The sequence below is a fragment of the Schistocerca nitens genome, chromosome 7 (genome assembly GCF_023898315.1).
Source record: "Schistocerca nitens isolate TAMUIC-IGC-003100 chromosome 7, iqSchNite1.1, whole genome shotgun sequence".
NCBI lineage: Eukaryota > Metazoa > Arthropoda > Insecta > Orthoptera > Acrididae > Schistocerca > Schistocerca nitens.
This window is the reverse complement of record NC_064620.1, coordinates 573589104-573661192: the sequence shown is the minus strand read 5'-3', so window position 1 is coordinate 573661192 and position 72089 is coordinate 573589104.

Sequence of the window (72089 nt, the reverse complement as noted above, 5' to 3'; positions counted from 1 at the left end):
TATTACGGCCAAGGATTATGTGACCATTTTCGCTGATCAGTCTGTGGTACAATGTTTTTTCCCCAATGGTGCTACTGTGTTCCAAAAAGACAGGGCCCCTGTACACACGGCCCACAGCGCTCAGGACTGTTTTTGTGGATGAACCGTCTCATCTTCACTGCCCACCACAGTCACCAGATCTCCATATTACTGACCCTTTGTGGCCTTCGTTGGAGAAAAGTTTCCATGATCGCTATCCACATACATAATTCTTACCTGAAGTTGCCACTATTTTGCTGGAAAAACTGTATAAGTTTCCCTTGAGACCGTACAGGAGGTGCATTTATCCATTCCGAGACGACTGGATGCTGTTTTGAATGCGAAAGGGTTTCCTACGTCGTACTAGGCATGGCAGTGTGGCGTGTTTTCGGTGCCTCCACACAGTTGCAAAACTTCTGTACAGTCTGGCTGCCCCCAAACACTGCCAACATTCTAGAGCGGCGTACAACGGCGACCCTCACCTGCTGCATGACCGCCTCTGGGTCTGGAGGGGCGCCCTCCGCCTCCAGCTGACCGTTCTTCTCCTCCAGCTCCAGCTCAACGTTCTCCTCCTCCTCCTCCTCAGTGCTGCCGCAGCAGCACAACCACCGGCGGACCCTCCGCCACATCTGTGCAGACGAGAACTACATTAGGTCCGAAAGAGCAGACACCACACATTCATATATTTCTGGCCTCAACGTGTGTATGGCGGTAACTTTGTTTTGGATTACTAGAAGCTTTATGTGCTTGTGAAGAGCACTCATGAGGAGTGGGCTAGTAGCAGGTATTGATTTCGTTCTTCACACTAGACTAACATATTTGTTCAACTGGTCCCTCAGAAGTGTCCCACTGGGGTAAAATTTCCAGCTCTAGGAACCATATTTCATTTGGAAATTTACATCTCGGTTGAGTAAAGATGCAGTAGCTGGTCATAACATCACGAAATGGAGTAAGGCAGGAACAAAAGACTCAGAAACAACAGTTGTGGGTAACTGAGCCAACTGAATCGACTTCTGTTCACATTTTCTGTTGTTAAAAATATGGAGGGATCACCTCTGCCCTGCGCACCAGAACTCATATTTCCGTTTTCTCATTATTACTAAATTAACATTCAGAATCTGCTGATTATAAGATTTGTAGAACTGTTTATACTGGGCATTCATTAAGAAACCTTATAAACCTGAGACACAAACATACAAACTAATGGGCGCAGGATAGAATGTTTTAAGACCAAGTTAAAAGTGGTGGAATGCGACGAGGTCTTTATATAAAGAGATGCTAATCTCATATTCAAGTGATTTAACATTGAATATGTGTCAATATTTCAAGATAGCTTTTCTAAAAAGTCTCTGGAAAATGTATTAAAAATAAGAAAGCCACAGATAGCTTAGCGAATTAAAATATCATGTAAGAGGAAGAGGGAAACTTTATCAAGGCCAGAATAAGTCAAGATATGACATTACTTGCATACTACAAAAATACTGTAGTACTTCAAGGAAAGACATTAAACTGTCGAGAAGTATGCATATTCTGACAGAAATAAATAATGCGGATTATAAGATTAATAAAACTATATGAGATACTGTCGTATGTCAGAAAGGTCAGCCAGCCAATGTACAAGATACAACAACATTTAAACGTAATAGCAATGTTGCAACTGAGAATTCACGAGCTGAAAATACTTTTAACAATAACTTTCTAAATGCACCAGCAAAAATGGGATTAATGGTTCAGTTGAAGAAGCAAGGAAATATACTAAAAATGTCATTCCACAAAACTTTAAGCAACTGAAATAGCATTAACATCCATCACTCCGAATTTTACATGTTAGTCGAGCTAATTTGCAGTAGGTGATGCATGACATCATGAAGTGGAGTGAGGTAGGAATGACAGATGCTACTACACTGAGAAATCTAAGTAATGGGATAAAGGCTGTTCTGGTCCAATTTTGATATCAAATTGATATCAAATTAAATTTGTTAATTAATTTATTGATCAAGTAACGAACCTTACCCTGTTATACCATCATGAGTACTCCCTGACAGCACATGAGTCACCCTCAGAGAACTCCCAGCCATTCCCCTACCCCTTCCCTCCCATAACGTAATCCAAGGCACCGGTTTAGGAGAAATGTAACGAAATTAAGCTTTATTAGTAGGAATATCAAATATTGTGTGTTCACTTTGGGATCCAGAGATCAGCTGAGTTAGTTCACAGCATTATCACCAGAGGGCTGTTGGTCGTCCACCACTCCCATCTCCACGCCCATCTCCCCTCCACCTCCCTCCCTTTCCTCCCCATACGGAAATTGATGGGAAAAGGTCTCAGTTTGTTCTGGGCTGCTGGCTAGGATGGATGTAAGTCTTTATTATGTAAGTAACGAAGTACATAGTTTATTTAAACAATTAGAGTAGCTACTGATCGGTCACTAGACGGTAACTCCATCCAGTTTCACCAATAACTGCTACGTATGAAGTAGGTATTTTGGCTGTTAGTCTAGCACTGGAGAGTTGTTCCAGCCAGTCTAGCCAATAGACTTTATGGGAAGGATAGATGGTAATAATAACAGGACAGCGAAGTACCACTGGAGTACAGGGGGCTAGCCTCCTGCTGATCTGCATGTGAGTAGCTGATGTTGGAAAAAACGTAAGAATGGGTAATAATAATATTAGAACAGCGACCCACTGTCCCACTGCGCCTGCAACAGCCTGCCATATATATAGAACTCATCTAGCCACATAATTTGGGAACAACAATATTTTTTATGATTGTAGTACCCATTATCGTACCTGAACACGTTGTCTCAGGACAAAAAAGAAAACTGTCCAGTCACCTCCTGTCTAGTCCAGTGTATAGTGTACCTGAAGAGCCAGTCAGCTGAGAAGTAGCCAGAGGCCAGGCTTAGCCTCTGCTTCCAGCTTCCAACCACTCCCACCGCCAGCCACGGCTCAATGCGGCCCAACTCGGACTAACTACAGTCCCATCTCTGACATAGACACCCCAGTTTAAAAAATCTAGTACTGGGATGTTCTTTTGTTAATACACCCAGAATTTCTCATGCAAAATGTACATTTTCCCGTTTCATACGAGTTATTTTTGAAGATAGAAGAAATAGACCATACGCGCGTTTTCACATTGCTAAAGTAATCTTACTAGCTGTGAAAATCCTGTACAACACTATGCAAAGGCTAAATTTGATCTAAGTAAATGATCATCAGGTAGAAAAATATCTTTTATTATTTATTGTCTGTTACGTCCTGTATCATAGGACTAGAATATTAAACTCATTTTTGGCTCCTGAAGGAACGCTAAGAGGATGTTCTACCTCTCTCACAGGATGTCTCCTCACTTTCGAACTCTCTCTTTAAGTAAAGTAAACAAGTGTCTCATCACATACAAAGTCTCTCAAGGCAACAGCACAGAGAAGTTTCAAATATCAGGTTTATACTACATATCACTTTATAAATTCGGTAATATGCTGATTTTATTACGATTATCATCCCTCCTTGAGTAGGTGGGGAACTGAAATTCCGTTAAAAGTTCTTCCTGCAATGAAAAAGCCTGATTAACGCTACAACTCTCGCATCATATATGTGATATTCTCGCCCTCGCTTCCACCTGCCCGGCAACACGTCATTGATATCAAATTGATAGACTAATTAATTAATTTGAGCATGGGAATCCCTTTGCACGGTGAATAATTTTTGCCTGCAGTCGAATTACACTCGCCAGGTAACTGTTACTGATGCTTCCATGACGTCTCTGAAGGCTCCCACAGGCTAGTCACTTCCTCCAATCCCCAGATGGATGGTAACCATCATCAAATAGCTGAAGACATTCAACGGTAATTACATTCTGTCTTTCGGTTGTCTTGTCATGCTGTTGAGGGTAAGTCACTTAGAATCCACATTATAATGTTTCTATCTTTACAGCCATCACATTCAGCTACAAGAAACTCGTCATAGAGCGGTTGAGAAAGCAGTAGTGTGAAGATGACGTAATGTGGTGTGAGGTTCCGTTGACAGATAGTTTGTTCAATACAGGAATCATGAGAAAGCTTAAATTGTGGTCCTCCTCTATGATTGGCAGCTGCATTCGGTAGTTGCGCACCAGAATGACGGAAATCCAAACAGTGGGTTTACTTACATTTCGTATAAAAGCATTTCTCGATGGCAGGCTGTCATTTCAGTATTTCAAAGGTGATAATAAAAGGGTGAAGTGGTTTGGATGTAATATCAGAGCTGGTTCGTCCATCTCGGACGACAGATATGTCGTATACCTTGGTCGGTATCGATTGAGAATTAGCAATCTCTGGTTGTTTGAACATGTGACTGAAAACAATTTGATGGTAACCTCGAAAATTGGCTATTCATTGTATTATTTATTTTTTATGAACATGTGATGAATTTAAATAATTTGAGCTTCAATAATTGTGCAGTTTCTCACATTCTGTTAATAACAGAGTGAGTGGCATAAACAAACCAACTGAAAATTTTATTATTCGTGCAATATCAGTTCCTAGCTAAGAGTTTATTAGAGCTTCAAGGTAACGGATCCACGACGTATGTGCTGTTTTCTGCACAGGGGACCACCACTATAGAAGACTGCAGTTTTGTGAACAGTAATTAGAACTTATGCATTCCACTCGAGGTAGTGAAAGCAAATAGGCACTTAGCGTGTACTGCAATCATAGTACACGTCATCTGCGTTAACATAGAGGAGGTATGAAGGAGAGAAATTTATGAGGGAATGGATTTATTACATGCATGCATATATCACGCTCGTTCTCCCTCTTTCAGCTTGCTGTAGCATGAACTACTCCCGAACTAATCCTGCTGGGATCTATCAGTCTATAGGAGCATCAGGTTGTTTCACTCCCTTCTCCATCCCTGAAATGCCTCCACCACTGGGTGATATGGCACTGTGTTGCGAACCTTCACACATGCATAAGGGCTGTACCGCTCCCGGCCAACATCACACTGCTCTGCATGACGGACAGCTGTTAATGATCCAGACCCACTAAAGTTTTTCTGTCCTTCTCAGAAGGACTGGGCGCTTACATGTGGCATGGAGTGACGACGAGGATGTTGAAAAGTGTACTTCCCCCCAGCCATCCTGTAAAACGAAACATTCCGAGATGTTTTCGAAATATCCCTGAAAGACTGACAAATTGAGCAATAACAAAATACCTGTCTACAGACTACCACATTCCAAACTCGTGCGAGTCTGCAGAACTATGTTTCTTTCAGAATACAGCCCTATAGAAGCATTCTTATTGACTTCCGCCAAATTAGGATGATTCGAGAAATCGAATGAGAATCCCTGAAGGAAAGCTGATATTCTTTTCGAGGAACTCAGTTACGAACAGACATTTGGAGATGACTACTGCCAAGATTCATTTTGCATAAGGACCACAAAGAGAAGATAAGAGAAGTTAGCGCTCATAGTGAGACATATAGGATGTCGTTTTCCCTCACTGTATTTGCGAGTGTAATAGGAAAGGGAATGGCTAGTAGTGGTACAGGATACCCTCCACAACACACCATCCAATGGCTTTCGGAGTAAACATACTTGTATAGATGTCAGTCGATCCATTTATAGGCACACGAGGCTCACAGAAGAATGTTGGGTCTTATTTATTCAGAAAACAAGAGACAGAACTTCTGCTGTGTGGTGTCACCGCCAGACACCACACTTGCTAGGTGGTAGCCTTTAAATCGGCCGCGGTCCATTAGTATACATCGGACCCGCGTGTCGCCACTGTCAGTGATTGCAGACCAAGCGCCACCACACGGCAGGTCTAGAGAGACGTCCTAGCACTCGCCCCAGTTGTACAGCCGACTTTTCTAGCGATGCTACACTGACAAATACGCTCTCATTTGCCGAGACGATAGTTAGCATAGCCTTCAGCTACGTCATTTGCTACGACCTAGCAAGGCGCCATTACCAGTTTATATTGAGATTGTTATTTATCTTAGGATGCATGTACAGTCAGACCGATGTTTCCCAATTATGGATTAAAGTAAAGTATTACAGCAACTGCTTCCGTATTTCTAAGTTCTCATTTCCTTGTAATGTTCCAGACCTCACGCCAGCCTGCGTGAGCTTAAACGCGTGCCTTTTGGCTTCCTCCAAACCCCCGTGAATTGGCTCCTGCTAATTCACAACATTGGCGACGAGCTAAATCGCGTTTGTACCAATTGATCTTGCCTAAATTACTTGTGTCATGGCTTCGCCACAATCTCCAGATGTACTGTCCGAATTTTATCGCTTGCAGAATCAGCAGACGCAGGCCTTATTGGATGCCCTTGGACAGCTCGTCCAGGGTCAACGTGCAATGCAAAACGATGCGGCAGCCGCTGCTCCACCGCTACCGCAGCCATAACATGCTGTTACACCACCTTTTCGTCCTTTTGATGCGGCACTGGAAAGCTGGACGGCGTGGTCCCGCCAATTTGGATTCCATCTCGCCGCCTACAGAATTCAAGCTAACGAGCGGCAGCCTTTTTTGTTGGCATGCATCGGAGTGTCCACGTACCGTGTGATAGTGAAATTATTTCCCCGACGCGACGTAGCAACTCTGTCCTACGACGAAATTTTGTCTGCATTAGATGCATATTTCAAGGAATCAGTCAATGTAGTTGCAAAAAGGTATGCGTTCTTTCATACAAAACGTACGGCAGGTCAGACTAATAGGGAGTGGGTTGCAACCTTGCAAGGCCTTACTAGGGATTGTGCTTTTGAGTGTGCATGTGGACTCCCTTATTCAGATACTATGGTACGTGACGCAATTGCACAGAACGTTTCTGATGTTCGTATCAGGGAACAGATTTTGAAACTCGTCGATCCCTCCCTTCAACAAGTGATGGACATATTGGATCGGCAAGACACACTTGACTTTGCTCAGGAATCATTTGCAACTTCGCCAGCCGTGTGTCACATTAACCGGCCCGCCGGGCGCGCTGCACGGAACAGTAAACAGCCCTCGCGACCGTCCGCGCAGCTGCCGCCAAGCTCTCCGCTACGTCTGCCGCGCAAGCAAGGAAATGCAGTGCTAAAGTCATGCCCGTGGTGTGCTACTAGACATTCGCGTGAGAATTGCCCGTCACGCCAAGCTATTTGCTTTTTCTGTAATAAAGGACATGTTCAGAGTGTTTGCCAGAAAAAGCTCAGATCGGACACTCACAACCATTCCAGGCCCTTTGCTTCGCGCCGGAATCGGAATCGAACCAAGAATACTCAGGCTTGTGAACCTTCGCCCATGCACATTCGTGTAGTTCAATCCACTCCGCCCAGTGCCACTCTCTCTAACGGTGACTGTGTTCGTCCCACAAATAGTGTGCGTCGACGTCGACGGAAATCCCGTCAAGTCGCAAGTGATTCCTGAACCAGTGTCAGTTCACGTTGCACGAGACAGTCGCTCTTGTCGTCAGCAGGACAATAAACTTTTTGTCGATTTGGACATTAATGGCAAGGTCATACCATTCCAGCTCGATACCGGAGCTGCAGTTTCATTGATCAATTACGACACGTACAAACAGCTGGGCACACCTCCGTTGCATGGCGCCAATGTTAACTAGCTATTCCGGTCAGAATATCCCTGTGTTAGGACAGTGCAGCCTTCCTGCAACATACAAGGAACAAACAAAACTTGTGCCATTTTACGTACTTCGTTCTTCTTCTGCAGTGAACTTGTTTGGTTTAGATTTATTTCAGTTGTTTCACTTGTCTATAGTCAATCAGGTCCTATCAGTGAACCAGACTGTACCTTCAGACAGTGTTTCTCGTCTATGTGAAGAATTTGCGGACATTTTTGCACCGGGCCTTGGTTGCGCTAAGAACTATGAAGTACATTTGGAACTGAAAGTAAACGCGCAACCGAAATTTTTCAGAGCGCGCAATGTTCCCCACGCATTGCGTGATGAGGTCGCAAGAACATTACACGATTTGGAATCACAAGGTGTGATTGAACGTGTGCAGGCTTCTCTCTAGGCATCACCCTTAGTAATTTTGCCAAAACCTTCCCGTAAATTGAGACTTTGTGTGGACTTCAAAGCTACAGTGAATCCACAACTAGTGATTGCAACTTTTCCTTTACCCCGCCCGGAAGATCTTTTTGACAAACTGTGCCCGGGTAAATATTTTTCGAAGTTGGACCTCGCAGATGCGTACTTGCAAATACCGGTGGACGAAGAATCCCAGCGCGTTTTCGTGGTTAACACGCATCTTGGTTTGTATCGATTCAAAAGACTTCCATTCGGGTGTGCATCCGCCCCTGCTTGTTTCAGCAATATCTGCAAACTGTTTGTGCGTCGGTCCCTACTGCAGCAAACTATCTGGACGATATTGTGATCTCCGGAAAGACGGAAGAAGATCATTTAGCCAATCTCAGAACATTATTTCAGGTATTGCGACAAAATGGTCTTCACTTGCGGAAGGACAAATGTGTGTTTTTTGCTCGTGACTTACCATATTTGGGACATGTAATCAATGCCCAAGGCATACATCCCAGTCCAGAGCACCTCCGTGCCATACAGGACTTGCCTTCGCCGCAGAATTTGAAGCAGCTACAGAGTGTGCTGGGAAAAATCAATTATTATCATCGCTATGTGCACCACGCCTATTCCATTTCAGCTCCGCTTCATCGCTTACGCCGTAAAGGTGTTCCGTTCGTCTGGACGACGGAATGCGAACGCGCCTTTCGCCAGTTGAAATCGGCGTTGCTTTCCACTACTTGCCTTACGCCATTCGATCCCCAGAAACCCCTTTTGTTAATGGTAGATGCATCGGATTTCGGGATCGGTGCTGTGCTTGCGCACAAAGATGGATCGCATGATCGCCCTATTGCCTTTGCGTCCAAATTGCTCTCGTCTGCGCAAAGAAATTATTCACAGATCGAGAAAGAAGCTTTGGTTGGTTCAAATGGCTCTGAGCACTATGGGACTTAACTTCTGTGGTCATCAGTCCCCTAGAACTTAGAACTACTTAAACCTAACTAACCTAAGGACATCACACACATCCATGCCCGAGGCAGGATTCGAACCTGCGACCGTAGCAGTCCCGCGGTTCCGGACTGCGCGCCTAGAACCACTAGACCACCGCGGCCGGCAAAGAAGCTTTGGCTCTCGTATTTGGTGTTACTAAGTTTCATGATTTCTTGTGTGGTCGTCACTTTACCATCATCACAGACCACAAACCTTTGACATCGCTTTATCATCCGAACAAGCCTGTACCTCCACGTACAGCGCAGAAATTCATTCGCTGGTCTATTTTCCTCTCGCAGTACCGCTACGATATCTTGTATCGGTCCACTGCTAAGCACGGAAACGCTGATGCGTTGTCCCGTTTGCCTGTTGCTGAGGATAGAGCATTCGATTCCTCCGAACTTGCTTGCATGTTCATTGATTCGGAAACCGATGACGTGGTCGAATCGTTTCCGATTGATTTTCGTCGTGTAGCTACAGCCACAGCTGCTGACCCTGTCCTTGCTACCGTTTTGCGTTTTGTTGCTACGCAATGGCCCTTGTCGAAATCACGGATCGAGGATCCGTTGGTTCGCCGATTTTTTGCTCACAAGGAGAGACTTTTTGTACGGCGTGGTGTTTTGCTGTTGCGTTCTGATAATGATCAGTCCAGGGTCGTGGTCCCACGTTCGTTACAGTCCTCAGTCTTACGGCTTCTCCACCAAGGACATTGGGGTATGGTGAGAACGAAACAACTTGCTCGACAGCACTGTACTTGGTTCGGAATCGATGCTGCGATTACGAATATGTGCTCTTCTTGCATGGCGTGTGCCGAACAACAATCCGCACCACCGCGGCAATTCTTTGCATGACCGAAAGCCACTTCCCCTTGGCAACGATTACACATCGATTTTGCTGGTCCATTCTGGAATGCTCGATGGTTGGTTGTGGTAGATTCATTCAGTAATTTTCCTTTTGTTGTCAGGATGTCTTCCACGACGTCATCTGCCACCATCCAAGCGTTATCCGCTATCTTTTGTATTGAAGGTCTTCCACAGACTATTGTTTCCGACAATGGCCCACAATTCATGTCCGCAGAATTTCAGTCATTCTGCAAGGCCAATGGTATTCAACATCTGACATCCGCGCCGTTTTCGCCTCAGTCAAACGGTGCCGCTGAACGATTGGTCCGGACTTTCAAGTCACAGATGTTGAAGTTCAAAGAGTCGCATTCTCGGGAGGACGCGTTATTGCTCTTCTTGTCCTCGTATCGCTCTCAGCCCCGAGATGGTCGCTCGCCGGCTGAGTTGCTCCACGGTCGTCCTCATCTAAACTTGATGTCTTTGCTACATCCGCCGCATCAGGTTCCTGTGCAGCGGCAGCCACCTGCTTTTGCTCCAGGCGACGTGGTATACTATCGCAACTATCGCGGTTCACGGCGTTGGCTCGCAGAGCGCATTCTTCGCTGCCTCGGCCGCGCTATGTATCTGGTTTTGGGGGCCTCTGGTGAGGTGCGTCGGCATCTCAATCAGCTGCGCCTCTGTCGTCTCACGGGTTCTGCCGCTCCGTCTGCTTTCAGCGACGGTGCCGTCCGGTCAGCGCCCTGGGGACCCATCTACTGGCTCGCCTCATCCCCAGGTGTTACCGACGATGCCTTCCATTTTGCCCCATATCGACACGCCGCCGCCGCCGCCTGTTCTCCCGCCGGCGACGCCCGCAGTGGACGCTTCGCTGCAACCGCCGGGCGCCTCCCTGGGTCACGCGCCGCCGATCGCTTCCCGTGACCAGCTGTCCTCCGACATGGAACTCTTGCCCGCTCCGGACCGGATGTCGTCTTCGCCGGTCGGGTGCCCCGTTCTGATGGAGGTCGACCCTTCGGCCCCTCCTGTCTCTCTGCGGGCGCATACACCGCATGTTGGCGTGCACCCTGGACTAGGTTTTCAGGCGTTTCCTAGCTCCCCTCGGACCGAATGGCTGGGTGCGGGTGGCACAGCCTCGCCTGTTGTTAGGCTCCCCACCTCGTCGCATACGTCAACATGGGGTCCTCCCCACGGCAGGCGGAAGCCTTATAACACAACCGTACGCCGATTTGCGGGGGAGGAATGTGGTGTCACCGCCAGACACCACACTTGCTAGGTGGTAGCCTTTAAATCGGCCGCGGTCCATTAGTATACGTCGGACCTGCGTGTCGCCACTGTCGGTGATTGCAATCCGAGCGCCACCACACGGCAGGTCTAGAGAGACGTCCTAGCACTCGCCCCAGTTGTACAGCCGACTTTGCTAGCGATGCTACACTGAAAAATACGCTCTCATTTGCCGAGACGATAGTTAGCATAGCCTTCAGCTACGTCATTTGCTACGACCTAGCAAGGCGCCATTACCAGTTTATATTGAGATTGTTATTTATCTTGGGATGCATGTACAGTCAGACCGATGTTCTCCAATTATAGATTAAAGTTAAGTATTACAGCAACTGCGTCCGTTTTTCTAAGTTCTCATTTCCTTGTAATGTTCCAGACCTCACGCCAGCCTGCGTGAGCTTAAACGCGTGCCTTTTGGCTTTCTCCAAACCCCGTGAATTGGCTCCTGCCAATTCACAACATGCTGCTGATTTTCTCTCTGCAGAAACCTTTATATTAGCGCCTGATTTTCTCATTGGAATCACTTTGTGAGAGGAATGCGAGAGGTTGTAATATGTTTTCCAACAGTAGTTAAAAGAAACGGTATAGAGCTCACATCTCAAGTCTCCTTTCGTCACAGTATCACTTATCTTCTGTATTCTCAAGAATCTTCCACACTTCGGTCCAGACGATTTCGACGACTAAGAGAAGTCCCCAACTATTTTACAGACTCCTGCCAATTCCCTCGAAATCCCATCTCGTTCCGACAGCACTTTTCCATTAGTTATAAGGCTGATAGGTAGAGTGTTATCACAAAGAGAGGAATAGCACATTAACATACAAGAAAAAACCAGCAACCATGCAGAGTTCACGTGGACTGCAGAAAGACATTCACAAGCATAACACCTGCAGTTCATCGATATTCAATAACGGTCTATAAATATCACTCTGAGCATGCCCTAATCTCCTTTATCATGCTCCTAAGATTACCACGCCAGAAATATGACAGCGTAATATGATGCCCAAGCCTTCATAGACAGCACAGCGTCTCTCTCTCTCTCTCTCTCTCTCTCCCTCTCTCTCTCCCTCTCTCTCTCTGTCTCTCTCCGTAATATCCAATGGAGTAAAACTACGAACTACAAAAACTTCACTAACGTTACCTGGTGGAGAACTAAATAAGTTTTTGCCACATCTCTCTCCTCGAATATATCGGAAAACAAATACTGTCTGCATGTTGACATCGAGCATACGTGGCGATTCCATTAAATATATAGCTATGGGGCCACTGGAGCAGGTGTCCCATGATAGAAGTTGTTTACACAGACCAGTGTAAAGTTTCGTCACCCATACTTTACAAAGACCATATCCCAGAGACTATCAATGGCAAGGGAGGGTTCTCGTGTCGTTGTTGCAAATGCAGTTTGATACTTTGTTTTTTCTGCTGTACCACATTCAAGTAGTGTATGACTACTGTTTTGTACATTGTCATACTTTCTTTTTCCACCACGATGTCAATGTTAGTGTCAGGCGCTAAACCAACATTAACATGATTCGATTTATAGATTCTCTCAAAAACCTGAACATTACATGGCGCAAACTATGATGGTTGAAATAACAGGCAGAGGCAGTGTTTGTTATTGACTAACATGTAGAAGAATTTACACCACATTGAATCTGGAAGAGTTTGCAGCGTTGTTGGGTGTTTTCACACGGCTGCCTGAAGGTGCTGACCTCTGTTTTTAATCCCATCTTTCACAGTGACATAGTACTAGATGTCTAGGTGCTCTGTTTTGTAGGGACAAAGAGCATTGATTCCTTATGTTGCAGGCATGTACGCAATCACTGTTTAGGTGTTGGCCAGCCCTGGTAGATGTTGCACCCGCTAAGACTCCCTCCAACTCAAACAAGTGGTGCCAGTCACACATTATGTGGTAGTCAACAGTGTACCAGTGGACGGACTGGATGGATAATATACCATCGATATTGGACAATGTACTGCAATACGCACCACAGTTGATTGTGCTGCTGCACCACAAATAAATACAGGCATGGATTTGTGAATTCGTGTAAATCTCGTGCTGCTATTGCTGGAAGGCAGTAGTAAAGGGACCGATTGGCACACCCGATGTTGATATTTGGCATATGATTCTGCGAGGGAGGTTTACAACATCACTTGCAGGCTAGAAGTATTGGCCAGGCGGGCACTGTATGCGTATGTGAAGTAATCAGGGCAGCATGGAGCACCAACGTGTTTGAAGTACCCATACGTTCCGTTTGTAATAGCACCTACTGACCTGGGTGTAGGGTCTGAAGTGGACTGAGGAAGGCTGACTTCTAATTATCAAAGAGCACTCCATTTGTCCGCTCCAGAGGAACTATGAGAGAGGCATAGAGAAAACACATATAAACGACATATAAACAAGTGAGCCCAGAGGCTCCAAGAGGCCAGTCGTGTCGCCATTTTTTTCACGTCAAAAACTGGTGGGCGCCCTGACATTGATTAAAACAAACGAATGTGGATAAGAACGAAAACTGTCGTACACGAATGTACACGAAATGACCAAACAATTCCTCTCACATGCACTAAAAGTAAGAGGAGGTAAGTTAGCTAATCAAGATATTAAAACAGAGGGGAAAAAAACACAGAAGTGCTAAAGAACTACACAATGAAACGTGACTGGCTGACCACATACAAAAAAAATTGGGTGAGCCAGCCACCCTGTTGACATATTAGAAACATCTCCCCAAAATCTTGTTAAAAACATGGGACAGTTCACAAAACTTTAAAACGCGAACAACATTCGTTTGATCATTGCATAAAATAAATCCGAGATCGGCCGGCAAATCCGCACATAAAATGCAGTCCAATAAAATGTGGTGCACCGTGATCTGCACGCCACAAGCACCACACATCGGAGGGCCCTCTCGCTGTAGTAAAAAGCCATGCGTCATAGGGCTGTGGCCGATGCGACACGTGAGGAGGACCTCGTCCCGTCGACGTGGCTGGAAGGAAGTTCGCCACGGCCGAGTTGTGGGCTTGACGACAGAGAGCTTGCTGTCGGTCACTTCTAGCCACTCATGTTCCCAGCGACACAGGACTTCATACCCCAGCAGCGAGGTGAGGGCATGCAGGGAGACAGCTGGTGGTGGATATTGGCAGCCTACTGGACTGCTGAAGCTACCCCCAACCTCCACGTCACGGACGCATCACTGCTGTATCAGGGTGTGTTGCACCTTGGAGCTACACCGGCGTGAGGAGCGAGAGAACCGCTGGCCTTCGCTCTCTGGGTGATACTGTCCATCAGCCTGCAAGCTGCCATCTGCAAGGGGCGGTGCCAGGGCAAGAACTCGCGGCCTTCCAGGTGCAGAGCTGTTTGCAGGCACTGAACGAGATGCCCTGGGCAGATGGCTGGACCTGCTAAGGCTCACTACGACCACAGTGGTCAGCTGCTTCCATTCAGCCTCTACTTGGTGCCCATGAGTTGCGCTTGAGGAAGCAGTCAGCCTGGTCAGGGTCAAGGGCACAGTTAATGTATGCGGCAGCCACTTAGCTGTGGAGCAAGTAGGATCGCTGCACCCGAAAGGCTGGGCAATGGACCCTGTAGCTGCAGAGTCCGGCATTCACATTCATGTTGGTATTGACCCACGCACACTGTGCAGCACCATCGCTGAGTTCAGAGCAACAATGGCTGTGCACCTTCAATGTAATAAAGTCAAAGACACAGACACACTTGCCTGTGTTTCTCTGCACAGTTTGGCGTGGGTCATCCCTCTCTCCCAAACCATACCTCTTGGTCGTTCTGACAGATTATAGCGCCTGAGGTCGGGGGGGGGGGGGGAGGGGGGCGGGTATTGTAACAATTTAGTATGAGGAAGTGATCGTTTCACTTTCCAGTACAATATGTTACTCTGTGGTTAGTATCCGTCCACATCCAGCACTATGTTTTGGTGAGAGAGTTGGTTTTGGTGAGTGGTGAGTGAGGCCGTGGCACTTAACGTAGGTACCAGTGTGGCACAATGTGGTGTGGTGAGTCTAAGTTTTGTATATATTACCTTTCATATATTCGTTCTTCTTAGGGTTAGTTGTGTGAGGTAGGGCACAAGATGTTTAGAGATACTTTCATGAAGCCACAGGTACATGCGTTATTATCTTTCTTTAGAGGAAATGGTGGATGGAATAATTTAAGACCAGTGAGGTGTCCATTTTGCATTTTGTCTGGGCACGAGTTGCTGTCTACCAGAGTCGTATCAGCTTTTTTTCTCTCTGTAGGCATACTGGTCATTGTCAAGTAGTTGTAGTGAGTGTAGATGCGCAGTGATTGGCCAGAGGAATTAATTTGTATTTACATTTTTTGTGTAGACTTGAGTGGGAGTTGGCGTTTTGTCTTGCTGTAAAAAAGTCGGTTGCGTTAAGGCTGGAAGTAGAGTATACAAAATGGTGGAAACACGTGCTACTACCACAGGTGCAGTTGCTGCTTTGACTCAGCAAGTACAAGCGTTAACGGAGCAGTTCGAGAGCATGTAGGAGAGAAATTTCGAACTTAAACATGAGCTAGAGGCTCGTAAGGACAGTCATGATCGGTCGCAATCAGAGTCTCGGGAAAGTAGGTGACAACTGAGAGTGACTTCTGTTCCGTATGACCTGTTAGTGGTCTCACTGATTAATCCCTTCCCGGAAAGGCAGAGGAGGATGTCACAAATTTCGTAAACGATGTTAGGGACACTATGGAAACAGATGGGTGATCAGATGAAGTAACGCTGGACGTTGCTAACATGTGTTTGGCGGTGGACACCAAAAAATATGTTGTCTACCACGAGACATACTTCCAGGAGTGGGCTGCCAGCGGTACCAAAAGCAGAACAATGAGCGATTTTTTCGGGAGAAATTAAGTGCGTTGTCGATGCAGTGGAAGCATTCTCGGACAAAATCCGTAAGCTAAATATAAATGCGTTTGTATAGATTAAGAAAGCAGAAGCTAATAGGGAACTGTTACGAAAGTAGAAAATAGAGTGGTGCATATTTTTTTGCGTGGTATACCCGCTGAAATGTCACAGAGGGTATGGATGGAGAACCCAGAGGACTTAGTCAACTCTTAGGATCGCAACACTTATATAGGGGGTGGATATGGCCACAAGACAGAGAGTGGACCATTGTGTGTTTGCTTGTGAAGTCAGGTGTTGTAGATGTGGTCGGGAGCTGCATTTGAGGACAGTATAAGCATTCACAGTGCAATGCGTGTGGCATAGTGACCCGACAGTTGTTTGAGTGTAGAGGTAGGAGAACTGGCAAGCACCGGCAAGGGAAGCAGCCGTTAAACACAAACAGAATCGCTTCACCTGTCCGAAGGCAGTCCTGATACACTGTAAAACGGTACACGTTAGAGGACACATGGAATGTAGCTCGGTGGGCTTAGTGGGTGGCAGAAACAGGGTTTTTTGGTGAACACTGGTGCGAATGTGTCCGTTATCCATTGGTACCACGTGGGAAAGAGAAGACTGAGGCCACCATGATGCAGGTTACGTGTGGTTGCCGATAATAGGGTGGAAACATTGGTTACGGAAGTACTGGAGTTTTTAGCTGGGAAAAGTTCAGCCAACGCAGGGAGGAGATGCATGCGTAGGCAAAGGTTAATCACTGGTTCTCAGGCTAGACTTCCTTTCTGTTTTCTCCGAACAGGTGCGCGTGATTAAGAAACAGCTTCCATTCGTATAAACTTTGAAACTCATTGTTTAAACAAGAGAGAGATTTAGACTATTTCTTGGTCGTTCTATGAAGCGATCACAGCAAGAACAACGAACTCAAGATCTACGTGCTACCTCCGTCCTGGGACGATAACATCACTGGAAGACGGCACGTTGATGAACGTACTAGAAATTAGGGGTTTTTGCTTTGGCGCAGCAAGCCAACTAGACTGTTCATACATCCTGATACTCCACTACAACGGGAGACTTCCGTGCCTTCTGTAGAGAGGGGAAGGGCATTTGCAAGAGCACTGATGACTGACTCTACACTCGTCGTATTCAGCTGCGATCGTTTGCGACAATCGCAAGAATAGGCTGGAGTACAGCCGTCGTGGCGTGAGAAGATATGATTGTTGACGCAACCTGGGTCGCCATGTCATGGATTGCGCGCCCCCTCCCGTCGGAGTTTCGAGTCCTCCGTCGGGCATAGGTGTATGTCTTGTTCTTAGCATAAGTTAATTTAAGTTAGTTTAAGCAGTGCGCAAGTCTAGGGGCTGATGACCTGAGCAGTTTGGTCCCTTAGGAATTCACACACACTTGAACATTTTTTGCAACCTGGATTAGCTCAAATCATTATTTTCAGGGTACCGCACCTGAACCATTAACGATATGTCTGAACAATCATAATCATGAATACTTTATTGTCGTTGTTTGCTTATGAAGTGTATCGTTCAGTCAATAATTCTACGATTTCCTACTTTAGAACACAAATTGTAGTAGATCAGGATCTCTGTCTATGATTGTTTCACCAACGATGAGAGCTTACATTACGATGTATAAAAAGGGCTAAATTGTGCAGTAAGATATAGCCCGCTGCATATCATTCATTACCATAACCATTATTAAGTACACGAGATCATGGTGGCACAACGAAGATAGTTTTCCAGATTGTCATAGTTCGAATGCAATCCTAGTTCACCTATGGTATTCAAACAATTTACGGGAATGCAGTCGGGCGACGTCTTTCAGGCGCAAACTCGTCATTTTCGACGCAGAAATACAGCGAGAGAGCGGTGTACAAGGAAATTTAAAACATCTGTACTGGGGGGGGGGGGGGGGGGGGTTGGGGAGGGGGAGATATGCTGAAAGGAAGACGCACACGGACATGCGCACACACGCACACATATACACACAGTGAGGTAGCATTAATTCTTTCCCTCTGTTGTTTGACTACAGATTAGAGCTGGATTCGAAGCAGATTTTAATCAAAAACCTCCATCCCTTTTTATAATATCACCCGCTAACTGAATCCCAACTGCTTCCTTAATAACACTATCCCAATAGTTTCAAGTGCATGCCAGAATCTCAGTGTTGGTGATGATTGATGGCTTCGTAATGTTCTGCAATGGCAGATTATCTCAGCCGTTGTAAGTCTGTGGAAGGCGCGTTCACAGTATACTGGTCCCCCAGAGTCCTGATTGTGTGGCCAATGTACGACGTGCCACAACTGCAAGGGATACGAAGAACACCAGCGTTAGTGAAAACAAACACCATTCTTCACGGAACGTAAAAGAGAGGAGATTAGTGTTTAACGTCTCGTCGACAACGAGATCATTAGAGACGGAGCACAAGCTCGGATTAGAGAAGGATGGGGAAGGAAATCGGCCGTGCGCTTTAAAAGGAACCACCCCAGCATTTGCCTGAAACGATTTAGGGAAATCATGGGAAACCTAAATCAGGATGGCCGGACGCGGGTTTGAACAGTCGTCCTCCCGAGCGCGAGTCCAGTGTGTTAACCATTGCGCCTCCTCGCACTGTGTAAAAGGGGTCTTACCTTTGGTGGTGGCAGAAAAACACATTTTACAATGTATTTGCACAAAATACGACCAATTCTGTTGGAACGCTACTTCCGTATGGCAAAGAGGATATGCACTTTGGCATCACATTGTTATTTTCATCACTCACTCAGTTCACGGTTGACGATAGCGCACTGGGCGTCTGATCTTCCACTGAAACCATTCTTACGAAAAGTGACTTCCACGTAGGCTAAACCAGCTCACAAATTTTCAGGCTCTGTCCTATGAACGGCATGTCCCAACGTACCATCAAGAATCCTGCTAACCAACCGCATCAAGCAGCGGAAGGAAGCCATCCTTTTCCACTTCCATCGTGAAGGGAATATTCAAGTGGACTGAATTCAGGTGCTCTAAAAGGCCGTTTAATTTGTCGATTTAGTATGGTAAAATAACAAAAGAGGGTATAAATGTGTGAAAAACGTGTAGGTTTCATGCTACCGACTTCAGGGTCCGTTCCTAGAAATCATCCTGAAGACGACTGATCATAACAGGTGACAAATGGCACCTCACTCCAACTTCATCTGTCTGTTCGTGGAATGCCCATTGAATAAAGGGTAAGAGAAAATCAACACATGTCGAAAAAGATGGTTAATTTTATAGCAAACATAGTCTCAACTGACCGTAACGAATCAGACAGATGTGCACGCGAGTAGAGAGACACCATATGAAATCATTCTGAAATATTAGTGTGTTTCAAATACAACAACACGAAGATTCTGGCATGCGCTTCCATTGTTGACATAGCGTCATTAAGGAAACATCTGAGGTTAGATTAAGTAATTACCTTTCAAACAGAGATGGATGCTTGGAATCCAGCACTCCTCCCTTGTCGAGCGACAGACGGAGAAAGTGTAACGCTGTATCACCCGTTGCTAATTACTGTTCACTATCAGTAAGCTCCTACGTTGGTCATCTTTGGTTGTGTGGTGAGCTGGCGTTTACAGTGTGTCTGTGAGTGTGTGTGTGTGTGTGTTGTGCTGTAGTCTTCTTTCTGAGTTCGCTATGACATGAGCTATGTCATAATTCTTTAATACTATAGAAACTCTCTAATGTTTCAAAAAATTGTAACAGCTTGTAAGAAAGGCCTGAATGCAACTGAGTTCTTGTAACCCATAGCGCATCGTACTGTCAAGAAGTTATTAAGAGTGGAAAGAGACGGTATTCTGAGGAGATCTAACAAGTCTGTGTCAAATGACGCGACATCAGTGCCCGAATGAGTTTGAATGGACAACATGACACACCTCCAGCTGCTGGTTCTTCATCCAGTGGCATTTCGGTACGTAAAGGGCATGATGCTACGACTGTAATGTTCACGTGTAACAGCTGGGCGTATTAAACTGAATGTGATAAAGCGAGCGTTAAGGGAGCAATGCTTGAAACGTTGAGTCAGTCTGAAACCAATCTGACGAATGCTCCATTCACATTGTAGATACTTTTACCTGTTCTATCAATAGCTAAAAAATTATCCAGAGCACCTTTACAGACAGATGCAAATGTGACGACAAATATTTACAGCTGCTTTTAAGTATCACTAGACCAAAATAGTTAAACATATGAAGATTCGACCATAAGGAACTCCTGAGTAAGAGTGATTTGTAGACCTACTACCCCTGAAGTAATATTTCGTCAGTTTAAGTCTACAGTTACTTCATCTACTGCCACTTACAGATTTTCATGCTGATTTTCTATCGAAAAAGGAAAATGATATAAATTAAATGATATTGAGGAACTAATTTCCAAGAATGATTGCATCTAATATGATACATCATTAAGAGGATGTGTTGACCTGTATGCCAAGAATCCAAGATAGCTTCCCATCCAAAAAAGTCAGAAAAAAGTACCTGTATAAAACATTCATTTTTAGTTCTCGTCCTTGAAATTATCTCATAATCTCACAGCGAATACCACCATCTGTATATGGTGGTGTCATTGGTTTTATGCTGCGAGTATACTGTCAGTCTACAAAGGACATTGCTTACAAAGCACCATCTTAGAATATTGCTGAAGTGTCTAGCGTGCATATGAAATAGGACTGTCAGGGATACTAAATGTGTAAAAGGAAGGGTGGCATAAAAAGTTGCATTCTGTTTCGTATCCGAGACAGCATCATGGAAATACAAAACAACCTGGGTTGGCAGACGCCTGAAGTAGACGCAAACCGTTTCTCGTAAGGTTACAGTACTTACAAAGTTTCAAATACCTGTGTCAAGTGAGGTGTCTAGGAATATACTACAGCCTCCTTTACGCCACTCGTACAGTGATCACAAACACAAGATTAACTTAATTACGGCTTACGCAAAGCATTTAAGAAGTCGTTATACGCACGTCACACACGCGGGTGGAATGGGAAGAAGCTTTAATACGTGGTATAATGAGTAGCACCCTCTGCCAGGCGTTTCACAGTAGTTTGTGGCCTATGAATGAGAAGGGCCAAACAAGGGAGGCGCATTTAGTAAGGGGTTCACTTAGTAAGTCCATTATGATACGTCTGATGTTAGAAAGACGATAGCGGGCATTCCAAGAAGAGCCCTGCAAAACATGACTTCCTGCCACAAACATAGCGAGGGATAGCCATCACAGGAAAATCAGATAAGTTACAGCCCACACGGGGATCTACCGATATTCGTTCTTCTCACCCACCATTCGCTGATGGAACTGGGAATGGGAAACGCGATGGTGGTACCAGAAGTACACTCCGCCACACACTTCTTTCTGCTCTGCCTAACAAAGCATAGATTTACAAGTTCATTTCAGTTTCATTTATGCTTCTTGTTGTTCCAGCTGTCGCCAACGATAGAGTGGTTTATGAATGCACTATTGCAATGTACATACATCGTCACCTACTCATGCGATAGTCAACGTTTGCATATTCCGCAGAATCTGAAACCACCGAAGAGGCTGAAACTTGTCGCTAAAGCTTCAGTTTCTTATCAAAAACATTTTAGTGGCTATTTCACGTATTTGAAGTGTTCACTCCTAGAATTCAAAAACGATTTAGCTGTATTCGAATTACAAGAGCATCTAAGAAATATTTGAAATACGGACCTTGCAAGGGGGCATGGCACACTAACAGCTGCCAAAGATAATCTTTGATTTTTGTCGCAATCGAACAGAATTTTAATAGGCATGTGTCCTCCATAGCATCGAGTTTTTAATAAAATGTAGAAGTCCATTTCCGCATACGTTTCTGTCTCTAAGTTCAGTGCCAGCTTTTAATCCTAAGTATTAAGCTATCTGAATGAAAGTTTTGCAGCATGTAGTCTTCAATTATGTGCATACTCCTATGCAACAATATCTTCTAAATGTAGTCGTCTATTTTATAATCACATTTATATACCGATAACTAAAGAAAGTTTGAATTTGAAATTTGAAAAAAAAAAATACCTTAACTAAATTAATAACATTGCCTTAAAATGAATGCAAAGAACTATTGAACTCTGTCTTGTGAATGAACCGCATAATCTTGAACGTGAAAATTAAGGTCTGAATAAGAAAAGTTAGTTTTCAAAAATACATTAAAAATTCAGAGCTAAAAGAAACAACGAATTTCTGGACTTCAGAACTTGAGTATTGCTAGACCTTTACATGACAGAAGATTTTAAAATTTCACTGAACTCCGCAAAATAGAAGAAAAGTTAACACAGGTCTGCTAAGTGTTTGGACGAGGATTACGGGCCGCCCCACAGGTTCAGTCCCTCAGTAACTCTGACCACCTGTTCCATACTCCAAAGGCACTTTCTGACATCACTCTCACGACTTAACATACCTGGAAAAGAGAGCAACAAAGGATATTGCCTAGAGGAGGTAATAACTCAGTATGCTACGAAATGCGTAAACGAGGTTCTTTGTATTGAAGATTTTATTCGTGTTGCGGTGTTTGCTCTTCGTAAAAGACGTATCTCTGGACACAGTTTCCCAATCGGCAAACGGTTATAAAATGTGTGAGGTTTCATTACAGAGAATACTGGATGTGGAGCGGAAAATTAAATCTCGAAACAAAGCAGTTCGAGGGTCGTTCAATAAGAAACGCTCCACATTTTTTATTCTCAGAACATATTTATTGTTAAGAGTCAGAATTTGGTGACAATGTACATCAACATGTCTTGTCCGTGAACTATTTTTCTACGTTGTCTCCATTACGTTCTAAGGCCGTACAACACTGTGGAAGAGCATGTATTCCCTGCTGGCAAAAGCTCTTGTCCTGTAGGCGTAGCCAAGTTTTCTGACTGACACCCTCAACATCTTTGAAAGCTATTTTGACGCTGTACTACGGCTCTGTCATCTGACAGAACGATTCGAAACTTCAACGGCGCACAGAACAAATATCAAATGTGGAGGCACCAACAAGGACGTTTGCCTATTATATTAATGCCTCTTTTTTTTTAAATGTGGAACATCACTTATTGAACGACACTCGTACATTGTAGATTCAATCTAGCCGCATCATAAATTTAAATCCCCATCGCGTTTTTCTATCTGTATCGGACGGCTATTCTCAGGAAACACTGTAGGGATTTTAATACGGTTTTCACTAATAGATAGGGTGACTCGCGAGTAAGGTTTTTATGTATAATTAATTAATATTTCATGAAAATTGTCTGAACAAAGACGATTTTTGTCCATTAAGTCATGCCTCCTGAGAAATTTCCTGGCTTGCGCTGCTTAAATCATTTTGAGTCATGTAAGAATTTGAAGTTAATAACTAGTTACCTAAAGTTTTCCTCTGAATTACAGTGATAACTCTCGCAGTGACCTATAAACAAAATCATCGCTAGGGCAGACAAGTCGACCGGTCGTAGGCACTGATCGTTAACATGACCAAGTCACAGGAGAGCTGGGTGGGCGCGGAGTTGTGTAAAATAAATTAGACAACTGTAACTGCAGCTGCTGTGCAAATAACACGAAATAAACTGACAGTTTTTCATCAAAAGAAATATTGATCTATGTATGACGCACACTGCTTTCTAACACTCATGAAAACCTTACAGGTCAAAACTATTTTACTTGCAAGCAAAAGTACTTGCAATTAAATTAGAAAAATTACGAAATTTATGGTAGCGTAAAATTTGTAAACTAAACGTGCGTACTGCACAATCAGTAGATTCTCAAAACGAGTCAAAACTTTCGCTAAATATGTCGAAAACAAAGAGAGTTCAGCAACATGGTTTAGCCTCAATACATCATCACAAACGCGCGGTTGGTGTAGACACACATTGCTGAAAGGAAGTTACGGATTTGACAGTAATCTTTTCAGACGTTTTAAATGGCTGTAACTGTCAACTATTATCGTTAACGCCCACAGCTAAAGAGTTTCGTTGGCGATTCTGTGTGTTAGCAGACCGTGTCTTCCTGCTGTGAGCACGGACGGTAATGATGGTTGGTGACGTACCTTATTCAGCTGACTTGCAGCCCCGCCTTGAGAGACTGTGTGCAGTTACTCTTCAAGAATCAAAACAAAGCGGCTGTTCGCTTTACGATGGAACTATGAAAATTCTTTCCCAAAATAAAGCTTTCGAATATAGATAGTGATGCACCTCGAAATCGAATCAACGTCGAAGTAATGCTAGGCAACAGGATTAGCCGTTTGGAGCGATGTTGCATTGTTGATGGCCTGCCTCAAGACCGATGTTAAACCACTGCACTTGAGATCATTCCTCAATGACTCACTATTCATAAAGGAATGTGATTCAACAAACGCAACTATTTAGAATAATGACACAAACGAGGAAAGCTGTACCCGTATTACTTGCAGCTGTGAACAAGCCTTTCCGAAATTTAAACTTTTATCGATAATCCTATGATTTTCCAATGTATTACCTGATGAGACATTTGTATCCTGACAAACAGTTGCATTTGTGTACATCAGAAATAGATACGCCAATAATAGTAGAATAATTACTTCAGTTAATCAGAGATTCCTGTATGGAGTACAACATTAATAGCAACGATCAGCTTCAACAGAAGTATGATGCTGTTTCTGTATTTGTCTTCGACTACAACGATCTCCAGCAACAAGGCTGGACGTACAAAAAATAATTGTACTTGAGGTTACTCGAAAGTAATTTTCCAAAGACGAAACTGAGAGTGCCGGTCGGGGTGGCCGAGCGGTTCTAGGCGCTACAGTCTGCGACCAGGCGACCGCTACGGTCGCAGGTTCGAATCCTGCCTCGGGACTGGATGTGTGTGATGTCCTTAGGTTAGTTAGGTTTAAGTAGTTCTAAGTTCTAGGGGACTGATGACCTCAGTAGTTAAGTCCCATAGTGCTCAGAGCCATTTGAACCATTTTTGAAACTGAGCGCACCGAAGATGATCCATTGCGATATGCAGTGATGATTACGCCGCTGTAAGATTCTTCTGCTTGCTCCCAGTGGTCATTTGCCGTAAAGAGAGGTGTTCACACACTAAATACATTGCCAACAGTCATCTCTGTATTCACAGGCATCAACCCCAGTCGCACATTTACGCAATGCTAATCGTAAAATTCACATACTAAACTGGGAATTAAAGTCATTTCACGCACATCAATGGCCATGAAGCTTGATGTAGCCTTTCAAAATTAAAATAGCTGTACGAGGTTTAGTCCTATACTCGAAATAATTTTCTGAGATATTTAAAATTACCTCAAAACTAAATTTTGCAACTTCCCATTACAAACAACATACTGACGCAATACGTTTCCCTGAGTGTATCAGAGCAAGCCTGAAACGAAACACTTAGTTGCTAAACAATTAAGTAAATAATATTTTATTCATAAGACTATAAGTTATATATCGTTTTTAGTTTCAAAATTTAATTATTATTTTTATTTGTTTGGTATCACTTTTTGCACTTGTTATCCTGTCCGAGTGACTAAGGTGGTATGTCTACATCTGTCTCTACATTTATCATCCGCTAAGTATCATAAGGTGCATGGCGAAGGATACCTCGTACCACAAGTAGTCCTTTGCTTTATGGTTCACTCGCATACAAAGCGAGGGAAAAACGACTCTCTACACGCTACGTACAAGCGCAGATGTCTCTTATCTCGTTCGCGATCCTTACTCGAAATGTACGTTGGCGTCAGTTGAATCGTTCTGCAGTCAGCCCCAAATGTAGGTTCTCTAAATTTTCTCAATATTGTTTTGCAAAAAGAACGTTGTGTGACCTCCAGTGCTTACCATCTGTGTCTATAAAGCAGCTTCGTAACATTGGCGTGTTGATGAAGCCTCCTGTTAACAAATCTAGGAGTACGTCTCTGAACTGCTTCGATATCTTCCCTTAATCCCACTTAATGGGGATTCCAATCATTCGAGCAATAGTGAAGAAAGGGTCGTACTAGTGTTCTATACAGTACCTCCATTGCAGATGAGCTACACTCTCCTAAAATTGCCCCAGGAAACCAAAGTCAACCATTGGCCTTCGTTATAACTGACCCAACGTGCTCGTTCTACTTGAAAACCCGTTGTAACGTTACGGTCACGTATTCAGTCGATGTGACTGTGTCAAGCAGTATACCACTAAACAGTATTTGAATATAACCTACACCTTTCCCCATACAGAGCAAGCTGCCGTTCATCACTCCAAACAGAAATTCTCTCCAACTCATCCTGTAACCTCATACAGTCACTCAAAGGCGACATTTCCCCGGACACTACAGAGTCATCACCAAATTGTGACAGCCTGCTGCTCACCCCATCCGTCAGTTTCTTCATGGACGTAGAGATCAAAGGCGGTCCTCTCACACTATCCTGGGGTACTCCTGACGGAATTCTTTGTTCTGATAAACTATCGCCATCCAGGACAACGTACTTCGAGCCACTTACATATCTGGCTACCTACTCCACATGCTGAATGCTTCGTTAAGAGTCCGCAGTGGGGCACTATGTCAAACGGTTTCCACAGATACAAGAAGATGGCCTGTTGCCCTTCATCCTTGGTTCGCAGGATACGGTGTGAGAAAAGGCAAAGCTGACTGTCCACGAGCGATGATTCATAAAAGCGTGCTGATATGTGTACAGAAGATTTTCTGACTGAACGAAATTTATTTTATTTGAACTTAAAATACGTTTAAAAATTATGCAGAAAACTAATGCCAGTCATATGGGTCTGTAATGTTGCACGTCCCTCCTTTTACCCTTCCTAAGCGTAGGAGTAACCTCCGCTTTTTTCCAGTCGCCTGGGGCTTTGTTCTGGACGAGAGACCTACACTACGCTACATCGTGGTCATAAACAACCTGACAAGGTTGTAAGGATGTTGCATGGTAGGTTGCGCTGCGAAATAATTATTGAGAATAAAATTCGGTACGTTGCGCCGATTCCGAGTTAATCAGCATTGAAGTTAGCCAATCATGACGTTGCACTCGCAGCTTCAAGCGGAACGTCAGGTGGAATTAGCGTCGATTGTTCTCATATCATAGATGGTAGTGCACTAGATTGCTCAACCGTTGCCTCGGCTTCGATCATTAGTATCGGCCCGTGACCAGTTTGTGTATTGCTTCCTCGTTCAGATTTAAGAAAACTCCGAAGGACGTTTCGTCACAATGCCTTTGGCTAACTTCAATGCCAATTACCTTGGATGAAGAGCATCGTATCATATTTTATTCTTGACTTATTTTTCGGCACAAACTAACCTGCAACACCCCTACAACCTTTTGGACTGTTTCTGATCATCCGTCCTATTATATACAGACAAATCGTTGTAAATTGTTGTATTTTTTTTCTTTCGAATAACCCATTTGGAGGGCACGATGAATCAACTTTGGCTACTCTTCATTGTATGAGATTTCATCAGTTTCCAAATTTCCTTCATCCTTTTAGAGTGTTGTTCCCTTTCTTCTTGAGTCCACTTTCGTCTAGTTATTTTCTTTCTCTCCTGAAATTCTGCCTTTTGAACTGCCTTTCTGAAATGTGTTATGTTTTTTATTGTGTCTATTGTAACTCCAGCATTTTCAATGTCCTTTTCAGTCTCTATGAACCATGCTGGCTTGGATTTGTAGCTATTGAGTAATGTGAATATCCGCTTGGTTAGTCTGTTGTTATCCATTCTGAATATATAACCAAAAAAATGTAGTCTCCTCTTCCTCATTACATCAGTTAGTTTCTCCGTTTTCAGATATAGCTCTCTGTTTGGTCTTAACCTGTATTCAGCAATATCGTTTCTTTTAGCTCCCAGTATTTTCCTTAAAATTCTTCTTTCGACCTTCTCTAGTTTCTCAAGATCTCCATTTCTTGTTAGTTTAAGTGTTTCTGCCGCATAGAGAGCTTCAGGTCTGGCCACTGTTTGGTAGTGTCTTAATTTCGTGTTCCAGGACAAGGATTTTTTATTATAAACGTTTTTGGTCATATGAAACAAATTGTTGTATATATATATATATATATATATATATATATATATATACCGCTGGATAAAAACAGTATCCTTTTAGAGGTTTCCAATTCACTCAGCATTTGTTGTTGCAAAAGTGCATATACAGTACATGAAATGTTTACATTTACAAATGAACAGCACATGTGGTTCTGAGATACCAGCTGTCAGCCCATGCTGAAAGAACCATACAAGTACGTGGTGTAGGCTCCACGAGCGGCAGTGCAGCCGCTGGTTCTGGCATTCAGTCGATCGTACAGATAGCTGTCAACGAATCAAAATCGGCGACGCCTTTTCAGGTTTACTGTCTTCTTTTCAGCATATACCTCCTCCAGGACGACAACGCAACAGCAGCGGCCCCTAGGTGAAGACGACATAAGCTGAGTTAGAGATCAGCAGTCGCTGCAGTTCACTTGACAGACTGTTGATAGCAGCGGTCGCTAGAACCAGAATCGTTACTTGTGTTCGTCTATTCTTAATAAGACTTTCCTTGCGACATGTCTGTGTAATTGCACTTGTGGATGACCATGTGTGAAGGACTACAAGAATTCTCAGATCAGAGTCAAGTATTGTATTTGTCTTGTTTTCATTAATAGGGGTTGTTTGATTGTTTGTCTAGTGAACTGAGCATGCAGGATTCTTAAACACAATAACATGGCGACGAGATGTATGAATAACATGGTGCGGACGATATAGGAGCAATAACATAGCGACGACCTATTAACACTTCGAACCCACAACCACAATCTGCCACAAATTGTCTCTGCTTTGTATTGTCGTGGGATTTTGTATTTCGCTGGCGTCATAATTCTACCCTGTCTTTTCATATCAGGGGTGTGTTTACGTGTTTTATCAGTATCTCTTATAGTGTTTTTTATATTCAGTGTTCTCACGTGGGCGTTGCAGTAATTTTCTTTGCTTGTGTGCTTAATTTTATTCCTTGCATTGTCTGTTTATTGCACTTGCCTATTCCTGAATCAGCAACCCACATCTCCCATCCCCTGCTCACGTGCCTCAGCTTCAAGCAATAGATTCAACGCAGCTCACACACATGTTTCACTTTCAGATGCAGCAGACTGCAACCCTTCTAAACACGGTACAGCAGTTACTGGCCAACGAAGCAACAAATGCAGCGCAACCACCCAATCAACGTGCAACAACTGTAGCTCCAAGTACCATATCGCCTTTTCGTCAGTTTAACGAAATAGAAGAGGAATGGCTCGAGTGCGCTCATACAATCTAGTCAATGGGCAAGTCCACTAGTTTTGTTCCACAAACCTTCAGGTCGCATTTGCCTCTGTGTTGACTTGAAGTCTACAGTCAACCCACGAAGTGTGATTGATACTTATCGATTGCCACGTCCAGAGGATCTCATGGACAGATTAGGTGCTTGTCACTACTTTCCAAAAACTGATTTGCGCGACACATATTTTCAGGTACCACTAGATGAAGACTCTCAAACCGTATGTGTTGTGAATACTCGTTTTGACTTGTTCAAATATTTACGTTGGCCTTTTGGCAGTGCTTCAACACCCGCCATTTTCCAACAGCATTTGGAACAGCTGACTGCTCAAGTACCAAACTGTTGAAACTATTTGGACGATATTGTCGTACAGGTCGTACACCTCAAGAACACGTTGCTAATTTGCGTGCTTTGTTCCGCGTGTTACCTGATGCAAGACTGAAGGGCAGACTGGACAAGTGCGATTTTTTTTAAACCTGAGTTGGAGTATCATGCTCATGTCATCAACAGTTAAGGTGTGCATTCTTTTCATTCGCATTTGTTAGCCATACGAGATTTGTCAGTTCCTCGCAATGTCACAGTATTGCAGTCAGTCTTAGGGAAAATGAACTATTATATTCGGTTCATACTGAGTGCTGCACAAATCGCAGCTCCATTGCATCGCTTGCGCCGAAAGAACGTCCCATTTGTTTGGACACATGAGTGCCAAGAGGGTTTACAAAAACTTAAAGACACATGATGTGATCGATGCTTGGTTCACTTTGATCCTGACAATTAAGTTATGTTGAATGTTTATGCTTCCTATTACGGAATAGGTGCAGTGCTTTCGCACAGATTTGATGATAAAGACAGGCTTATTGCTTTCGCACCAAAAGTGTTGTCCCAAGCTCAGTGTAACTATTCACAAATAGAGAAAGAGGCACTGGCTATCGTGTATGGTTTCATCCAATTTCACCACTAATTATATATCAGAAAATTCTACATAGTAACGGATCACAAGCCATTGCAGTCCCTATTTCATCCGATGAAGTCGTTTCTTGTATGAAAACCCAAAAAATTGCAAAGATGGACTTTGTTGTTGTCTCAATACCATTACGACATTATGTATCGTCCGATGGCTCAAAATGATAGTATGAATGCACTTTCACGTCTTCCAATTCGCCCTGATACAGACTTTGACTCTTCTGCTGCATCTTGTTGTCACATCGATGCTCAGGATTCTGAATTACTTCAATCCTTTCCTCAGAACTATAGGAAAATTGCACAAGCCACGGAAGCTGATTCAGAGTTGATCATGTTGATAAAATACAATTGCCGATATTGGCCTCGCTCATTACACAGCATAAAGAACTATGTAGTTTGCCGATAAATTGCACGTCGGCATACCCTCTCTATACATCAAGGTGAGATTCTTGTACTAAATGTTAGCGGACGGTCACGTGTGTTGATCCCCAATGCTTTGCAAAAAGAAGTGTGCAGTTACTTCAGCAAGGACACTGGGGAATTGTTCGTACGAAACAATTAGCGCATGGACACTGTACTTTGCAGGGTATGGACTCAAACCCAGAACAGTTGACGTCCAAGTGTCACGCATGTACGAAAAATCAGTCCCCTCCGCCACAAAAATTCTCTGGTTGGCCTAAGTCGCAATCACCATGACAACGGTGCACATAGACTTTGCTGATCCGTTTTGGAACATTTGTTGGTTGATTGTGGTAGACTCTTCCAGTAAGTTTCTTGTTGCTATGCCAATGAACTCGACAATCTCACGTAGCACAGATCAGGTGTTGTCCTTTATTTTTTGCGTTGAAGGTTTGCCTGATGTCATAGTGTTGAACAACGGCCCTCAGTTCATGTCAAATGAATTTGAAACATTCTGTGAACTAGTGCACCGTTCCATCCACAGTCAGATGCGAAGCGGAACGATTTGCCCGATCCTTCAATCAGCAGATGGCCAATCTTCACTCTGCACACTCCAGGGATCAAGCATTGGAACTGTTTCTCGCCTCCTATCGTTCGCACCCACGAGATGGACCAACGCCGGCGGAATTGCTTCACGGTCGCCACCATCGGACACTACTCCACCTGCTCCAACCTCCTCAGCATCCGGCGCCAGAGGAAGGTCACAAGTATCGCTTTGCACCTCGTAATATTGTGTTTTACAGGGTTTTTAGTGGCAGCGGGCGGTGGGCGCGAGGCGAATTCGTCCGTCGACTTCGCACTTACATGTATCTCATTTCAGACCCAGACGGCTTGCAGCGCCGACATCACAATCAACTTCGCCACTGTCATGTGCACGGTAACCCTTCTGTGTCTCTTCCCACAGATTCACGGATCCCAAGGACAGCGCGGCCACCCTCGCCTCCTCCGCCACCTCTCGGCCTAACGATGCAGCTGGACACGCCCACCCCACAGCAGGCGACGCCTACATCTTGGTATGGGCCTCAGCAGGTGGACGCGTAGCCTTCTGGACGTTTTTCTAGGGGATGCTTCAACCAGCCCGAAGGTCGGATGGCGCGGTACGATTGGAAGTCTGATGTCTGCTGCAACCACAGCTTCCGGTCCATCAGAGCGTCCACGCACATGCCTCCGCCCCCCCCCCCTACCCGCCCCATTGTCGCACTCCATATTCGACGACATTCCGTTGCTTTGGGGGAGAGGAATATTACGGCGTAAAGTCAGTACCGGCACGGCAGTCGGAAACAGCAGAAAAGAGACGGCAGTGAGAATAGCACATCAATCGCACGCTGACCGAACTCCCTCCAGGACGACAACGCGACAGCAGAGTCCCCTATGTGCAGACGACATACGCGCCGCGCCCTACTGATGGCGGCCAACTTCGATAGCGGCTTCAACGTTAGCCACTTCGTTAGCCGACGCATCCTAGCCTCCATCATTAGCAATCTGTACGTAGTTTAGTTAGAGATCAGCAGTCACTGCAGTTCAGTTGAGAGACTGTTGACAGTAGCGGTCACTAGAACCAGAAGCGTTACTAGTGGTTGTCTATTCCGACATAGACTAATTGTTTTGCATGTCGCCCTTTGCCTGCGACTCATTATTATATTATTATTATTATCGGTGTTTTGCCCTTAAAGAGCGCAGTTGGACTAAACTACATATAAAATTCCTTTTGCTGCCTTCTTGCTGCCCAAACATCCCTCATTCGCTCGCTGTATTTCTGTTTCTGGTCCTCTGTCCATCCTTCTTGCCAACCTGCATGCGTTGTGGACTGTGACATGGAACTTGCATGTAAGATGACAACTGCCTCTATGTGGAGTTTCTGCCTTTCTATCCAATGGCAGCCCATAATAACTGCCTGTTCATATAAGGCACCATTCTCCTGCAAATTGGTCATGGCTGTGTTCTCACAATAAACTCCATGAACCTCCAACGTAACTTTTTGAGCTCAGAGAGCAACCACCCTCACGATTCTCCCTGACTACTAATTCGAATTTCTTGTGACTGCTGTCATAAGAGTATACAGCGTTATACACTGCCACATACAGTATGTGCCGTTCTATATGTGACAGCCATTAGGATCACCTTCAGGACACACCGCAGAAGCTAAGAAACGCTCAGAGACTGCATACATTACGAATGAAGGTTGTTCCTGGTGGTGAGTCTTTGTCTTGCAGACAAACAAAAATTACGCGAACCGAAATGTAGTGTGAGGAGGGCTATGCGAGAGGCGTTCAATGAATTCGAAAGTAAAGTTCTATGTACTGACTTGGCAGAAAATCATAAGAAATTTTGGTCTTATGTCAAAGCGGTAGGTGGATCAAAACAAAATGTCCAGACACTCTGTGCCCAAAATGGTACTGAAATAGAGGATGACAGACTAAAGGCTGAAATACTAAATGTCTTTTTCCAAAGCTGTTTCACAGAGGAACACTGCACTGCAGTTTCTTCTCTAGATTGTCGCACCGATGACAAAATGGTAGATATCTAAATAGACGAAAGAGGGATAGAGAAACAATTAAAATCTCTCAAAAGAGGATAGGCCGCTGGACCTGATGGGATACCACTTCGATTTTACACAGGGTACGCGAAGGAACTTGCCCCCCTTCTTCCAGTGGTGTACCGTAGGTCTCTAGAAGAGCGTAGCGTTCCAAACGATTGGAAAAGGGCACAGGTCATCACCGTTTTCAAGAAGGGACGTCGAACAGATGTGCAGAACTATAGACCTATATCTCTAACGTCGATCAGTTGTAGAGTTTTGGAACACGTGTTATGTTCAAGTACAATGACTTTTCTGGAGACTAGAAATCTACTCTGTAGGAATCAGCATGGGTTTCGAAAAAGACGAACGTCTCAAACCCAGCTCGCGCTATTCGTCCACGAGACTCAGAGGGTCATAGACACGGGTTCACAGGTAGATGCCGTGTTTCTTGACTTCCGCAAGGCGTTCGATACAGTTCCCCACAGTCGTTTGATGAACAAAGTAAGAGCATATGGACTATCAGACCAATTATGTGATTGGATTGAACAGTTCCTAGATAACAGAACGCAGCATGTCATTCTCAATGAAGAGAAGTCTTCCGAAGTAAGAGTGATTTCAGGTGTGCCAGGGGAGTTTGGTCCAAATGGCTCTGAGCACTATTGGACTTAACATCTGATGTCATCAGTCCCCTAGAACTTAGAACTACTTAAACCTAACTAACCTAAGACATAACACACGTCCATGCCCGAGGATGGATTCGAACCTGCGACGTAGCGGTCGCGCGGTTCCAGACTGAAGGGCCTAGAACCGCTTGGCCACACAGGCCGGCTCCAGGAGTGTTTTCTGAGCATCTCAGAAACACACTCACGTCGAGTAAACGATACCGTGACGCAACGCGCCGCTCTTCATTGCAGCTTCTCTATATTCTCTGTCTGTTGTACCTGGTAGGAATCCCAAATTGGTGAAAAATGCTCAAGAATCGGGCGAACAAACGCCTTATAAGCCACTCCCATCTCGGATGAGTTACTTTTCCTGAAAATTCTTCCCACGAAACTCAGTACGACATCTGCTTTTCCTACTATTTGTTTTTTGTGGTCATTCCACTTAAGGACCCTTTGATAGTTACTCCTAAATACTGGAGTGGCAGGATATTGTTGGTCATTAACGATTTCAGTGAGTACCCTCTCCAAAAGGCATTGACAGACATCGTGAAAATATGTGAGAGCTTTGTATTCAGAATTCGTTTTGTCAGTACGAGCTTGTGAGAACCTCTCCCTGAAACCATCATGAACCAAAGAGTAGTCCAGTACAGCTACAGGACTTACTTGGATACCCGTAACAGACCGGGCAGGGGTACAGCTGCTGCTAGGCCCAGAGTGATGTTGAGGCAATGCCTGATGCCATGAAGGTCCATGACGATTGTGAGATGGACCAGGCCGTGGAGGCTGTGGCGTCTTGGCAAACAAGCTCGTGTCATCAGCCCGTTCCACACTGGTTGTGATGGACCTGTCTGTGGCGGTGTTTGAGGCTGTGGTGACATACTCATCATCAGGAGTTCACGTGGCAGAGTAATTGTAGGAGCATATGGCGTCCATGTGACCTGTAAAGAATGAAAAAAATACTGGATTGTATCACGTGTAAAGAAAGTAGTATCCAGATGTTTGTGAATGTTCTATTTACTTTCAAAATAAGCAGTGTTCAAATAAGTCCAAAAGCCTCTCACCACGTCATTATTTTCCATGATGACTTGTAATATCTTATCCTGCAGCTCAACATTATATTCAGCGTCTACCACACTGAATATGATGAACCAGGCAGGGGTTTGTAGGCACGGTGAATGCAGCATCGACGGACTTGCCTGGAGTGATGAATGTACCATCATGATGTCAGATTGCGGAGTTGCTGCTGCAGGTGCAAGATCAAGCTCATACACGCTCATCAGATCTGCTACAGAAGAAGAAAAACCATCAGATTGCAGATAAAAGGAACAAACACAAGTAAAGGAAAAAATCTGAAATACGTACCTGTGAGGTGACAACAGTTCAATGGGAGACGTTTACTAGTCCCTGATAAGCAATAACAACCATTTACGTTATACTGTTTCATCCCAGCTGATGCCATCGGTGCTGTTGATGTGCTGCCAGCAGGCCTCAAACTCGGATGACTTGCCGCGCCGAAACATCTCCTATTTGTAGCCGAAAATCAGATGTACCCCAAATCGGTGCTAGTTTAGATCAATAGGAAACAATTATTGTCACACGAGTGTCGTTGAATTCATTCCTGCTGCCACAAAGACATGCATGGGTGTAGTTAACTCACTTGGCTGTCAGTTCTGTTCATAGAAAATCATAAATATTTTAGTAACGAGCAGCAGGTTATTAAGGAGAGAACAGGCCCAGATAACGATCTTATCTCAAGGTCACTGACCTCCCTCTCAACTGGGGAACCACCAGGAATCGGTCAAGTTCTTCCACAGGGACCCCCCCCCCACCCCTCTACAGGCATTAGGCAATTATGCGAGCCATATTCATGGCCATGACATCGGTTGATAGCTGTTACGTGACATAGAATTGCTGGAAAACCGTTCTTAGCCAATGGGAGCACAGTAAAATGGCGAGAAACCCTCTCCATCTACCTCCCTATCACCATTTGTTGTAACTGTGACACGTGGGTGGGTGGAGTTCATTAAAGGCCAGTGCAGCATAGGTACTGGATCAGGTTGCATCTTTTCGTTAGCAACAAATTTGATCAAGTCATGTCACCTGAGATCTAGGCTATGGCTATTTGTTAATAACAGTTTAACATTACATCGTTGAAGGCATCAGCAGAGACCACACATTGGCAGCTACTCTTATTCTTCCACAGTTTTACAAATTTCTTTTGTTTTTTCGTATTTTGCTCAATTTTACGTATTTTCAGAACGGTCGTCACAATGTACCATGGTACCAACTTATATATCATTACTAAGCCACCATTCCATTACTAATGTGTGAGTGTGTGTGTTTGTACGTGTGACATCATAGTGTATATATTTCTTTCGTTTAAATTTGGGAACGAGAAAAGCAAATTTAAATGAATGTTAAATCTCCAAGATGGGCTATCTTTTACAGAAGTTCGAAATTTATCGCGGAGTTCAATGCGAGATGCTTATAATAGTTTCCACAACGAAACTTTGTCTCGAAACCATGCAGAAAATCCAAAGAGATTCTGTTCGTGTGTAAAGTATGCTAGCGGCAGGACAGATTCAGTGCCTTCTCTGAGCGATAGCAATGGAAATACTACCGATGACAGTGCTGCTAAAGCAGAGTTACTATACACTGCCTTCCGAAATTGCTTCACTAAAGAAGACGAAGTAAATATTCGAGTCTCGAATTAAAAACATCAGTGACTTAGAAGTAGATAGCCTCAGAGTAGTGAAGCAGCTTAAATCATTTAATAAAAGCAAGTTTTCCGGTCCAGACTGTATATCGAATAGGTTCCTTTTAGATTATGGAGATGCAATAGGTCAGTACTTAACAGCAAATACAACCGCTCGGCCGACGAAAGATACATACCCAAAGAGTGCAAAGTTGCAGAGATCACAAAAATGTCAGTAGGAGTAATTCCCTAAATAAGAGCCCTCTATCACTACCGTCGATATGCAGTAAGATTTTGGAACATATATTGTGTTAGAAAATTATGAATTGCCTCGAATAGAACGGACTACTGGCACACAATCAACACGGATTTGGAAAACATCATTCTTTTAAAAAACAACTAACTCTTTACTCAACGAAATGTTGAGTTCTATTGACGAGAGGTTTGAAACTGATTCCGTATTTCTGGATTTCCGGAAGGCTTTTGACAGTGTATCAAACAAGCGGCTCTTAGTGAAATTGCGTGCTTATGGAATATCGTCTCAGTTATGTGACTGGATTCGTGATCTCCTGTCAGAGAGGTCACAGTTCTTGGTAATTGACGTAAAGTCATCGAGTAAAACAGAAGTGATTTATGACGTTCCTAAAGGTAGTAATATAGGCCCTTTGCTGCTCCTTATCTATACAAACGATATAGGAGACAATCTAAGCAGCTGTGTAAGGTTGATTGTAGATGACGCTGTCGTTTATCGGCTAATAAACTCATCAGAAGATAAAAAAAATTGCAAAACGATTTAGAAAAGATATCTGTATGGTGCAGGAACTGGCAATTGTCCCTAAATAACGAAAAGTCTGAGGTCACCCACATGAGTGCTAGAAGGAAACCTTTAAACTTCGGTTACACGATAAATCAATGAAATTTAAAGGCCGTAAATTCAACTAAATACCTACGAATTACGATTACCAACAACTTAAATTGGAAAGAACACATAGAAAATATTGACGGGCATGCAAACCAAAGACTTGGTTTTATTGGCAGAATACATATAAAATGTAAATAAGAGACTGCCCACATTACGCTACTCCGTCGTCTTTTGTAGTACTGCTGTGCCGTGTGGCATCCTTACCAGATAGCACTGACGGAGTACATATGGAAAATTCAGAGAAGAGCAGTACGTTTTGTACTATGGAGAAATAGCAGAAAGAGTGCCACTGACATGGTACAGTATTTGGGGTGGAATCAGTAAAACAAATGCGATTTTCGTTGCGGCGAAATCTTCTCACGAAATTTCAATCACCAACTTTCTCCCCCGAATGCGAAAATACACTCCTGGAAATTGAAATAAGAACACCGTGAATTCATTGTCCCAGGAAGGGGAAACTTTGTTGACACATTCCTGGGGTCAGATACATCACATGATCACACTGACAGAACCACAGGCACATCGACACAGGCAACAGAGCATGCACAATGTCGGCACTAGTACTGTGTATATCCACCTTTCGCAGCAATGCAGGCTGCTATTCTCCCATGGAGACGATCGTAGAGATGCTGGATGTAGTCCTGTGGAACGGTTTGCCATGCCATTTCCACCTGGCGCCTCAGTTGGACCAGCGTTCGTGCTGGACGTGCAGACCGCGTGAGACGACGCTTCATCCAGTCCCAAACATGCTCAATGGGAGACAGATCCGGAGATCTTACTGGCCAGGGTAGTTGACTTACACCTTCTAGAGCACGTTGGGTGGCACGGGATACATGCGGACGTGCATTGTCCTGTTGGAACAGCAAGTTCCCTTGCCGGTCTAGGAATGGTAGAACGATGGGTTCGATGACGGTTTGGATGTACCGTGCACTATTCAGTGTCCCCTCGACGATCACCAGTGGTGTACGGCCAGTGTAGGAGATCGCTCCCCACACCATGATGCCGGGTGTTGGCCCTGTGTGCCTCGGTCGTATGCAGTCCTGATTGTGGCGCTCACCTGCACGGCGCCAAACACGCATACGACCATCATTGGCGCCAAGGCAGAAGCGACTCTCATCGCTGAAGACGACACGTCTCCATTCGTCCCTCCATTCACGCCTGTCGCGACACCACTGGAGGCGGGCTGCACGATGTTGGGGTATGAGCGGAAGACGGCCTAACGGTGTGCGGGACCGTAGCCCAGCTTCATGGAGACGGTTGCGAATGGTCCTCGCCGATACCCCAGGAGCAACAGTGTCCCTAATTTGCTGGGAAGTGGCGGTGCGGTCCCCTACGGCACTGCGTAGGATCCTACGGTCTTGGCGTGCATCCGTGCGTCGCTGCGGTCCGGTCCCAGGTCGACGGGCACGTGCACCTTCCGCCGACCACTGGCGACAACATCGATGTACTGTGGAGACCTCACGCCCCACGTGTTGAGCAATTCGGCGGTACGTCCACCCGGCCTCCCGCATGCCCACTATACGCCCTCGCTCAAAGTCCGTCAACTGCACATACGGTTCACGTCCACGCTGTCGCGGCATGCTACAAGTGTTGAAGACTGCGATGGAGCTCCGTATGCCACGGCAAACTGGCTGACACTGACGGCGGCGGTGCACAAATGCTGCGCAGCTAGCGCCATTCGACGGCCGACACCGCGGTTCCTGGTGTGTCCGCTGTGCCGTGCGTGTGATCATTGCTTGTACAGCCCTCACGCAGTGTCCGGAGCAAGTATGGTGGGTCTGACACACCGGTGTCAATGTGTTCTTTTTTCCATTTCCAGGAGTGTATTTTGTTGACACCGACCGACGTAGGCAGAAACGGTCATCATAATAAAATAAGGGAAATCATACGTGCCACAGTAAGATATAGGAGTTTATTTATTCCGAGTGCTTTTCTAGATTGGAATAATAGAGAATTATTGTGAAGATGGTACGATGAAGCTCTGGCAGGCACTTAAGTGTAGTTTGCAGAGTATCCATGTAGATGTATGTGTAGAAGTATTAAAGACGACCACATTGGTAGAAATAATGACGTAAAATTATATAAATTACATCAAAGCAAATTCTATAACAGCCACCGATTTCTGAAAAAGATATTGTTTGTAAAAGAAATACCGTACTACGTAACTCCATTGTGTGACGTCGTAGTAAACTTCTGATGACTCCAATCAAAGATTCTGTGTGCAACACAGAGCTATAAAAAATACATACCTAGAGACAGAGCTGACCACCGCAGTGAAAAGCATGTCACCTGCGGGATAACCCACCCCTCTAAATCTGACAAGTGGGATGTAGCAGTCAATACTGACATATCCCCAAACCATTATAATAGGCATAATCCTCCCCTGCTTGGTGGCTAACCCATAAGACATTGCTGCTATATCAGTTCTGACTAAGGCGTCTACCGCCCGCGGTAATAATGGCAAAGCGATCGCAACACGTTGGAGGCAATATCAAAGACTGCTATAAATAAACACCTGTATTATGAGGAACTCTTCTCCAACCCCCTTGCATTCGCTGGATAACGCATGCTGAACGAGCCATTCGAGATTATGGCAGGATATGCAACTCCTTGACTGGCCGCAGCCGCTACTAAATCCATGGTCGCGAACGAGAGAACACGTATTTGCCTAACACTAAGGTAGAAAATTTCCTCAGGCATGGTAGAGGAAGTTGCATAATTATGGGTGTAATCGTCTCTGGCATGATGGATAGCACAAAAGGTGCTCAATGATTCAGGGAAAGGGCATATCGCTTAGCTAAACCAGTGGTAACTCGCAGGCACCTACACGCTAACCAGAGTAAATCTGCCGGCCGGTGTGGCCGAAAGGTTCTAGGCGCTTCAGTCTGGAACAGAGCGACCACCACGATCGCAGGTTCGAATCCTGCCTCGGGCATGGATGTGTATGACGTCCTTAGGTTAGTTAGGTTTAAGTAGTTCTAAGTTCTAGGGGACTGATGACCTCAGATGTTAAGCCCCTAGTGCTCAGAGCCACTTGAAAAGAGGAAATCTTTGGATGCCTTTCCGGTTAAACGTTGCTAACAGTTTAAGTACCAAGAACTCCCCCCCCCCCCCCCCCCCCCGACGACCCTTTCTCTTTGGACCAATCAGAACCAAGATCCCCCTCCTCCCCCAACCATCACACTTTTAAAACTAACGCTTATGCACGGGCGTTCCCATTTTCAACCATGCAGCACTCCCAAGTCGAATGAAGTCACGTAATTATGATATCCAAACAAAATAAACACTGCAATATTATCAGAATATGCAACTTTACTACAAGTCTTGTATATTAACAACAGGAAAATCCAAGTATTGTCATCGCAATTAATCAAATGTCGATTGATCCGTGGAACTGTAAAGACACATACAGACAGATACGACAATTGAGAATACTCAAATATTATTACTATGAAAAATTATCTGTGTAATATAATGAGTGACATCATATATCACACAAATGAGACAGAGCAATTGCCACAGAGCAGCAAAAATAAACTACGTACAAAATCACAGACTCATAAAGATCACAGTACCTACCTTGCTATACTATAAAATGCGAGTGCTGAAGATTTTGCACATCATCAGTCGATAATCATATTCTCCAAACACCAGTGATTACAATTAACCTTCCACCTAAGTGATTCAAACTACGAAGGGCCGTACAATGACAGTGGAAAAAATGGGCTGCACTTACCTTTCGTCGCCATCTTTACACAAAACGCTGTGTTTCTCTGTCGATGCTACCGACCCAGGGAATGCAGGCGCCGGTGTTGACACTGCGAACCTGCAGCCAGCCGTGAGAATAGTGACGAGACGGCTGTCCAAGACATCTGTCAGCAGTCCCAAGGAAGAGCCATCCCATTGGCTCCAAGTAAAAGCCAGAAATGTCCTACACCACCTGAAAAATGGTGGGAAGGGGGGGAGGGAGTCTAGTTAAACAGTTCATTCAACGACTAGCAACGCAATCATATATCTTCTCCTGATAACTCATGCTACCTCCTTAGATGCTTGCCCTCAATCGACAAAAGATAGAGGAGCTGAGGAGAACCCATCCATTGCTGGTATAAGAGAGAGTCGGTGCTCGATAAGGTTCACTGTGTTTGTCACCTGGTGACTACCAGTGACAGCAAGAGGAAGATGTGTTAATAAAAACTGTTTTATAATATTTTTATTAGACGTCTGTGAGCTGCTGGATTTTCCCATACAATCTTATTAACAAAAGTGCATTATTTAGTAGTAAAACAATAACCCTGCTTGTACTCAATACTATAATATCATCAGGTGTAAGGTGCTGAAAGTTAAGATTTTACCATGAATCTCTCTTGGCCCTCATATACCGTTAGGTCTCTACAATATCCCATCTACGATACAGTCATTGATGACAACGCACAAATCAATCAATATCAGAGCCAAGAGTAGAAGCCTGTAGCTAGGATGTTACTAAACCTTTTTATTGTTCTCTTCTAAGGTCGTAGATCCGACATCTCGTTTAGGAAAATGTCTGTAATCTTTACATGTGATATTTTCCTCTAACAGCACTCTATTGGACAGTTTAAGGGATCATTCATTTATGGTAGATGTAGAATATAATTATTGCTCATCCTATTAACCAAACTTAGTATGGGTCTCATACAGAGGAGATAGCCCGTAAAGTGATTTTATAAGCTTGCTGGCAACACTTCGTAGCAGTGGATCTTTTTTGCTGTAACACATACATTTCTAAGTAGAGGACTGTTCCCTAAAATCCAGTAACATAATGCTCGATTTGGTACCAGTAGGATCTGTCAACACGCTAGTAATATATGAGCTCAAATCGAGCTACGTTCTTTTCACGAGAAGTCTATTGAGAAGTAACATTAATAGCCAACGTACATTTTGTGTAAAGATAAGAGATATTCGGGGTCGACAGAAGTGTTTGTCTCTAGCACTGTTTTAATGAGTGGCAAAGGGCTACTGAATATGTGTATATATGTCTAATACTTGTTCAGAAATATATGTATCTAAGCACTAGATAATCAGAAGAACAAAGTTCTACAGAGGTAGTTGTTGTGATACATATAGCCCAGATGCGTTCATCCAACGTGGTGTTTCAGACTATTAAACAAATTTAATATTTTCTCATAACACACCAAGAAAATCCTAAACCTGTTATGTATATGATACGAAATTATAGATTCGATGTCCAATCGTAGGTATTTGTCTACAACACCATACTGAAATGAGCATTGCGTGGTGGAGGCATAACACATAAGACTATGTTTCTGACAGGCGTACCTGAGATGTCATAATAAACCAAGTTTCCCAGTCCTGTTTCACAAGAAGTAACATCGGCAGACTTTACTTAAATAATAACGTTAAATAAATAAAACTACAGACATACAGAGTGTAGCATTACAACCAGTTATCAGACCTGATTATATGGAATGTATACACAGCCATACAAGACAACAGTATTTACTAGTACTTTAATTCTATGGAAGATGTCGGTTTAGACCCCGAATCAGTGTGCTTTAGTATTCATAAAAGTGCAGGACAAACACTAGATTGCGCCACAGCATGGCAGTGTGAAAACAAACATCAAATACTTCCATTTACTAATGACGATTATTCACTTTAGTAGCATCAAAATCGAGCAAAGACCATGGTGGCAACGCTTCCAGTCAAATTATCTTCTAAGTGAAACAGAACTTGCACTGTATTGTTTGTGCCGTAGTGTGGATACCCCAGGGTCCATGGGGCGCAGGCGTGGAGTCCAGCAACAACAAGCAGTTAGCTTGGTGGTGTTCTGCACACCAAAACTATGCACACATACTTAGCGATGTATATTTATTAAAGTATCAGCCCAGATGTATTTTAAAAAAAATTTGAGATGCGGCTCCCAAGCTCGGCATCCATTTGGAAGAATGTGATAGTGTTACCCTAGCTTGGATGGTCATCATAATATACGGATGACCTGGATGTCGTTGTAAGTAGAACTAAGACGAGTATTTTGATAAAATAATCTAGACTTAGGTCCTCAGTCCAGTGCTTATACACTCTCTGTCGTAGTTGTAAATGCATCGGAATACTTTTGTTTTTACTATGGGCGACACTAAGAGCATGGTATTGTGTAATCGATGTCCAACGTAAACAATTAAAAACTATAGACATATATAACACATTCATTAGGGCCCCACAGGTGAAACACAGGTTAGGTGATGAATCGCTAAAATATCCAGGAAAAGGCACAAGAAGACAGCACGTTTTGATTATATCTTCTAAATGTGGCTGCAATTACAGTATTTTATGTGTGTGGTGTGTCGTCAACGCTTCGGGGACAGCAGGTTGAGACGATGTGCTTTCTTTTTTTCTGTATGCATGCTTTCAAACAAGAGAAAGAATATTATTTTTTGAAAACAGGCTGATACATTCATCTTTTTATAGACTGTAAAAAGTGTTCCTAAATTTACACCCATAATCTCATATCAGGCGAGGAGGATGAAATAACAATTACAAAAACACTGAAATGTTACAAAAAGAAGAAAGAGAAACAGAACCACACTAGATGGTCTATTACTTTAAATAATCATCATTCCGTCTAATCAGAAAGTAGAACGGGGCGGCCGTGGTGGCCGAGCGGTTCTAGGCGCTACAGTCTGGAACTGCGCGACCGCTACGGTCGCAGGTTCGAATCCTGCCTCGGGCATGGATGTGTGTGATGTCCTTAGGTTAGTTAGGTTTAAGTAGTTCTAAGTTTTAGGGGACTGATGACCTCAGAAGTTAAGTCCCATAGTGCTCAGAGCCATCTGATAGAACTGTTTAGCCATCTGGCCTCACCTTCATAGTCTGGTTGTGTCATGTATAAAAATTATCATTAAATTGTTGTAAAGTGTATCACATCCGTGTTGCCTTAAATTTTCGTTCACAGCCACTTTTCCCAGTGGAGAAGCTGTTTAGTTGCAGCCTGCTTAGTAACCCACCTCAGTAACAGTAATTACTTTCTGCAGTAGCGGATTCCCGTCCTCTCATATTTATGTTGGACGCCAACTGTATTTTGTGAACACAAAATAAGTAACGGTTTTGCTACTCTTCCTGTTATAACCTGCCCACAAATGGTACTGAACATCTTGTGTATCTATGAACATGTATGCAATTACATTCAAGAGAAGCAGGGACTGCAAGAATAACTCTTCTGAAACTAGAAGAAAATAACTTTGGAGTGGAAAAGGAACAAAAAATATCCAAACTACAAGCCCATTGTCCAAAATTACTTGTTTGTGAAATCAAAACAATACAGTCTTGCTGAACTCGGTGAACTGTAACATGCTCCGATCGCCTTTGGTATGCTGCCCCACTGTATTAGATATTACAAATGAAGCCTTTCCCAGTCTTGGACAACTTCCTTCCAGAGGCCATCCTGTGTGTAAGAGGGGTCTTGCGACGATGCACTGAAACATGCAACTAATTCTAACCGAGCTCAGTAGGGTTCGTGTCAGCAGATATCACAGCCTATTCCATTTCATGGATTCCCACCTTCTGGAAAAAGGTGTACCCGTGCGTTACCGCCCAGGAAGATACGGACAATAGGCTGAAGTCTACTGCTCCAGTAGTGCAGTGTCCTCAAACGAATGAGAAGAGGCGTCTGACCTCTGTGAACGGTAGTGACCCAGCACAAGACTGACCCACCACCCAAATAAGCCTGAGGAGCTGCATGCTGGAAACTGGACATTTTCACTGTCCACTGCCACGATCACGATGAGTGAAAGAACACAGACCTGCGTTTCCTTCGCCCACATTGTTGCGTCACCATGGTCCTGTGGAGGGCGAGGATGGTTTGTGCTCCAAGCTGATCATGTGTAGATGATAGTGCACTGTCTTATGACGACGCTCCACTCCCAGATGCCTCCAAAGAGGGCATCTTCCAGAGAATTAAAGTACTCTTGCGTGGCTGCGCATACATTCCATTTAATCAGATATGACAACTGGTTTTAGTGGTATGTTCTGTATGTCTATAATTTTAATTATTTAACGTTATTATTTAACTAAAGTCGGTCAATGTTACTTATTGTAGAAACAAGACAGGAAACTTGCTTGCCGGCGATGTGGCCGAGCGGTTCTTGGCCCCTGAGTCCGGAACCGCGCTGCTGCTTCGGTCGCAGCCGGCCGGTGTGGCCGAGCGGTTCTAGGCGCTTCAGTCTGGAACGGCACGACTGCTACGGTCGCAGGTTCGACTCCTCCCTCGGGCATGGATGTGTGTGATGTTCTTAGGTTAGTTAGGTTTAAGTAGTTCTACGTTCTAGGGGACTGATGACCTCAGAAGTTGAGTCGTATAGTGCTCAGAGCCATTTTTGAAAAGCCTATGAAATGCCAAGGAAATTACATGCCGTTTATTCATGTTGCCTATGGAAAGAACGGGGCGAATTGCGCTACCCTCCAGTAGACATTCAAACTATTATGTTGAGGACTGAGATAGCTATCTTTCTGCCTTCATTGTTAATAAAATTTCCATCTTCTCCTTTTTTCTTTTGCTGATGCCTTGTCCCGCGGTTGCCGAGGGTCGGTATGGTTAGGAATGGATTTGGCAAGGTTAGTTATAAGGGGTGGCTGGATGCCCTTCCTGCCGCCACCCCGTAGCCCCCGGGACGGAATTAGTGTATCCCAGCTGTCTACGACTAGTGTAATCCATGGAATAGGGCAAACGTGCTCGGATGTCTGCGAGTCGTGTAACTGAGCCGGAACGTGTGGACCAGCCTGGTTGTCACCTAGCGGGATGTAGAAAACTGCCTAAAAGCACATCCAGTCTGACCGGCATACCGGCCCTCGTCGTTAACCCGCCGGGCCGATTCAATCCGGGACGGAGTGCCTACCCGAGTCCAGGAAGCAGGGCGTCAGCGCTCTCGGCTAACCTGGCGGGTCTGTTAATACAATTTCCATACGTTAGCTAAATTCCATACACAGCAAAGTATGACCTAAAATGACCATACAGAAAGTCTTCGCAGTGGGTTTTTACTGCAGTAAACTATTAAAATTTCGGGCAGTGGGTTAACTAATTTTAATGCATGACACTCACTGTGATGAATAGTGAAGCAAACTACAATCTACCGCCGAGAGCAGATATCTGATTCTAAGGATTGGATTTTTTTCCCTACTGGTTTACCGACATTTCGCGCAGGAGGAATTACACCCTTGTCACACTCAACACATCCTGCAATCAACTGCACTAACATTTGGAGCGGTATGTCACAGCTGGAAGGTTTGATGTCGGCACACCACGACGTTATGCCTGACATGAACTGCCACAGGGGTGTTTCCATGATGGCATTCCTAGTGTTCCTATTAATTTTCAAATGTAGGATGTTCCTGTTGTGTCGATTCCCTAAGGTCTCGACACAATGAGTGGCTAGGTGCACGCGAAACTAACGCAGACGGGCGTAAATTCTGAAACAGGAGACTGGATGAAAACTATAAAGAAAAGAAGAGAGATTTTAATATACTTAACTTTAATGTAGTCTTGTTCTTGTTGAAATACATCTCTTGCATAGTAGTAAGCAATTAGCAATGATACACATGGCGCCTTGCTAGATAGTAGCTAAGGAATAAGCTGAAGGCTATTCTATCAGTCTCTCGGCAATTGAGAGGAATACTAGGTAGGTCTAGTCGCAAGCTATGTCGTCCGTACAACTGGGGCGAGGTCAAGTCCGTGTCTTGTGACCTGCCCTGTGGTGGCGCTACGTTTGCGAATACACAGTGGCGACACGCGGGTCCGACATGTACTACAGGACCGCGGCCGATTTAAGTTACCACCTAGCAAGTGTGGTGTCTAGCGGTGACACCACAGTTCCCTTTGAAACCGACCTTCAAGCGTCAACTGGGAAAGTTGGACATGAGTGAACTGCGCCACAATGGAAGAGGCACTCTCCCACAGAGGGTGTCTGTGTTACAAACATGTTGCTGCTGCTAACATTTCCGCATGGAATACTCAAGAAGGAGCTGGCTTTAATACAGTGCATTCTCAAGGAACGATTCTTGACAGATTCGTTATATCGATCATCGTTGTGACTTGTACCAATGTTTGAAACTACAATAACAACAACAGAGTGCCCAGAAAGACCACAAAGAGTCGTTTATTTAAAAGGTCTTCGTGAACAGAGTCTGTAGCTACGGCGCAGAGCGCCCCCGTGTATTCCCGACAGCTGCGCGGCCCCCCTGGTGCGGACGCAGGCGCGACACTGGCGGCTGGGCCTCCGCCTCTCGCGCCGCAACTCCTCGCTGCTGCCGGAGGCGGACGAGGAGCTGCTGGGGGCGGCAGTGGGCCGGCCGCAGTGACGCACGCGCAGCTTCCTCCTGCGGCAGCGCCGACTCGGCCTCCACCTGCGGCGCGGAGCCTCCCCGCTGCTGGAGGAAGAGCTGCTGGGGGCAGGAGAGGGCCAGCCACGACGACGCTGACGTCGCTTCCGCTTCCGGGGCGGCGCCTCCACAGTGTTGGAGGCTGGGGGTGCGCCCGCCGTAGCCTGCAAGACAACGTCAACACTCGTGACACCTGATAAGGCTCAGTTTTTGGCGTAACTGTGTGGCCAAAATGTAAGATTCACTGGTGCTGAGCATTAGTCACATGTTCTGCACTCATCGAATGTGTTACACCACAGCTTGCCTCCACCCATAGCACTATCTTTCGACAGTTTTTAAAACCATGACCCCACGTGTAACTCTTCAACCGCTTGCACTGAATCGGGATACACTGCTGTATTACAAAGTGTCTTTGTCTCCCGAACCTCTCCTTCCTCGCAGTAACATTCTGTACCACAAATAGCTATAGTCCCAGACAACTGTGTCTATAGCCCAATAAAGTTCACTAGCTGTAGCATCAGGAAATGTATATACCCAACCGCATCACAAATAAGAAAAGGTCTCAAAAGTAACTATCCACAATGGCAGTTCACGTAACGTTTCTGGTTAAGTGTGGGGCTAGAGACTGAAGAAATGAATTCCTACACCACTGTGATTTTCTGTGGACGATAGCTAGGAAGTGCCCATTTACCTAGAATATGCAACCCTCAGTTATGACTAAAGTCTACAGAGTGTGTAGTACTCACCCTTATTGATTCCAGCAGCTGCTGCTCCATCGTCCTACAGTACATGCCAAAGCATTCGTCTATAAACAGCTCTCGTTCCTGCGGACAAAAGACTTTATCAGCTACATAGTAAATAACATCTAACTTTGCTTGTGGATTTAACATTGACAGTTTTTATGGCACTCTTATCTGCTACGGGTGAATTGTAAGTAGTACACATGCAGTTAGAATCTTTGGCGATCGATTATGAGAGAAGTCTAGAGACTTAGTGGTACTCACCTCTGAGGAACTTAGAGACAGTTCGTCAGCCAGTCTGCTATACGCCGCATAGAACTCTTGCACGAACTCCTCCCACTCCTGTAGACAAAAGGGTTTATTAGCTTCATGGTAGCTAACCTTACCTATGTTAATAGATACAACATGAGAAAACGTTTGTGGAATTGTAAAAGTTATATGCCTTTTCAAAACTGAACTATATCACTCTTACGGATACGTGTTTGCACTTTCTTCTCAATTTTTATTGAGACTTCTCAGGTAAATAGAGCGTTGACCATTCGTGATGGACTGAGACCCCTGTTCTGTTTCACGTCTGCCCACTTCCGCTCGCCACCACAGTCAAATACATTAGGGGCGTTTTTCAACCCGTCTACAGCTGCCCAAGTCGCGAGTTGGTGAAGTGGTCGTCAAGTGCAAACGTGAAGGAATATCCACAGGTAAACCAGCACCAGGCAGACTTCGTGTTCTGACGGACGGGGACTGTCGGGTTCTGTGGAAGGTGGTTGTAAATAATCGCCTGAAATCAGCAGAAGGAATCACTCGTGCACTCCAGACTACTATCAGTGGCCCAGCCAACACAGTGGCTGTGCGGAGTGAGTTTAGAAGGAACGGGATACAATGGTTAACAGCTCCTCATAACCATCACATTTCTGCAGTCAGTGTTAAGCGACGGTTGATGTGGTGTAAAGATCAATCGGTGGGTCACCCTATACCCTGTAGCGATCTCATGGAAGGGTTTCAATTTGGCGAATCCCTGCAACATGGTGCCAAATCTAGAAAACCTGGACTATAGAGCAATGGAAGAAATTTATTTTGTTGGATGAGATTTGTTTCACATTGATTCCAACTCCTAGCACAGCATATGTCCCAAGAGTGAAACATGGCGGAGGTTTGGTGATGATTTGGATACCCATATCGTGATACGCCATGGGCACTATGGTTACTCTCCAATCTCTTATTACGGCCAAGGATTATGTGACCATTTTCGCTGATCAGTCCGTGGTACAATGTTTTTTCCCCAATGGTGATGGTGTGTTCCAAAAAGACAGGGCCCCTGTACACAGAGCCCACAGCGCTCAGGACTGTTTTTGTGGATGAACCGTCTCATCTTTACTGCCCACCACAGTCACCAGATCTCCATATTACTGACCCTTTGTGGGCTTCTTTGGAGAAAAGTTTCCATGATCGCTATCCACTTGCATAATTGTTACCTGAAGTTGCCACTATTTTGCTGGAAAAACTGTATAAGTTTCCCTTGAAACCATACAGGAGTTGCATTTATCCATTCCGAGACGACTGGAAGCTGTTTTGAATGCGAAAGGGTTTCCTACGTCGTACTAGGCATGGCAGTGTGGCGTGTTTTCGCTGCCTCCACACATTGGCAAAACTTCTGTACAGTCTGGCTGCCCCCGAACACTACCGACATTCTAAAGCGGCGTACAACGGCGACCCTCACCTGCTGCATGACCGCCTCTGGGTCTGGAGGGGCGCCCTCCGCCTCCAGCTGGACGGTCTTCTCCTCCGCCTCCAGCTGAACATTCTTCTCCTCCTCCTCCTCAGTGCTGCCGCAGCAGCACAACCACCGGCGGACCCTCCGCCACATCTGCGCAGACGAGAACTACATTAGGTCCGAAAGAGCAGACACCACACATTTATATAAACAGAGCAACACTACAGTATTTTTGGCCTCAACGTGTGTGTGGCTGTAACTTTGTTTTGCGTTACTAGAAGCTTTATCTGCTTGTGAAGAAGCAGAAGTGTCCCACTGGGGTAAAATTTCCTGCTCTAGGAACCATATTTTAAGTTGGAAATTTACATCTCGGTTGAGTAAAGATGCAGTAGCTGCTCATAACATCACGAAATGGAACAACAGACGCACATACAGCAATTGTGGGTAACTGAGCCAACTGAATCGACTTATGTCACATTTTCTGTTGTTAAAAATATGGAGTGATCACCTCTGCCCTGCGCACCAGAACTCATATTTCCGTTTTCTCATTATTACTAAATTAACGTTCAGAATCTGCTGATAGTAAGATTCATTAAGAAACCTTATAAACCTGAGACACAAACATACAAACTAATGGGCGCAGGATAGAATGTTTTAAGACCAAGTTAAAAGTGGTGGAATGCGACGAGGTCTTTATATAAAGAGATGCTAATCTCATATTCAAGTGATTTAACATTGAATATGTGTCAATGTTTCAAGATAAAATCAACTGCTTTTAAAAAGGGAACATGCCTCGGATCACGGAACGGATTTAAAGGAAACCGACCAAGCAATGGAAAAGGATTACGAGATGGTTTACGACTGGGCACCTTAAACGTAAGGACTCTAACTGGGAAGTTAGAAGAAATTGTAGAAATGATGGAAAGGAGGAAATTGGACATCTTGGGACTTGCTGAGACTAGGTGGAGAGGAGTTGGTGAAAAACCACTAAGTAAAGGATGTAAACTGTACTGGATAGGGAATGAGAGGGGAAGAAATGGAGTGGCAATAGTGGTCAGAGAGGGTCTGCAGGAGGAGGTGGAAGGTATCAATGATCGAATGATAAAAGCCAGAGTACGAGTGAAAGGAAAAAGCATTGAAATCATCCAAACATATGCCCCTCAGGTGGGGTGTACAAAAAAGGAGAAGGAGGAATTTGAAGATGACATGCAAAAGCAGCTAAATGGAGGTAATCAGATTATAATAGGGGACCTCAATGCACATGTTGGCACAGACAGGAAAGGATTCGAGGAGATAATGGGACCAGAGGGCTGGGGGAACCGAAATAGAGAAGGAAAATTGTTGCTGGAATTCTGCAGGAGGAATGGGCTGGCGATCGCAAATTCCTGGTACAAGAAGAGAAGTAGCCACAAAATAACTTAGTACAGTGGAGATTGGTCCCAAACTTCAGTAGTAGACTATGTACTAGTGGATAGGCAGATGATGAGCAGCCTCACAGATGTTAAGGTCATTCCATCTGAGGCCTTAGACAGTGACCATCGTCTGTTGGTAGCCACCCTGAGAGAGAAAAAAGATAGGAGGGCAGCAGATATACAGGAGAAAAGGTTGAAGACATAGATGCTGAAAGAGGATGAACGGAGGACCCAGTACCAGACACTGATCAGGAAGAAGCTGCCAAAGGAAGATCAGAGAACAGTGGAAGAAGAATGGGGAGATTTTAAGAGGGCTCTAGTTGAGGCAGCTGAGTCTGTGTGCGGAAGAACTAGCACAAAGAGGAGAAGTAAGGAAACCCCATGGTGGAACAACATATGTAAAGAGGCAGTACTTCGAAAGAACAAAGCCTTCAGAGAATGGTTCCAGACCCGAACAGAGGAATCTAGGGTAAAATATAAGGAAAGCAAGAAAGCGGCACAGACCATAGTAAGGGCGGAGAAGAAGAAGTGGATGGAAAAATGGACAAGAATGTTAGAAGAGGACAGTGAAGGGAACAAAAAAGTACTTTACACCATGGTAAGAAATAAGAGGAACGACAGAAGCGAGTGCCTGAGGATCATGGATAATAATGGAAGAGTTGTGGAGGAAATGCATGAGCTCAAAAAGATTTGGAAGGAGTACTTTGAAGATCTGTGGAATGCCGCCAAGCGGGTAACTAACAGCGATGGAGAGCCTAAGGCAGCAGACGATTATAATAGTGGGGAAATTGATGATCTAACTTGGAATGAAGTGGAAGAAGCCATAAAGAGGATGAAAGGGGCCAAGGCACCAGGTTGGGACGAAGTAACAGTGGATATGATACGAGCAGCAGGAGAAGTAGGAACCCAGTGGCTATACAGAGTGCTGAGGGTGGTGTGGAAGGAGAACAGAATTCCTGAGGATTGGAAGAAAGGAATTATAGTCCCGATCTTCAAGAAAGGGGATAAAAGGAGATGTGAGAACTACAGAGGAATCACCCTGCTATGCCACTGTGGAAAAATCTATGAAAAGATCCTGGAGAAGAGAATAAGAAGCAGTATTGAAAGTAGACTGCAAGAGGAGCAGTACGGTTTCAGACCGGGAAGATCAACAACGGACCTCATATTTGCGGTAAGGCAACTGCAGGAAAGGCACTATGAGTACGGGAAGGACTTAATCATGGCCTTTTTAGATATTGAGAAGGCGTATGACAGTATCTGTAGGGACAAGCTCTGGGCTGTGCTGAACGCAAAAGCGATAGATGAAGAGATAACACGAAAAGTCAGAAAAATGTATGAGGGAAGTGAGAGTTGTGTGAAAATGGGGAGGGAACGTACTGCATGGTTCAAGCTGGAAAATGGGCTACGACAGGGAAGTGCACTTTCGCCTTTATTGTTTGTTATTGTTATGGATGAAATCCTACAGCAAGTATCAGATGCAATTGGGGATCATAAAATGAAAGCAGTGCTTTTTGCCGACGACCTGATGTTATGGGGAAATTTCGAGAAGGAGGTGCAAGAGCAGTTAGATGCATGGGAGGCAGCGGCAGCACAATATGGAATGCATTTCTCTGCAAAGAAAAGTGAAATAATTGTCACAACAAGGAAGAAGAATAGGCCAAATGTGGATATAACTTGTGGAGGGGAAAAACTACAAGTGGTAGAGAACTTCAAGTACCTGGGAAGCATGATTGAAAGTAAGGGGGGAAACGCAATGGAAATAAATGAAAGGTGCAGAAAAGCAGGGCAGTTCTACAAATGCATTAGGGGGCTTATTTGGAGCAAGGAGGTGCCACAGAAATCCAAGGGAATTATATACCGAACCTACTTTGTCCCCATATTGGCATACGGAAGTGAGACATGGGTAATGCACAAAAGCGACAAAAGTAGAATACAGGCTAGTGAAATGAAGTTCCAGAGGAGCAGGTTGAGTGTAACAAGACGAGACAGGTTGCGAAATGTGTATGTGAGGGAAAGACTAAAGGAGGAACCAGTACAGGACAGGATAGAAAAATCAAGACTGCAGTGGTATGGACACATGAAGAGAATGGATGAGGGAAGAATTCCAAAGAGGATGTTTGATCTGCAACTGGAGGGGAAGAGGCCCAGAGGAAGACCAAGAGATAGATGGGTGAAGGGAGTGAAGGAATGTGTGACGAGAAGAGGAGAGAACTGGACGAAGGTGGAAGAGGGGGAATGGTGGAAAGACAGAACACGATGGAGAGGTTTGTGTTCCCGACAGACCCAGCCAGTGGCTGGAAACTGTCCAAGATGATGATGATTTCAAGATAGCTTTTCTAAAAAGTACTCTGGAAAATGTATTAAAAATAAGAAAGCCACAGATAGCTTAGCGAATTAAAATATCATGTAAGAGGAAGAGGGAAATTTAAATCAAGGCCAGAATAAGTCAAGATCTGACATTACTTGCATACTACAAAAATACTGTAGTACTTCAAGGAAAGACATTAAAATGTCGAGAAGTATGCATTTTCTGACAGAAATAAATAATGCGGATTATAAGATTAATAAAACTATATGAGATACTGTCGTATTTCAGAAAGGTCAGCAAACCAATGTACAAGATACAACATTTAAACGTAATAGCAATGTTGCAACTGATAATTCACGAGCTGAAAATACTTTTAACAATAACTTTCTAAATGCACCAGCAAAAATGGGATTAATGGTTCAGTTGAAGAAGCAAGGAAATATACTAAAAATGTCATTCCACAAAACTTTAAGCAACTGAAATAGCATTAACATCCATCACTCCGAATTTTACATCTTAGTCGAGCTAATTTGCAGTAGGTGATGCATGACATCATGAAGTGGAGTGAGGTAGGAATGAAAGATGCTACTACACTGAGAAATCTAAGTAATGGGATAAAGGCTGTTCTGGTCCAATTTTGATATCAAATTGATATCAAATCAAATTTGTTAATTAATTTATTGATCAAGTAACGAACCCTACCCTGTTATACCATCATGAGTACTCCCTGACAGCACATGAGTCACCCTCAGAGAACTCCCAGCCATTCCCCTACCCCTCCCCTCACATAACGTAATCCAAGGCACCAGTTTAGGAGAAATGTCACGAAATTAAAATTTATTAGTAGGAATATCAAATATTGTATGTTCACTTTGGGATCCAGAGATCAGCTGAGTTAGTTCACAGCATGGTCGTCCTCCACTCCCATCTCCACGCCCATCTCCGTTCCACCTCCTTCCCTTTCCTCCCCATATGGAAATTGATGGGAAAAGGTCTCAGTTTGTTCTGGGCTGCTGGCTAGGATGGATGTAAGTCTTTATTATGTAAGTAGTGAAGTACATTGTTTATTTAAACAATTAGAGTAGCTACTGATCGGTCACTAGACGGTAACTCCATCCAGTTTCACCAATAACTGCTACGTATGAAGTAGGTATTTTCGCTGTTTGTCTAGCACTGGAGAGTTGTTCCAGCCAGTCTAGCCAATAGACTTTATGGGAAGGATAGATGGTAATAATAACAGGACAGCGAAGTACCACTGGAGTACAGGGGGCTAGCCTCCTGCTGATCTGCATGTGAGTAGCTGATGTTGGAAGAAACGTAAGAATGGGTAATAATAATATTAGAACAGCGACCCACTGTCCCACTGCGCCTGCAACAGCCTGCCATATACATAGAACTCCTCTAGCCACATCATTTGGGAGCAACAATATTTTTTATGATTGTAGTACCCATTATCTTACCTGAACACGTTGTCTCAGGACAAAAAATAAAACCGTCCAGTCGCCTCCTGTCTAGTCCAGTGTATTGTGTACCTGAAGAGCCAGTCAGCTGAGAAGTAGCCAGAGGCCAGGCTTAGCCTCTGCTTCCATTTGCCCAACCACTCCCAACGCCAGCCACGGCTAAATGCGGTCCAACTCGGAGTAACTACAGTCCCGTCTCTGACATAGACACCCCAGTTTAAAAAATCTAGTACTGGGATATTCTTTTGTTAATACACCCAGAATTTCTAATGCAAAATGTACATTTTCCCGTTTCATACGAGTTATTTTTGAAGATAGAAGAAATAGACCATACACGCGTTTTCACATTACTAAAGTAATCCTACCAGCTGTGAAAATCCTGTACAACACTATGCAAAGGCTAAATTTGATCTAAGTAAATGATCATCAGGTAGAAAAATATCTTTTATTATTTATTGTCTGTTACGTCCTGTATCATAGGACTAGAATATTAAACTCATTTTTGGCTCCTGAAGGAACGCTAAGAGGATGTTCTACCTCTCTCACAGGATGTCTCCTCACTTTCGAACTCTCTCTTTAAGTAAAGTAAACAAGTGTCTCATCACATACAAAGTCTCTCAAGGCAACAGCACAGAGAAGTTTCAAATATCAGGTTTATACTACATATCACTTTATAAATTCGGTAATATGCTGATTTTATTACGATTATCATCCCTCCTTGAGTAGGTGGGATACTGAAATTCCGTTAAAAGTCTTCCTACAATTAAAAAGCCTGATTAACGCTACAACTCTCGCATCATATATGTGACATTCTCGCCCTCGCTTCCACCTGCCCGGCAACACGTCATTGATATCAAATTGATAGACTAATTAATTAATTTGAGCATGGGAATCCCTTTGCACGGTGAATAATTTGTTCCTGCAGTCGAATTACACTCGCCAGGTAACTGTTACTGATCTTCCATGACGTCTCTGAAGGTTCCCACAGGCTAGTCACTTCCACCAATATCCAGATGGATGGTAACCATCATCAAATAGCTGAAGACATTCAACGGCAATTGCAGTCTGTCTTTCGGTTGTCTTGTCATGCTGTTGGGGGTAAGTCACTTAGAATCCACATTGTAATGTTTCTATTTTATACAGCCATCACATTCAGCTACAAGAAACTCGTCATAGAGCGGTTGAGGAAGCAGTAGTGTGAAGATGACGTAATGTGGTGTGAGGTTCCGATGACAGATAGTTTGTTCAATACAGGAATCATGAGAAAGCTTAAATTGTGGTCCTCCTCTATGATTGGCAGCTGCATTCTGAAGTTGCGCACCAGAATGACGGAAATCCAATTAGTGAATTTACTTACATTTCGTATAAAAGCATTTCTCGATGGCAGGCTATCATTTCAGCATTTCAAAGGTGATAATAAAAGGGTGAAGTGGTTTGGATGTAATATCAGAGCTGGTTCGTCCATCTCGGACGACAGATATGTCGTATACCTTGGTCGGTATCGATTAAGAATTAGCAATCTCTGGTTGTTTGAACATGTGACTGAAAACAATTTGATGGTAACTTCGAAAATAGGCTATTCATTGTATTATTTATTTTTTATGGACATGTGAAGAATTTAAATAATTTGAGCTTCAATAATTGTGCAGTTTCTCACATTCTGTTAATAACAGAGTCAGTGGCATAAACAAATCAACTGAAAATTTTATTATTCGTGCAACATCAGTTCCTAGCTAAGAGTTTATTAGAGCTTCAAGGTAACAGATCCACGACGTATGTGCTGTTTTCTGTACAGGACACCACCACTATAGAAGACTGCAGTTTTGTGAACAGCAATTAGAACTTATGCATTCCACTCGGGGCAGTGGAAGCAAATAGGCTCTTAGCGTGTACTGCAATCTTAGTACAAATGAGACGAGTGGCACGTCATCTGCGTTAACATAGAGGAGGTATGAAGGAGAGAAATTTATGAGGGAAGGGGTTTATTACATGCATGCATATATCACTCTCTCTCACCCCCTCTTTCAACTTGCTGTAATATGTACTACTCCCGAACTAATCCTGCTGGGATCTGTCAGTCTATAGGAGCATCAGGTTGTTTCAATCTCTCTCCATCCCTGAAATGCCTCCACCACTGGGTGATATGGCACTGTGTTGCGAACCTCCACACATGCATAAGGGCTGTACCGCTCCCGGCCGACAACACACTGCTCTCCATGACGGACAGCTGTTAATGATTCCAGACTTACCAAAGTTTATCTATCCTTCTCAGAAGGACTAGGCGCTTAAATGTGGCATGGAGTGACGACGAGGATGTTGAAAAGTGTACTTCCCCCCAGCCATCCTGTAAAACGAAACATTCCGAGATGTTTTCGAAATATCCCTGAAAGACTGACAAATTGAGGAATAACAAAATACCTGTCTACAGACTACCACATTCCAAACTTGAGCGAGTCTGCAGAACTGTTTCTTTCAGAATACAGCCCTATAGAAGCATTCTTATTGACTCCCGCCAAATTAGGATGATTCGAGAAATCGAATGAGAATCCCTGAAGGAAAGCTGATGTTCTTTTCGAGGAAATCAGTTACGAACAGACATTTGGAGATGACTACTGCCAAGATTCATTTTGCATAAGGGCCACGAAGAGAAGATAAGAGAAGTTAGCACTCATAGTGAGACATATAGGATGTCGTTTTCCCTCACTGTATTTGCGAGTGTAATAGGAAAGGGAATGGCTAGTAGTGGTACAGGATACCCTCCACCACACACCATCCAATGGCTTTCGGAGTAAACATACTTGTATAGATGTCAGTGGATCCATTTATAGGCACCCGAGGCTCACAGAAGAATGTTGAGTCTTATTTATTCAGAAAACAAGAGACAGAACTTCTGCTGCTGATTTTCTCTCTGCAGAAACCTTTATATTAACGCCTGATTTTCTCATTGGAATCACTTTGTGAGAGGAATGCGAGAGGTTGTAATATGTTTTCCAACAGTAGTTAAAAGAAACGGTATAGAGCTCACATCTCAACTCTCCTTTCGTCACAGTATCACTTACCTGCTGTATTCTCAAGAATCTTCCACACTTCGATCCAGACGATTTCGACGACTAAGAGAGGTCCCCAACCATTTTACAGACTCCTGCCAATTCCCTCGAAATCCCATCACGTTCCGACAGCACTGTTCCATTAGTTATAAGGCTGATAGGTAGAGTGTTATCACAAAGAGAGGAATAGCACATTAACATACAAGAGAAAACCAGCTACCATGCAGAGTTAACGTGGACTGCAGAAAGACATTCACAAGCATAACACCTGCAGTTCATCGATATTCAATAACGGTCTATAAATATCACTCTGTGCGTGTCCTAATCTCCTTTATCATGCTTCTAAGATTACCAGGCCAGAAATACGACAGCGTAATGATGCCCAAGCCTTCATAGACAGCACAGTCTCTCTCTCTCTCTCTCTCTCTCTCTCTCCGCCCTCGTTATTTTCGTAACATCCAATGGAGTAAAACTACGAACTATAAAAACTCCACTAACGTTACCAGGTGGAGAACTAAATAAGATTTTGCCACATCTTTCTCTTCGAATATATCGGAAAACAAATACTGTCTGCATTTTGACATCGAGCATATGTGGCGATTCCATTAAATATACAGCTATGGGTCCACTGGAGCAGGTGTCCCATGATAGAAGTTGTTTACACAGACCAGTATAAAGTTTCGTCACCCATACTTTACGAAGACCATATCCCAGAGACTATCAATGGCAAGGGAGGCTCGTGTCGTTGTTTCATATGTAGTTTGAGACATTGTTTTCTCTGCTGTAACACATTCAAGTAGTGTATGACTACTGTTTTGTACACTGTCATACTTTCTTTTCCACCATGATGTCAATGTTTATGTCAGGCGCTAAACCAACATTAACATGATTCGATCAATTGATTCTCTCAAAAACCTGAACATTACATAACGCAAACTATGATGTTTGAAATAACAGACAGAGGCAGTGTTTGTTATTGAGTAACATGTAGAAGAATTTACAACACTTTGAATCTGGAAGAGTTTGCAGCGTTGTTGGGTGTTCCCAAACAGTTGAATGAAGGCGCTGACCTCTGTTTTTAATCTCATCTTTCACAGTGACATAGTATCAGATGTCTAGGTGCCCTATTTTGTAGGGACAAAGAGCATTGATTCCTTATGTTCCAGGCATGTACGCAATCGCTCTTTTGGTGTTGGCCAGCCCTGGTAGATGTTGCTATTGCCAAGAATCCCTCCAACTCAAACAAGTGGTGACAGTCACACATTATGTGGTCATCAACTGTGTGCCAGTGGACGGACTGGATGGATAATATACCATCGATATTGGACAATGTACTGTAATACGCACCACAGTTGATTGTGCTGCTGCACCACAAATAAATGCAGGCATGGATTTGGGAATTCGTGTAAATCTCGTGCTGCTATTGCTGGAAGGCAGTAGTAAAGGGACCGATTGGCACACCCGATGTTGATATTTTGCATATGATTCTGCGAGGGAGGTTTACAACATCACTTGCAGGCTAGAAGTATTGGCCAGGCGGGCACTGTATGCGTATGTGAAGTAATCAGGGCAGCATGGAGCACCAACGTGTTTTAAGTACCCATACGTTCCAGTTGTAATAGCACCTACTGACCTGGGTGTAGTATCTGAAGTGGACTGAGGAAGGTTGACTTCTAATTATCAAAGAGCACTCCACTTGTCCCCTCCAGAGGAACTACGAGAGAGGCATAGAGAAAAGACATATAAACGACATATAAACAAGTGAGCCCAGAAGCTCCAAGAGGCCAGTCATGTCGCCATTTTGTTCACGTCAAAAACTGGTGGGGGCCCTGACATTGAGTAAAACAAACGAATGTGGGTAAGAACGAAAACTGTCGTACACGCATGTACACGAAATGACCAAACAATTACTCTCACATGCACTGAAAGTAAGAGGAGGTAAGATAGCTAATCAAGATATTAAAACAGAGGGGAAAAAATCACACAAGAGCTAAAGAACTACACAGGACAACGTGACTGGCTCACCACTTACAGAAAAAATTGGGTGAGCCAGCCACCCTGTTGACATATTAAAAACATCTCCCCAAAATCTTGTTAAAAACGTGGGACAGTTCACAAAACTTTAAAACGCGAACAACATTCGTTTGATCATTGCATAAAATAGATCCGAGATCGGCCGGCAAATCGCTGCAGTCCTCCGGTCAGCAAATAAAATGCAGTCCAATAAAATGTGGTACGCCGTGATATGCACGCCACAAGCACCACGCATCGGAGGGTCCTCTCGCTGTAGTAAAAAGCCGTGCGTCGTAGGGCTGTGGCCGATGCGAAGACGAGTGAGGAGGACCTCGTCCCGTCGACGTGGCTGGAAGGAAGTTCGCCACGGACGAGTTGTGGGCTTGACGACAGAGAGCTTGCTGTCGGTCACTTCTAGCCACTCATGTTCCCAGCGACACAGGACTTTATACACCAGCAGCGAGGTGAGGGCATGCAGGGAGACAGCTGGTGGTGGATATTGGCAGCCTACTGGACTGCTGAAGACACCCCCAACCTCCACGTCACGGACGCATCACTGCTGTATCAGGGTGTGTTGCACCTTGGAGCTACACCGGCGTGAGGAGCGAGAGAACTGCTGGCCTTCGCTCTCTGGGTGATACTGTCCATCAGCCTGCAAGCTGCCATCTGCAAGGGGCGGGGCCAGGGCAAGAACTCGCGGCCTTCCAGGTGCAGAGCTGTTTGCAGGCACTGAACGAGATGCCCTGGGCAGATGGCTGGAGCTGCTAAGGCTCACTACGACAACAGTGGTCAGCTGCTTCCATTCAGCCTCTACTTGGTGCCCATGAGTTGCGCTTGAGGAAGCAGTCAGCCTGGTCAGGGTCAATGGCACAGTTAATGTATGCGGCGGCCACTTAGCTGTAGAGCAAGTAGGATCGCTGCAACCGAAAGGCTGGGCAATGGACCCTGTAGCTGCAGAGTCGGGCATTCACATTCATGTTGGTAGTGACCCACGCACACTTTGCAGCACCATCGCTGAGTTCAGAGCAACAATGGCTGTGTACCTTCAATGTAATAAAGTCAAAGACACACTTGCCTGTGTTTCTCTGCACAGTTTGGCGTGGGTCATCCCTCTCTCCCAAACCATACCTCTTGGTCGTTCTGACAGATTATAGCCCCTGAGGTCGGGGGGGGGGGTATTGTAACAATTTAGTATGAGGAAGTGATCGTTTGACTTTCCAGTACAATATGTTACTGTGGTTAGTATCCGTCCACATCCAGCACTATGTTTTGGTGAGAGAGTTGGTTTTGCTGAGTGGTGAGTGAGGCCGTGGCACTTAACGTAGGTACCAGTGTGGCACAATGTGGTGTGGTGAGTCCATGTTTTATATGTATTACTTTTTATATGTTCCTTCTTGTTAGGGTTAGTTGTGTGAGGTAGGGCACAAGATGTTTAGAGATACTTTCATGAAGCCACAGGTACATGCGTTATTATCTTTCTTTAGAGGAAATGGTGGATGGAATAATTTAAGGCCAGTGAGATGTCCATTTTGCAATTTGCCTGGCCACGAGTTACTATCTACCAGAGTCGTATCAGCTTTTGTTCTGTCTGTAGGCATACTGGTCATCTGTCAAGTAGTTGTAGTGAGTGTAGATGCGCAGTGATTGGCCAGAGGAATTAATTTGTATTTACATTTATTGTGTAGACTTGAGTGGGAGTTGGCGTTTTGTCTTGCTGTAAAAAAGTCGGTTGCGTTAAGGTTGGAAGTAGAGTATACAAAATGGTGGAAACACGTGCTACTACCACAGGTGCAGTTGCAGCTTTAACTCAGCAAGTACAAGCGTTAACGGAGCAGTTTGAGAGCATATAGGAGAGAAATTTCGAACTTAAACATGAGCTAGAGGCTCGTAAGGACAGTCATGATCGGTCGCAATCAGAGTCTCGGGAAAGTAGGTGAGAACTGAGAGTGACTTCTCTTCCGTATGACCTGTTAGTGGTCTCACTGATTAATCCCTTCCCGGAAAGGCGGAGGAGGATGTCACAAATTCCGTAAAGGACGTCAGGGACGCTATGGAAACACATGGGTGATCATATTAAGTAACCCTGGACGTTGCTAACATGTGTTTGGCGGTGGATGCCAAAAAATATGTTGTCTACCACGAGACATACTTCCAGGAGTGGGCTGCCAGCGGTACCAAAAGCAGAACAATGAGCGATTTTTTCGGGAGAAATTAAGTGCGTTGTCGATGCAGTGGAAGCATTCTCGGACAAAATCCGTAAGCTAAATATAAATGCGTTTGTACAGATTAAGAAGGCAGAAGCTAATAGGGGACTGTTACGAAAGTAGAAAATAGTGTGGTGGATGTTTTTTTTTTTTTTTTGCGTGGTATACCTGCTGAAATGTCACAGAGGGTATGTATGGAGAACCCAGAGGACTTAGTCAACTCTTAGGATCGCAACACTTATATAGCGGGTGGATATGGCCACAAGACAGAGAGTGGACCATTGTGTGTTTGCTTGTGAAGTCAGGTGTTGTAGATGTGGTCGGGAGCTGCATTTGAGGACAGTATAAGCATTCACAGTGCTATGCGTGTGGCATAGTGACCCGACAGTTGTTTGAGTGTAGAGGTAGGAGAACTGGCAAGCACCGGCAAGGGAAGCAGCCGTTAAACACAAACAGAATCGCTTCACCTGTCCGAAGGCAGTCCTGATACACTGCAAAACGGTACAAGTTAGAGGACACATGGAATGTAGCTCGGTGGGCTTAGTGGGTGGCAGGAAACAGGGATTTTTGGTGAACACTGGTGCGAATGTGTCCGTTATCCATTGGTACCACGTGGGAAAGAGATGACTGAGGCCACCATGATACAGGTTACGTGTGGTTGCCGATAATAGGGTGGAAACATTGGATACGGAAGTACTGGAGTTTTCAGCTGGGAAAAGTTCAGCCAACGCAAGGAGGAGATGCATGCGTATGCAAAGGTTAATCACTGGTTCTCAGGCTAGACTTTCTTGCTGTTTTCTCCGAACGGGTGCGCGTGATTAAGAAACAGCTACCATTCGTATAAACTTTGAAAATCATTGTTTAAACAAGAGAGAGATTTAGACTATTTCTTGGTCGTTCTATGAAGCGATTACAGCAAGAACAACGAACTCAAGATCTACGTGCTACCTCCTTCCTGGGACGATAACATCACTGGAAGACGCCACGTTGATGAACGTACTAGAAATTCGGGGTTTTTGCTTTGGCGCAGCAAGCCAACTAGACTGTTCATACATCCTGCTACTCCACTACAACGGGAGACTTCCGTGCCTTCTGTAGAGAGGGGAAGGGCATTTGCAAGCGCACTGATGACTGACTCTACACTCGTCGTATTCAGCTGCGATCGTTTGCGACAATCGCCAGAATAGGCTGGAGTACAGCCATCGTGGCGTGAGAAGATATGATTGTGGACGCAACCTGGGTCGCCATGTCCCGGATTGCGCGCCCCCTCCCGTCGGAGTTTCGAGTCCTCCATCGGGCATGGGTGTATGTCTTGTTCTTAGCATAAGTTAATTTAAGTTAGTTTAAGCAGTGCGCCTTCCCCCATGAACCATGGACCTTGCCGTTGGTGGGGAGGCTTGCGTGCCTCAGCGATACAGATGGCCGTACCGTAGGTGCAACCACAACGGAGGGGTATCTGTTGAGAGGCCAGACAAACATGTGGTTCCTGAAGAGGGGCAGCAGCCTTTTCAGTAGTTGCAGGGGCAACAGTCTGGTTGATTGACTGATCTGGCCTTGTAACATTAACCAAAACGGCCTTGCTGTGCTGGTACTGCGAACGGCTGAAAGCAAGGGGAAACTACAGCCGTAATTTTTCCCGAGGACATGCAGCTTTACATGCAGCTTTACTGTATGATTAAATGATGATGGCGTCCTCTTGGGTAAAATATTCCGGAGGTAAAATAGTCCCCCATTCGGATCTCTGGGCGGCGACTACTCAAGAGGACGTCGTTATCAGGAGAAAGAAAACTGGCAATCTACGGATCGGAGCGTGGAATGTCAGATCCCTTAATCGGGCAGGTAGGTTAGAAAATTTAAAAAGGGAAATGGATAGGTTAAAGTTAGATATAGTGGGAATTAGTGAAGTTCGGTGGCAGGAGGAACAAGACTTTTGGTCAGGTGATTACAGGGTTATAAATACAAAATCAAATAGAGGTAATGCAGGAGTAGGTTTAATAATGAATAAAAAAATAGGAGTGCGGGTTAGCTACTACAAACAGCATAGTGAACGCATTATTGTGGCCAAGATAGACACAAAGCCCATGCCTACTACAGTAGTACAAGTTTATATGCCAACTAGCTCTGCAGATGATGAAGAAATTGAAGAAATGTATGACGAGATAAAAGAAATTATTCAGGTAGTGAAGGGAGACGAAAATTTAATAGTCATGGGTGACTGGAATTCGTCAGTAGGAAAAGGGAGAGAAGGAAACGTAGTAGGTGAATATGGATTGGGGGGAAGAAATGAAAGAGGAAGCCGCCTTGTAGAATTTTGCACAGAGCATAACTTAATCATAGCTAACACTTGGTTCAAGAATCATAAAAGAAGGTTGTATACCTGGAAGAATCCTGGAGATGCTAATAGGTATCAGATAGATTATATAATGGTAAGACAGAGATTTAGGAACCAGGTTTTAAATTGTAAGACATTTCCAGGGGCAGATGTGGATTCTGACCACAATCTATTGGTTATGAACTGCAGATTGAAACTGAAGAAACTGCAAAAAGGTGGGAATTTAAGGAGATGGGACCTGGATAAACTGAAAGAACCAGAGGTTGTACAGAGTTTCAGGGAGAGCATAAGGGAACAATTGACAGGAATGGGGGAAAGAAATACAGTAGAAGAAGAATGGGTAGCTCTGAGGGATGAAGTAGTGAAGGCAGCAGAGGATCAAGTAGGTAAAAAGACGAGGGCTAATAGAAATCCTTGGGTAACAGAAGAAATATTGAATTTAATTGATGAAAGGAGAAAATACAAAAATGCAGTAAATGAAGCAGGCAAAAGGGTATACAAACGTCTCAAAAATGAGATCGACAGAAAGTGCAAAATGGCTAAGCAGGTATGGCTAGAGGACAAATGTAAGGATGTAGAGGCTTGTCTCACTAGGGGTAAGATAGATACTGCCTACAGGAAAATTAAAGAGACCTTTGGAGAGAAGAGAACCACTTGTATGAATATCAAGAGCTCAGATGGCAACCCAGTTCTAAGCAAAGAAGGGAAGGCAGAAAGGTGGAAGGAGTATATAGAGGGTTTATACAAGGGTGATGTACTTGAGGACAATATTATGGAAATGGAAGAGGATGTAGATGAAGATGAAATGGGAGATAAGATACTGCGTGAAGAGTTTGACATAGCACTGAAAGACCTGAGTCGAAACAAGGCCCCGGGGGTAGACAACATTCCATTAGAACTACTGATGGCCTTGGGAGAGCCAGTCATGACAAAACTCTACCATCTGGTGAGCAAGATGTATGAGACAGGCGAAATACCCACAGACTTCAAGAAGAATATAATAATTCCAATCCCAAAGAAGGCAGGTGTTGACAGATGTGAAAATTACCGAACTATCAGTTTAATAAGTCACAGCTGCAAAATACTAACGCGAATTCTTTACAGACGAATGGAAAAGCTGGTAGAAGCGGACCTCGGGGAAGATCAGTTTGGATTCCGTAGAAATGTTGGAACACGAGAGGCAATACTAACCTTACGACTTATCTTAGAAGAAAGATTAAGAAAAGGCAAACCTACATTTCTAGCATTTGTAGACTTAGAGAAAGCTTTTGACAATGTTAACTGGAATACTCTCTTTCAAATTCTGAAGGTGGCAGGGGTAAAATACAGGGAGCGAGAGGCTATTTACAATTTGTACAGAAACCAGATGGCAGTTATAAGAGTCGAGGGACATGAAAGGGAAGCAGTGGTTGGGAAAGGAGTGAGACAGGGTTGTAGCCTCTCCCCGATGTTATTCAATCTGTATATTGAGCAAGCAGTAAAGGAAACAAAAGAAAAATTCGGAGTAGGTATTAAAATTCATGGAGAAGAAGTAAAAACTTTGAGGTTCGCCGATGACATTGTAATTCTGTCAGAGACAGCAAAGGACTTGGAAGAGCAGTTGAACGGAATGGACAGTGTCTTGAAAGGAGGGTATAAGATGAATATCAACAAAAGCAAAACGAGGATAATGGAATGTAGTCAAATTAAATCGGGTGATGCTGAGGGGATTAGATTAGGAAATGAGACACTTAAAGTAGTAAAGGAGTTTTGCTATTTAGGGAGTAAAATAACTGATGATGGTCGAAGTAGAGAGGATATAAAATGCAGACTGGCAATGGCAAGGAAATCGTTTCTGAAGAAGAGAAATTTGTTAACATCGAGTATTGATTTAAGTGTCAGGAAGTCGTTTCTAAAAATATTTGTATGGAGTGTAGCCATGTATGGAAGTGAAACATGGACGATAACCAGTTTGGACAAGAAGAGAATAGAAGCTTTCGAAATGTGATGCTACAGAAGAATGCTGAAGATAAGGTGGGTAGATCACGTAACTAATGAGGAGGTATTGAATAGGATTGGGGAGAAGAGAAGTTTGTGGCACAACTTGACTAGAAGAAGGGATCGGTTGGTAGGACATGTTTTAAGGCATCAAGGGATCACAAATTTAGCATTGGAGGGCAGCGTGGAGGGTAAAAATCGTAGAGGGAGACCAAGAGATCAATACACTAAGCAGATTCAGAAGGATGTAGGTTGCAGTAGGTACTGGGAGATGAAGAAGCTTGCACAGGATAGAGTAACATGGAGAGCTGCATCAAACCAGTCTCAGGACTGAAGACCACAACAACAACAACAACAAGCAGTGCGCAAGTCTAGGGGCTGATGACCTGAGCAGTTTGGTCCCTTAGGAATTCACACACACTTGAACATTTTTTGCAACCTGGATTAGCTCAAATCATTATTTTCAGGGTACCGCACCTGAACCATTAACGATATGTCTGAACAATCATAATCATGAATACTTTATTGTCGTTCTTTGCTTATGAAGTGTATCGTTCAGTCAATAATTCTACGATTTCCTACTTTAGAACACAAATTGTAGTAGATCAGGATTTCTGTCTATGATTGTTTCACCAACGATGAGAGCTTACATTACGATGTATAAAAAGGGCTAAATTGTGCAGTAAGATATAGACCGCTGCATATCATTCATTACCATAACCATTATTAAGTACACGAGATCATGGTGGCACAACGATGATAGTTTTCCAGATTGTCATAGTTCGAATGCAATCCTAGTTCACCAATGGTATTCAAACAATTTACGGGAATGCAGTCGGGCGACGTCTTTCAGGCGCAAACTCGTCATTTTCGACGCAGAAATACAGCGAGAGAGCGGTGTACAAGGAAATTTAAAACATATGTACTGAGGGGGGGGGGGGGGGGGTTGGGGGGGGGGAGATATCCTGAAAGGAAGACGCACACGCACATGCGCACACACGCACACATATACAAACAGTGAGGTAGCATTAATTCTTTCGCTTTGTTGTTTGACTTCAGATTAGAGCTGGATTAGAAGCAGATTTTAATCAAAAACCTCCATCCCTTTTTATAATATCACCCGCTAACTGAATCTCAACTGCTTCCTTAATAACACTATCCCAATAGTTTCAAGTGCATGCCAGAATCTCAGTGTTGGTGATGATTGATGGCTTCGTAATGTTCTGCAATGGCAGATTATCTCAGCCGTTGTAAGTCTGTGGAAGGCGCGTTCACAGTATACTGGTCCTCCACAGTCCTGATTGTGTGGCCAATGTACGACGTGCCACAACTGCAAGGGATACGATGCACACCAGCGTTAGTCAAAACAAACACCATTCTTCACGCAACGTAAAAAAGAGGAGATTAGTGTTTAACGTCTCGTCGACAACGAGATCATTAGAGACGGATCACAAGCTCGGATTAGAGAAGGATGGGGAAGGAAATCGGCCGTGCGCTTTCAAAGGAACCACCACAGCATTTGCCTGAAACGATTTAGGGAAATCATGGGAAACCTAAATCAGGATGGTCGGACGCGGGTTTGAACCGTCGTCCTCCCGAGTGCGAGTCCAGTGTGCTTACCATTGCGCCACCCCGCTCGGTGTAAAAGGGGTCTTACCTTTGGTGGTGGCAGAAAAACACATTTTACATTGTATTTGCACAAAATACGACCAATTCTGTTGGAACGCTACTTCCGTAAGGCAAAGAGGATATGCACTTTGGCATCACATTGTTATTTTCATCACTCACTCAGTTCACGGTTGACGATAGCGCACTGGGCGTCTGATCTTCCACTGAAACCATTCTTACGAAAAGTGACTTCCACGTAGGCTAAATCAGCTCACAAATTTTCACGCTCTGTCCTATGAACGGCATGTCCCAACGTACCATCAAGAATCCTGCTAACCAACCGCATCAAGCAGCGGAAGGAAGCCATCCTTTTCCACTTCCATCGTGAAGGGAATATTCAAGTGGACTGAATTCAGGTGCTCTAAAAGGCCGTTTAATTTGTCGATTTAGTATGGTAAAATAACAAAAGACGGTATAAATGTGTGAAAAACGTGTAGGTTTCATGCTACCGACTTCAGGGTCCGTTCCTGGAAATCATCCTGAAGACGACTGATCATAACAGGTGACAAATGGCACCTCATCCCAACTTCATCTGTCTGTTCATGGAATGCCCATTGAATAAAGGGTAAGAGAAAGAACACATGTCGAAAAAGATGGTTAATTTTATAGCAAACATAGTCTCAACTGACCGTAACGAATCAGACAGATGTGCACGCGAGTAGAGAGACACCATATGAAATCATTCTGAAATATTAGTGTGTTTCAAATACAACAACACGAAGATTCTGGCATGCGCTTCCATTGTTGACATAGCGTCATTAAGGAAACATCTGAGGTTAGATTAAGTAATTACCTTTCAAACAGAGATGGATGCTTGGAATCCAGCACTCCTCCCTTGTCGAGCGACAGACGGAGAAAGTGTAACGTTGTATCACCCGTTGCTAATTACTGTTCACTATCAGTAAGCTCCTACGTTGGTCATCTTTGGTTGTGTGGTGAGCTGGCGTTTACAGTGTGTCTGTGAGTGTGTGTGTGTGTGTGTTTGTGTGTGTTGTGCTGTAGCCTTATTTCTGAGTTCGCTATGACATGAGCTATGTCATAATTCTTTAATACTATAGAAACTCTCTAACGTTTCAAAAAATTGTAACAGCTTGTAAGAAAGGCCTGAATGCAACTGAGTTCTTGTAACCCATAGCGCACCGTACTGTCAAGAAGTTATTAAGACTGGAAAGAGACGGTATTCTGAGGAGATCTAACAAGCCTGTGTCAAATGACGCGACATCAGTGCCCGAATGAGTTGGAATGGACAACATGACACACATCCAGCTGCTGGTTCTTCATCCAGTGGCATTTCGGTACGTAAAGGGCATGATGCTACGACTGTAATGTTCACGTGTAACAGCTGGGCGTATTAAACTGAATGTGATAAAGCGAGCGTTAAGGGAGCAATGCTTGAAACGTTGAGTCAGTCTGAAACCAATCTGACGAAAGCTCCATTCACATTGTAGATACTTTTACCTGTTCTATCAATAGCTAAAAAATTATCCAGAGCACCTTTACAGACAGATACAAATGTGACGACAAATATTTACAGCTGCTTTTAAGTATCACTAGACCAAAATAGGTAAAGATATGAAGATTCGACCATAACGAACTCCTGAGTAAGAGTGATTTGTAGACCTACTACCCCTGAAGTAATATTTCGTCAGTTTAAGTCTACAGCTACTTCATCTACTGCCACTTACAGATTTTCATGCTGATTTTCTATCGACAAAGGAAAATGATATAAATTAAATGATATTGAGGAACTAATTTCCAAGAATGATTGCATCTAATATGATCCATCATTAAGAGGTTGTGTTGACCTGTATGCCAAGAATCCAAGATAGCTTCCCATCCAAAAAAAAGTCAGAAAAAAGTACCTGTATAAAATCTTCATTTTTAGTTCTCGTCCTTGAAATTATCTCATAATCTCACAGCGAACACCACCATCTGTATATGGTGGTGTCATTGGTAGTATGCTGCGAGTATACTGTCAGTCTACAAAGGACATTGCTTACAAAACACCATCTTAGAATATTGCTGAAGTGTCTAGCGTGCATATGAAATAGGACTGTCAGGGATACTAAATGTGTAAAAGGAAGGGTGGCATAAAAAGTTGCATTCTGTTTCGTATCCAAGACAGCATCATGGAAATACAAAACAACCTGGGTTGGCAGACGCCTGAAGTAGACGCAAACCGTTTCTCGTAAGGTTACAGTACTTACAAAGTTTCAAATACCTGTGTCAAGTGAGGTGTCTAGGAATATACTACAGCCTCCTTTACGCCACTCGTACAGTGATCGCAAAGACAAGATTAACTTAATTACGGCTTACGCAAAGCATTTAAGAAGTCGTTATACGCACGTCACACACGCGGGTGGAATGGGAAGAAGCTTTAATACGTGGTATAATGAGTAGCACCCTCTGCGAGGCGTTTCACAGTAGTTTGTGGCCAATGAATGAGAAGGGCCAAACAAGGGAGGCGCATTTAGTCAGGGGTTCATTTAGTAAGTCCATTATGATACGTCTGACGTTAGAAAGACGATAGCGGGTATTCCAAGAAGAGCCCTGCAAAACATGACTTCCTGCCACAAACATAGCGAGGGATAGCCATCAGATAAGTTACAGCCCACACGGGGATATACCGATATTCGTTCTTCTCACCCACCATTCGCTGATGGAACTGGGAATGAGAAACGCGATGGTGGTACCAGAAGTACACTCCGCCACACACTTTTTTCTGGTCTGCGTCTGTACAAGTTCATTTCAGTTTCATTTATGCTTCTTGTTGTTCCAGCTGTCGCCAACGATAGAGTGGTTTATGAATGCACTATTTCAATGTACATACATCGTCACCTACACATGCGAAAGTTAACGTTTGCATATTCCGCAGAATCTGAAACGACCGAAGAGGCTGAAACTTGTCGCTAAAGCTTCAGTTTCTTATCAAAAACATTTTAGTGGTTATTTCACGTATTTGAAGTGTTCACTCCTAGAATTCAAAAACGATTTAGCTGTATTCGAATTACAAGAGCATCTAAGAAATATTTGAAATACGGACCTTTCAAGGGGGCATGGCACACTAACAGCTGCCAAAGATAATCTTTGATTTCTGTCGCAATCGAACAGAATTTTAATAGGCATGTGTCCTCCATAGCATCGAGTTTTTAATAAAATTTAGAAATCCATTTCCCCATACGTTTCTGTCTCTAAGTTCAGTGCCAGCTTTTAATCCTAAGTATTAAGCTATCTGAATGAAAGTTTTGCAGCATGTAGTCTTGAATTATGTGCATACTCCTATGCAACAATATCTTCTAAATGTAGTCGTCTATTTTATAATCACACATATATACCGATAACTAAAGAAAGTTTGAATTTGAAATTTGAAAAAAAATACCTTAACTAAATTAACAACATTGCCTT